This window comes from Pelophylax lessonae (genome assembly GCF_965119305.1).
Source record: "Pelophylax lessonae genome assembly, chromosome: 1".
Lineage (NCBI taxonomy): Eukaryota > Metazoa > Chordata > Amphibia > Anura > Ranidae > Pelophylax > Pelophylax lessonae.
In genome coordinates, this window is record NC_138768.1 from 421,930,570 (window position 1) to 422,002,658 (window position 72,089).

Consider the following 72,089-nt stretch of genomic DNA (forward strand, 5'->3'; position numbering starts at 1 on the left):
ATATATATACATTAGATACATTATAGAATATGTTATATACCATATATTAGTGTATATAATAGGGAACAGGTTCACATCTCTGAACTTTCTATATAGATATAGATAGGCATACCCTGCTTTAAGTACACTCACTTTATATACAATCGTGAGTAAGGACACAGCTTGTTCAGCTTGCCATGACACTGCTCACAAACCATAAGTGACAGGGATAACAAACTTAGGGAGCAACGACAGGGTACCCAGGTACCCAGGACTACACCATATCCATTTTGTGGCTGGCCAGCTTGCCTAGGTAATCTATCATGTCATAGTCCTGGATCCCCTTAACATGCTCCCACATGGTTTGGGAGTAAGGCTATGTCAATGTGGCCAAAATTTACAATGGAGCTGGTGTATTTTCATGCATCGAGAAAAGAAAAAAGGGATTGCTTCACTTTAAGTACATTTTCAGTTTCCATACATGCCCTGGTCCCATTGTGTACTTAAAGTGGGCTATGCCTGTATATAGATAGATTTGATTCGTTTCAACTTTTACACAAAATGAAACCCAATTATCTGTGACAGATTGCTCTGACGCTTTGGAATCTATCTAGATAAAGACAAATGTATTGACCCTTTTCATATATGCAAGATTAGAAACATTATATTCCCTAAATGCATAATGCAAAAAATTATTGCCTTACATACATCCATACACACTGCAAGCTCGGCCCCGTTTGTCTTGTCTGACACTCTTACCATCATAAGCTGGATCTGCACACAGCAGCTAATTGGTTCACCTGAGATGGAATCAGTGATCACAAAAATCTGGAATGGTCATGTCTTCAAAGGATTGCCTTGAACAAATCACCTCTAAAAGAAACACATGAGTGTATAATCACTTGTCTCAATGGATCACATTCCCAACAGACCCATCTCACACTGCCATATGATAATGAATGGGGGTGTCCATTGCAAGTTAAATACACCCCCAGATCCCATTGCTTTGTTAATTGACAGATCTAACTGGAATATGATGGCACTGCTGTGAACCACTATGCCATCAAATTCTGCTGGTGACCTTTAAAAAGGATTATGTGTGATTGTGTGGATAATTATGCCACCTTAAATTTGCATCTCCCACATACCATGTGCAACTCTTGCAGGAATTGTGAATCAAGGATAATTCAGCACAGCTTAATGAACAGACACATTGAGGAGTGTAGGAACACACCGTCAGATTACCCGATCACACTATGGGGTTTTAACTCCTCCATAATTTTGCCACTTTGGAAACCAAGTGCTTACTTTATGTATACTTTTTAGACGGAACTACAATTTCTAGTAGGGTGATATCATTGCATGAGATTTTCCCTCACTTCCTGTCTTAGTGTCACCAAGACAGGAAGTGAGGGGAATATCACTGTGGGGAAATAGCTTGCAATTGTTGCCTTATAATGTCCATAGTATATATAAAAGGAAAGAATTGCTGGCTGTATCCCCACGGGAGATTCCCTCACTTCCTGTCCTGGTGACACCAAGACAGGAAGTGAAGGGAAATCTCCTGCAATGATATAACACTGTTACATGTTCTAGTTATGTAGCAAACTTAAGAATATACAAAGCAAACATCTTTTTTTTTCCATTTTGGCAAAATCATGGATTCATTAAAAAAATATCTTTGTTTGTCCCGTGGCTTGCAGGAAAAACATTTTGCCTTGATTCCACCATCAACACAGACAGGGGAAACCCTCCTGCGGAGCCATTGTGTTCTCCTGGTGCTGCCCCTGCCAGGAAAACACAGTGATTATTGCTAGTGGCTACAAGAGATGCTAGCGATAAGTGTGTGTAAAATCTGACAGACTGGTTGTACGTTGTCCTCCAGGTGATCGACCAATCAACTTGGGTACCTTCAGCCTGGCCATACACAGTTTAAATCTGCATCTCAAATGAAGCAATCCCATTTACATATAACACTCCATAAAGGAGAATTGAGGGGCTTATCAGGTCTGCGTCAAAAATTAACAGCCACACCCAATCAGACAGCTCGTGTTAAAAGGGACCTGAAAAGCAATCTGCATGGCTTGCTTTTCCAAGCATTGGCTAGTTTAGTGAGCCTGGACTAATAACAGTCACTGTAATGCTACCCATACTGCTGTCCTTTTAACATGGTGACAAAAGTTGATACCTATGCTACATGTGTGTAAAGTTACTTGCACCCTGCTAAATGGACAGCAATAAGGTTGTAAATACAGTGACTGCCTGTCCCCCCTGATGGCGGCCCTGGGTGTGTCATGAAAGGCCAATTGAGAAAATGGCTATATCATGTAGAGGAAATCACCAGTGTGGGGCAACCTATGTCATGGAGGTAGATTTGGACATCGATGTATATGTATCACCAGAAATGGAATTCTTTGTTCTACAATATCTCAAAGACGACCTAGCATGTTATTTGAAGACTGTACTATTTTGGACATACTTGGACTCAAACATACACTGCTCTTTCCACAGCTCCTCCTCCTCTGGGGGTATGATAAAGTTTATACGCATCTTCACCAAAAGCACAAGATGATGTGTCGTCTCCGGATGAGGCTGCAGCGGAGATTTCAGTTTCTGCCTGAGATAGTGGATCTGCAGCGGGCCTGGAGTGATGCCAAAAGGCGCTCACCCAGGCTCCTGCTAAAGGCTGTGGAGCAAATCTCCGGTAAGTAAAAATATACATTACATGTGACCAGATAGGTTACAATTTTTTGGGTAGGTGGACATGTGTTTAGCTATGCAACAACACTAATACCAACACCCCCCCCCCCCCCTCCCTCTCGCTCCTACCTTTCCTACCTCCATCAAGTGTCTCTTCACAACCTTTAATACTACTATGTACATTCGTATTTTTTATGTTTTTTTTTTTCTTCTGCTTCTAGCCAAAGCGGACGGACGGCACCCTCTTGTGCTTTTGGTGAAGAAGGGGAGGAGGAGGACGGCCACACTCCAATATGCAGTCAGAGGCAGCGAGCCATTTGAGCAGCTGAAAATTGTGGATCGTAAGTAGAAAATAAAAATGTTAGAAATTTCTAATCTCTAATCACATTTTACAGAGCCCCCTTTACATCGGAGTCTCCAGACTTACTACACTGTAAGAGGGAAGTGTGAAGACTCTGATATAAGGAGAGTTTGGGAACCATTATTTGAGGGGGGAAGCTGGGGACTCTGGTGTAAAAGGGAACTCTGTGTTCCCCAAAGCTCCCCCATACATCTGAGCTTACAGAGACCCTCTTACACTTCCCTTCCTCAGTCCACCACAGTCAAGGGCACAACAAGTCCCACTGCAGAAGGCTACCTGCTTGGACTTGTAATCCTCTCTGTAGGGGAATGAGGAAATACTGCCTGCTATGCTAAGACTTGTAGTGCCCTCTGTTAGGGACTAAGGATTCCTCAGTCCTCAACATTCTAGGGCACTATAAGTCTCAGCATAGTGGGCTGTCATACCTCAGTCCCTCACAGCTCGGGTCAAAAACAACACAGTTAAACATCTAAAGGACAACTCCAAACAAAACTACCAATAATGGACAGAGTCCATATGCTCTATAATGTCAAAGACCCGCTACCACTCACCTTCCACCTCTGGTGCTGTCATTGTGTAGGGCAAAGGGCTCCATCTACACCATGTTTGGCTTTCATGTCAGATAGGCAGGACTTGCTCAGCTCCACTCTCTTCCTTGGCAATTGACTCTGGCGTCATTGTGGATCTTTCCTCCTCTAGAAAACCCCCAGGGGCCCTCTCCTTGTCCCCCAGCCACCCAGGGCCTTCTTCTCCTCCTCCTCCACCAACCATTTTCAGACTCTTCCAACTTCCCTGGGGCTACTCAACCACTTTGCATAGTGGACACAACAAATCTATGACCAGCCTGCAAAATATCAAGTCTGGGCCTGGTTACCTGTATGTTCCGGGTCCAGGGCGGAGCTCTCCTCCCAGAGCAACAACTGATGATAGCAGAGTGAGTTGACCGGCCAGTCACTTCCTACTGGTGCAGGTACACACCTACCGATTCCTCCACATCTTAGGATAACATGATCAGACGGCCAATCCCCAGGCAGAGAAGGAGGAGTAAGTGTCAGCGGACAACAGACACCTGGCAGACGCAGTGAAGGGACTGCAGCACACTGCTGCAACTTTTTGATCCGAGGATTGAAAGCAATCTTTTACTTGGGAGATTTCCCTGACTGCGCCCTTCGAAATGTTGGTGCTCCGCCACTGGCCGCAAGGCCCCTGTAGGTGCGAGGCCTTAGGCGCCCGCTTAATTTGCATGGTGCCCTCCTGTTTTAAAACATGGTCAATGCATCTCATTGGTGTAAGTGCACTTCTATGTTCTGAATTGTAGGGGCATTGAGTATGGTGCTAGCATGATGAGAGGTTACTGCCTATTTGTGTCCATAAATAATATATAATGTTTTTCTTTTATTTTAGAAACCAGTGATCTGGATGTTGCGGCTCAGCCTTCTCAGGCCCCCTGTAAGTAATGTGGATGTGCTGGTGTGTTGTGTATTAGGCCGAACTTGGAGGAATGATTGTTTGTTTTGTTTTCTTTTGTGGTTGATGTAACTTCAGCAAGAGAGGAGCCTCAGGCAGGGCCGAGTCGCCTGGATCCGGGCCAGGAACAAACTGTTGGCCAAGAAGAGGCCAATTGGTCCGACTCGGATGAGGACCTGGGCTCTCCTCAAAGGGGAAGTAAGTATTCTACATGTGTTTGTGTGTTCAATGTGTCCTGGTAAATATAAGGGCTGTAATATATATATTTTGACATTGGGGTTTTGTAGCAGCTGACATTGAGGATGTTTGTTGTGGAGGACTGGGGAAGAGGGGCCACTGCTTACCCAGTCCACTGTAACTACTACCTTCAATGTTTCCAGACTACTTTCTGTGTGCCTTTATCAAATAGCTTTTGTTCAAGGATTGTATTTGTGTCTTTGTGTTTCTAGGAGATACAACGCCATCCCCCCATGAAGGGACACCATCCCCCCATGTAGGGTCTCCCCCATCCTCCCCCACTCCAGGCTCCCCTGAACTAGTCTGTAAGTACCTAAAATTAGATTCTCACATGAATTGTGTGTGCTAGGATGATGTGTATCTAGGATAATCTAAGTTGGAGTCAAAGCAAGTGTAGTTTTGCTATATGTGACAGGAAGGTTGGTCATGAAACACTCTTGCTTAACCTTCATGTTTGAAAGGTGGTTTTGGGGAGCTTTACAGGACATGTTATCTTTTGTAAGTTATCTCAAGCCACCCTATTCTAAATTGGTGTTAGTTTCTCTACATTGGAAATGGTGTGCTTTGTACTTGTAAATTTTTAGGGGACATTGTAATTTAATCATGTCCTGATTTAGTCAACACTGAAAATGTGTGTTTGTCAATCTTTCATAAATACTCTTCCTCGGTAATGTACCACATTCCAGTTCACAATTTGTGTTCTTTTTGTGCAGTTTCTCCAGAGCCAGCCACGCCATCCACTTCAGGGGCCCCAAAAAAACCTGATGATGGTAAGTTGTGTGCTTTTCCAGTAATGTGTCTACTTAGTAAGTGGAGAAATGCTAACTGTGTATGTCCCCGCTCAGGCTTCAAGTTGTTCTAAAGGCAGCGGGTTCTTTATGTGAATGCATTCTATGCATTAGTATTCCAAGTGATAGGTGTGCATATTCCCCCTAAGACTTACTGGGACCATTTTTTACGGTCCAAATTTTTGCACTAATACTTGTCTGGAACAGACTCCCCCTCCTCCTTAACTGAGGTGACAGCATGCCAATATTGCCTCCTGATGCTGTCACTCCTAATCATTGAGACCATTGGAAGGGAGGGGGGCAAGGCTGGCTCACAGCCTAGTGCCTGAACAGGCACAGGGTGCTTGGCTTCATCTCATGTGCCTCCATAGCAAGCTGCCTGCTGTGGGGTCAAACAACAGGAGGGAGGTGCCTAGAGGTGTGTACAGGGGCCATGTAAAAAGGAGGATTGTTATTTCTCTTGTCCCCAAAAACCTAGAGAGTGTAAGTCTAACCTGATTAGTTTTCCGCAGCCCTCCCAAAATGATATGTTTCCAACACTTAGAACAGGCAGGGCTGAGGCACCAAAAACATCAGAAAAACACAATCAGCACAAAAGCAGGGAGTACGTATCCTTAACGCTACAAGCTTCACCCAGAAGAATGACGCTTGCACTGTACAAATCTGCATCACCACCATATCAATGTCTAAATAAAACTTTCAGGGAAATGTGGAGGGGTAATGAGTGGGTGTTAGAGCGTTTTCATGACTGCGTAACCTACAGTTAGCGTGAGTCCATTTGTTGATAAACTTTTTCTTCTCTCTTAACACAGCTGGGATGGCGGAAAGGAGATCAGGGGAGCAGACACATCTGCTCCGTCCAGAACTGGCCCTCAAAATTCCTAAGGGTGAGTCTCTACTATGTGTCAGGTTCAATCTATAGACAGTAAGAGTGAGAGAGAACGCTCCACAGATTCCAATGGTGATAGAGATAAATGTGTGCACATGTATCGTGTTGACCAATTGAACCCAAAACACCTTACATTCTTCAAAATGATTGCTTGTGTTTACATGCAGAAAAGCATTTTACTTAGCTTTGGTGGAACTGCTACTAACATTCCAAGCCATCTTATGTAACCTTTTGAACAATTTGCTGTGAAAGTTTGAGTTTAAGGTTTACAACAGCAATTTAGCATATTTGCTTCAGAGTGTTGATAAAAGCCAACCAATAGACTCCTAAGCATATTTGTTGAGGCACATTAATTACAATCCTTGTTTGGATCATTTTGCCTAAAACTAATTGTCATGTTTTTTTCTACCCAGGGCACACCCACCTCACCTACGAGGTCCTCCTGGATTATATGAGGTGGTGCGGAGACCGAATTCTATATTTGGAACACCTTTGTGGCGTGGATCCAGACCCTAAGGAGCCATTCGTTAGGAATGTCACACCTTTAAAAAGATCCTAGTATTTTTTTTTTGTGGTTTGTTTACTTATGTTGCACGTTGCAACACAAAGAAATGTCACATTTGTAATTGTTGCCCATTATAAACAAAAATCTAACAAAAAAATCAAAAACAGTTTAAAAAAAAACCCTTTTTTTGGGGACCCAAAAAAAAAAAAAAAAAGCCTTGTTTTTGGCAACCAAAAAAAATATAAAAATTTATAAAAAACCCTTTTTTTGGGGACCCAAAAAAAAAAAAAAACAAAAAAAGCCTTGTTTTTGGCAACCAAAAAAATATAAAAATTTATAAAAAACCCTTTTTTTGGGGACCCAAAAAAAAAAAAAAAAACAAAAAAAGCCTTGTTTTTGGCAACCAAAAAAAATATAAAAATTTATAAAAAACCCTTTTTTTGGGAACCAAAAAAACCAAAAAAAAAAAAAAAAGCCTTGTTTTTGGCAACCAAAAAAAAAATGTTTACAAAAAAGCCTTGTTGTTTTTATGGCAACGGACAAAACCAAAAATGTTTACAAAAAAGCCTTGTTGTTTTTATGGCAACGGACAAAACCACAAATGTTTACAAAAAAGCCTTGTTGTTTTTATGGCAACCGACAAAACCAAAAATGTTTACAAAAAAGCCTTGTTGTTTTTATGGCAACGGACAAAACCACAAATGTTTACAAAAAAGCCTTGTTGTTTTTATGGCAACGGACAAAACCACAAATGTTTACAAAAAAGCCTTGTTGTTTTTATGGCAACCGACAAAACCAAAAATGTTTACAAAAAAGCCTTGTTGTTTTTATGGCAACGGACAAAACCACAAATGTTTACAAATAAGCCTTGTTGTTTTTATGGCAACGGACAAAACCACAAATGTTTACAAAAAAGCCTTGTTGTTTTTATGGCAACCGACAAAACCACAAATGTTTACAAAAAAGCCTTGTTGTTTTTATGGCAACCGACAAAACCAAAAATGTTTACAAAAAAGCCTTGTTGTTTTTATGGCAACGGACAAAACCACAAATGTTTACAAATAAGCCTTGTTGTTTTTATGGCAACGGACAAAACCACAAATGTTTACAAATAAGCCTTGTTGTTTTTATGGCAACGGACAAAACCAAAAATGTTTACAAAAAAGCCTTGTTGTTTTTATGGCAACGGACAAAACCAAAAATGTTTACAAAAAAGCCTTGTTGTTTTTGGTAACAAACTAAACCAAAAATGTTTACAAAAAAGCCTTGTTGTTTTTATGGCAACCGACAAAACCAAAAATGTTTACAAAAAAGCCTTGTTGTTTTTATGGCAACGGACAAAACCAAAAATGTTTACAAAAAAGCCTTGTTGTTTTTGGTAACAAACTAAACCAAAAATGTTTACAAAAAAGCCTTGTTGTTTTTATGGCAACCGACAAAACCAAAAATGTTTACAAAAAAGCCTTGTTGTTTTTATGGCAACCGACAAAACCAAAAATGTTTACAAAAAAGCCTTGTTGTTTTTATGGCAACGGACAAAACCACAAATGTTTACAAAAAAGCCTTGTTGTTTTTATGGCAACGGACAAAACCACAAATGTTTACAAAAAAGCCTTGTTGTTTTTATGGCAACGGACAAAACCACAAATGTTTACAAAAAAGCCTTGTTGTTTTTATGGCAACCGACAAAACCAAAAATGTTTACAAAAAAGCCTTGTTGTTTTTATGGCAACGGACAAAACCACAAATGTTTACAAATAAGCCTTGTTGTTTTTATGGCAACGGACAAAACCACAAATGTTTACAAAAAAGCCTTGTTGTTTTTATGGCAACCGACAAAACCACAAATGTTTACAAAAAAGCCTTGTTGTTTTTATGGCAACCGACAAAACCAAAAATGTTTACAAAAAAGCCTTGTTGTTTTTATGGCAACGGACAAAACCACAAATGTTTACAAATAAGCCTTGTTGTTTTTATGGCAACGGACAAAACCACAAATGTTTACAAATAAGCCTTGTTGTTTTTATGGCAACGGACAAAACCAAAAATGTTTACAAAAAAGCCTTGTTGTTTTTATGGCAACGGACAAAACCAAAAATGTTTACAAAAAAGCCTTGTTGTTTTTGGTAACAAACTAAACCAAAAATGTTTACAAAAAAGCCTTGTTGTTTTTATGGCAACCGACAAAACCAAAAATGTTTACAAAAAAGCCTTGTTGTTTTTATGGCAACGGACAAAACCAAAAATGTTTACAAAAAAGCCTTGTTGTTTTTGGTAACAAACTAAACCAAAAATGTTTACAAAAAAGCCTTGTTGTTTTTATGGCAACCGACAAAACCAAAAATGTTTACAAAAAAGCCTTGTTGTTTTTATGGCAACCGACAAAACCAAAAATGTTTACAAAAAAGCCTTGTTGTTTTTATGGCAACGGACAAAACCACAAATGTTTACAAAAAAGCCTTGTTGTTTTTATGGCAACGGACAAAACCACAAATGTTTACAAAAATGAATTGTTTTTGTGAAAACCTTCCAAAAAATGATGTCAAAACATAAAAAATGTTTAAAATGTTTATCTAAATTAAATTTAAGTATGTTGCTCTTTGCAACACAAATGTTACATTGGCAATTTAGTTCATTCTATTATATATTGTAATATATTTTTTGTACGCTACAGTTGGTAGACACCCACATGTGTTATTAAAACATTTATTTTATTACCCAAGTTTTCTTTTTGGTGTACACATCGAATGTCTTTTGTGTTGTATTTGTTTACTTGAGTGGTGTGGTCTGTAATTGTTAGTATGTTGGCTTTGGTTTATGTTAGCCTTGAGACTTGTTTTGAAGCTACATTTGAAGGGAGACCTTTTCTTGGGTCGTTATGTGAACATTGAGTTATCTAAATTTACATGAAATCATATGTTTGGAGATCGAGAAGCACGTGTGTATAAATGCCTACATTAACCAGGGCCATTACTTGGCCACCAACACTCCTAAAAAACCAAAGAGCAAACACAAACTAATCATTTTGCATAAAATTTTATTTCATCCCCAAAAAAAGCACTATAAGAAATCATATTGTGCCACCCTCAAATTTAAAAAAAAAATGGCCCCACAAATTGGCCAATGTAACAATCATTAACAAAACCAAAAAAAAAAAAAAAAAAGAAATTAAGTTGGTGGTGGTGGTGGTGACTGAAGCAGTGTGGTGAGCAATGGAAAGGTTCCTGCCATCAAATGGTGGGCCAATAGTCCCATCTGCTCTGGGGTTAGCCTTAGAGTTCTGGTAAAGTGGCCCATTAGAATCAGATCTTGTGTCTGAGGCTGCTGCTGATGCAGGGTGTTGAACCCTGGAAATGTCCCAGACTGAAGATCTTGTGCCAATAGTCCCATCTGCTCTGTGCTCAGCCTAAGAATTTGGGTAACGTGTGCCATTACCATGAGATGGGATCGTTGCTGCTCCAAGGCTATTTGATGCTGCTGGTGGTGCAAGGGTTGTGAAGATGTGTGGGGAGTGGTGGTTGATTGGTTGTTGTGGTCCACGGTGCGGGGGCAAACGACATGTCGCATTGGTGACAAAAAAGAAGAACGGCCTGGGGAGGAGTGAAGTGATAAAGGTGTGGAGGGAATGTAGTCAGGTGGAAGGGGTACTGTGGAACCAGTGCGCATTGAGGTTGTGCAGGAGGATTGCTCATTGAGGGGTGTGGGAGTCCGAACGGAGTGTGAAGTGCTAGGAGTGGCTACAGGAGGAATTGTCCCATCCCCAGCTGCCTGACAAGTGGCCAACACTGGCATTACCCTCCCACTACCACAACCTGCAGTGGCAGGTGAGTGAGATGTTTGGGAGGGCTCTGCCAATGGGGCATCTTCAGATCCAAACAGGCATTGGCGTGTGGCCAGCACCTGAGTGTCAACACTTTGCCGATCCCGTTGATGCTGGTCTGCTAAACTTACCAAGCTGTTACGCATATCCTGTTGAACCTGTAACATATCCTGGTGAACCTGTACCATTGTTGCTACAGATTCCTGTATGAGCCCGAGCAGACGTACTGCCTCAGTAGATTGCTGAGTACGCCTCCTTAACTCATTTTGGACCTGATACTCATCAAGCAGCCTCTCGGCTACATCCAGCATAGATGGACGAAGTTGGGTAGGTGACAATCCCTCTGCATCTAAGGCTACCTGAAAGCAGAAGAAATAGACCAAATCATTATCAAACATCATGACTAAATATTTCAGATTAGTTTGACAACTTAACACCCCAAGCAGAACGTTGAAAAGTTTGATGTGCTTCTAATGAGTACTTGTTCATTGTAAGATTATCCAAGCTAGCAACACTTCTGATAATGGGTACATATTATATTGGTAGGACTAATATGACAAAGGCAAAAAAGATTCAACATGAAGGTGTTCCCAATTAACCCTGGTGTGGTAGGTTGTTTATGCTTTTGGTAAATCTGTTACTACACCAATGACTTTATACATCTACGTATGTTGTCTAAAATCTTGCCATCAATCGGCTAGAGGACAACCCAACCAAACGATACCCATGAATTTGGACCTGGAAAATCAAAGACGGGCCGGACTTTAAAGATCCTGGATGTTTTTGGAACATTAGTGGCACACCAAATTATAACATAATTCCCTGATGTTCAAGATAGAACTCTTGTTGTGCTGGTGCATCGTCAGAATGTCATAGCACTAATTTAACACACACAATGTAAGCCACATCTAGTCCAAAATCAATGCTACCATTGAAATGTTACATGTGCACCTTGTTCCCTTATATCACATACCACAGCACTGGATGCAGAATCGTCGCCAGCTCCTGATCCAACTCCAGCTGCAACGTCAAGAGGGGCCTGATGTTCTTTTAAAAAAAAAAAAAAAAACATGTTTAGTACATAACCTTAGTCAGTAATGATTATGGCCAGATTGCCCTCCTAGCTTCATGAATGAAGCATTGAGGCCAAACATTCAAAAGTGCTTTCCTGGGCTCATAGGACACTTGCTAAACCCTCCCAAAGGTTAAGAAGGCTTGGTCTGCCTACTAATGACGGCACCCATTAATGCTGTCAACTGTGTTTTGCAGGGTAAACATCTAAAAGGCAACACTCTTTCCTAAGAAAAAACATGTGTGTTAATGGGGTTAATAAGATTCAAAAAAACATTATTTGACTAGACATACCAACACCTTCCTCCAGGCCTAGCTGCACTGGGTGTGTTCCCTGCTGCGGATCTTCTGTAAAGGACATAGCAATATGAGCTATCTTGGCCAAAAAAAAACATCTACATTGTTTGGCACAGTATGATATTGGACCTACCAGGAGGAGGGTCAGCACTGATGTCAACACCTGTGAGTCCGTCTGGTTCGCCAAGCTGCATGGGCTGTGGAGGGGCTGAGATCCGTGCTACAGATGAACAAATTGCAGGTTGGGGAAAACAAAAAAAGGACAATTGGAAGGGCAAGTATCACATTCTCTTAATGTCACACATAGGATAGTAGTTAATCTTTTCCAAACAACTCACACAATTGACATCCAAGATAATATCCTACCTCGGTGCAAAGCATCCGAATCTAAGTCCTCTCTGGGAAAGATGGTATCGGGTCCTATGATGTTCAAGAAAGGTAATTGATAATCCCAGAGAGAACTTCGTGCACGTTCATCCAGCCGACCTTGACGGTCATAAAGACCCTCCGCAGCCCATGCAATTAGCTTCTTCCGAACGGACCCACAGATGTCGTTGACCTTCTTCCGCACACTGTCACGGTGGCGAGGTGCTTCACCCAGTGCATTTACAGCATCCCGGATTTCATCCCACAATCTGTTCTTCTCTGTTACTGAGTAAGACGCGGCCCTGGTCCCATGTATCGCCTGATATCTGGCCATATAGGCGTGGACCAGGGCACAGCACTGATTGTGGGTGAAACGGGGAAGCCGGGTTAATGTGGACAAGCTGACTCTGGTGGACGGACCCGCTCCAGGACTACTGTCAGAAGAGCCAGCTTGTCCACTTGGTGTGTTAACACCTCCCCCGGCTTCCTCCTCCGGGATGGGGATGGTGGACTCCCTCATGGATACAGCTGGAGCCTCCCTCACACCAGAGCCAGACGATCTGCCCACCCTGCCCCCCCTGCCCCCCCTGGCCCCCCTGGCCCCCCTGGCCCCCCTGGCCCCCCTGGCCCTTCTCATCCTTCCAGTGGGTGGGGCCATGGGAGCACGAGGTGGGCAGAGAATCTGGCTGTCCAGCAGCAGCAAAGAGCCCCAAACTCCTAAATCTGAAATGACAAAAGAGAAAACAGAAAAAACAGGATTTGCAGATTGCTCTTCATATACAGTATAATTAGTGAACAGTTACAGAACACACTTACCTAATGGCACAAACAGACTTGGTCGTGGTGGTGGTGGTAGTAGTGGGCAAAGAGCAGAAGAGGCTGCAAAGAAAAGGAAAAAAAAAAAACACATAAGAAAACGCATATGGGTACAAATCACACGAGGCCCTCCAAACACTTACCTAATGGCACAAACACGGTGGTGGTGGTGGTGGTGGCAAAAAAAGCAGAAGAGGTTGCAAAGAAATGTACAAAAAAAACACATAAGAAAACGCATAGGGGTACAAATCACACGAGGCCCTCCAAACACTTACCTAATGGCACAAACACAGTGGTGGTGGTGGTGGTGGTGGTGGCAAAGAGCAGAAGAGGCTGCAAAGAAATGTAAAAAAAAAACACATAAGAAAACGCATAGGGGTACAAATCACACGAGGCCCTCCAAACACTTACCTAATGGCACAAACACAGTGGTGGTGGTGGTGGTGGTGGTGGCAAAGAGCAGAAGAGGCTGCAAAGAAATGTAAAAAAAAAAACACATAAGAAAACTCATAGGGGTACAAATCACACGAGGCCCTCCAAACACTTACCTAATGGCACAAACACAGTGGTGGTGGTGGTGGTGGTGGTGGCAAAGAGCAGAAGAGGCTGCAAAGAAATGTAAAAAAAAAACACATAAGAAAACGCATAGGGGTACAAATCACACGAGGCCCTCCAAACACTTACCTAATGGCACAAACACAGTGGTGGTGGTGGTGGTGGTGGTGGCAAAGAGCAGAAGAGGCTGCAAAGAAATGTAAAAAAAAAACACATAAGAAAACTCATAGGGGTACAAATCACACGAGGCCCTCCAAACACTTACCTAATGGCACAAACACAGTGGTGGTGGTGGTGGTGGTGGTGGCAAAGAGCAGAAGAGGCTGCAAAGAAATGTAAAAAAAAAACACATAAGAAAACGCATAGGGGTACAAATCACACGAGGCCCTCCAAACACTTACCTAATGGCACAAACACAGTGGTGGTGGTGGTGGTGGTGGTGGCAAAGAGCAGAAGAGGCTGCAAAGAAATGTAAAAAAAAAACACATAAGAAAACGCATAGGGGTACAAATCACACGAGGCCCTCCAAACACTTACCTAATGGCACAAACACAGTGGTGGTGGTGGTGGTGGTGGTGGCAAAGAGCAGAAGAGGCTGCAAAGAAATGTAAAAAAAAAACACATAAGAAAACTCATAGGGGTACAAATCACACGAGGCCCTCCAAACACTTACCTAATGGCACAAACACAGTGGTGGTGGTGGTGGTGGTGGTGGCAAAGAGCAGAAGAGGCTGCAAAGAAATGTAAAAAAAAAACACATAAGAAAACGCATAGGGGTACAAATCACACGAGGCCCTCCAAACACTTACCTAATGGCACAAACACAGTGGTGGTGGTGGTGGTGGTGGTGTAATCCTTTATAGGCAAAAGGAGGCTGCAAACATTAAACATACATGAGAAATCGCATGACCTACATACGTGCACATAATAAATTACAGTTATCAGGAAAGCAAAAATGGTGTCTTTGGAAGCTGGGAAGGTAAGGGGGCAGGTTTAGATGCCAAATCTAGACTGCACACCTTTAACAAACATGAGAAAACACATGTCCAAACCACATGCACATGGGGCCAACTGCCAATGATTAAAAGACACTTGAGGGGTTCCCAAGCTATTGTGGGTTGGAGGGGATTCACCATAGACAACTTAAGCACACCCAAGATAAGTACAAATTGTCTCCTTCCTTTTTTTTGGGAGAGAGAGATACAATTGTCTTACCTCCAGATAATGTAGGTTGTGGGTCACAGGGTCTTGCTAGCACATAAGAAACATCGATCTATAACATCCAGCAGCCATATTGGCCATGTGCTCCTTTTATAGCTGGCTCACAGGTGTGATAATTAGCGGCCGTTTCTATATATATCTGCGCATTCGCGAATTTGCGCGTTCAAAATGGAGGACGATATCCCAGACGCATTAGATGGTGCAATGCTGGCATTTATTGGTGCCTTGTTTGAGGAGGCCCTGGCACAGGAGGCAGCAGAAGGTGGGGAAGCTGCAGCAGCAGCAGCAGCAGCACCTTCAGCAGCAGCACCTCCAGTCCGTGTGCCCTTACCTCGCCAGCCACGCATTTTTGCTCCAAGGATCTATTTGGACAAGCTGCGGGATTCTGATGTCAGGAGGAAGTTCCGGCTCGAGCGAGGAACTATTCTACACCTCTACCAGCTCATAGCAGAGAAAATTGACCCGGACACACAGCGCGGCCATGCGGTGCCCGGCATGGCCAGATTGCTGGCCACTTTGTATATTTTAGGGCGTGGCAGCTTCCAAGCCACTTCGGGAAGTATCATGGGCATTAGCCAGCCCACAGTTTCAAGGGTGTTCATGTTGGTCATTAATGCCATAGTGGATATAGTGCCCAATTTTATCCACTGGCCACAGAATGAAAATGAGTGGAATGAAGTCAAGTTGGGTTTCTACCGGCGGGCACACATGCCGCAAATCCTAGGGGCAATCGATGGCACCCACATAGCCATTAGGCCCCCAAGGAGCCACGAAAGTGAATACCGGAACCGCAAGCAGTACCACTCTGTGAACGTCCAATTAGTGTGTGACGCCAAACAGCGCATCATGAGTGTCAACACTGGTCACCCAGGGTCGTGCCATGATTCCAGTATGTTAAGAACAAGTACTCTGTACGAGGTGTTTGAAAGTGGACAAATGCCCGAAGGGTGGCTTATTGGTAAAGTATTTTGTCTTAACAACATAAACTGTAAGATTACATAGACATAGGAATAAGCTACATCGGTGTACACCCTGATTTAAGCAAAGCCTACCTAAAATGGATGTGTTATTAGTTGTCAGGCTGTTCACACACAACCAGATCAGCAGCTTAGCAGCTCACAAAAGAAAGATTTGCAAAGTTGTCTTTGAGTCCAATGAAGGTGGTTAACCAATGTGTAAATGGTGTCCTCTAGCCACCCAAAGAAAACCTACAAATGATTCCAATGGTATTGCCATATCCCCAAAGTACTTTGCATAAGTGAGTCAATATTGGTTTCCTCACTCTAGTTGCAGATATATTCCAGAAGTAAGACCTAGGCTAATGTAATAGGAACAGAATAGGGGCCAAGTTGTAACTTGCAAGAGAAACCCACCACTTTGTGTGTCCTTTTTCCCATTTGTATTAGTGATTTAGGCAGTTAGACAGAGTTGAGATGTTTCATATGATTTTTTGCAAACAGACGAGCAGGTTGTTTAGTAAAATGCCTAATTGTCTCCCATTTTGAGGAGTCATCTAAAGTCACATGATATGAATAACTAATGTATATTTTTCTTATTTTTCAGGGGATGCTGGTTACCCGCAGCTGACGTGGCTGATGGCTCCAATCAGGTACCCCCAGGGCCCAGCAGAGAGGAATTACAACAGGGCCTTGCGGAGAAGCCGGAGTATCATTGAGTTGACCATAGGTCTTCTCAAGTCCCGGTTTCTCTGCTTGGCCCGGCCTGGGGGTGAACTCCTGTACTCTCCTACAAAGGCTTCCAAGATCATCCTGGCGTGCTGCGTGTTGCACAACATGTGCGTTGCCCGGGATGATTCTTGGGAGCTGACGGAGGAGAGGGAGCCAGAGGTCCGTCAGCCGGCGGCCCCCAGGCGGCGGAGCACCGCTGCCGGTATGGCCACCCGGAATACCCTGGTTGCTAGCCACTTTACATGTAAGTACTGTAACCGGTCAAGATAGGGCATGTGTATTAATTAGCTAGTTAGCAGAGGTGCCACTCACAGGGAGACAGAGGGTGATTATCATCTGCCAATGACACTTGCCATTGTAGATAAAGTGTAGTCAACATTGGTAAAATTGTGTTACTTGAGCAAAAACATGCACCTCTAACCATAAACATGTTGGTATTGTGAATAGTGTAAAGGGCTGAGAAGAGCTGGCAGGTGTTTATTTGTGTCTATGCCACCTGTGTAGTTATTGATAACATGAACGGCTGCTTGGTATCTTATGGTGTTGTAATTTTCCAGAACATCAACATCTTGGAATCATGGCACGTACCATGGGAAGCCTGTGGTGATGGGCTGTCTGGCGTCACAGGTGTGTATTCAAATGTTTACATTAATGATTTCTGGTTTGTGTAAGTTGGCATAAAATGTGTTATTTCACTCGTGATGTCGAAATTAAATGAAGTTCAGAATGAAGCAAACAGGCATTAAGATGTGATTTTCATAATGAAATGTCTTATCCTTTGTTTTATTTTTCCAGGAGTGGTACTGCTTGCGGGTGTAGGTGGTAGAAACCCACCTTGATGGACTCCACTCATTTTCTTTTGTGGTCAGTGGATATTTGGTAAGGCACATGGCCAATGACCAACATGAACACCCTGGAACTTCGAAAGTGGCTTGGAAGCTGCCCAGCAACCTTGCCATGCCTGTCCCCTATGAGCTGGTAGAGGTGCAGAATGGATTCTGAACTCTGCCGGAAGTTGTGGAAGACATCAGAATCCCGTAGCCATGGAGCAAAGATCGTGGTCTGGCGCTGTAAAGGCACACGGACTGGAGAGTGACAATATTCTTTTGCTGCATCCCTCCTTCTGCTGTCATTCTCAAATAAATAAATACATTAGAATTGAACATGTGTTTTTTTGTTTTGTGTGGGTGCCTACAGACAAAAGGGCCATCCACACTGTAAGATTTAGAGAAGACTTTATCCTTCCGATTGACATTTTCTATGTAGTGCAAGGGCCTGCCTGATTGCATCCAAATTGAAAGTGTTGAGGTTTGAGCTTCTATTATATGGTTTGGTTAAGTCTACAGGAAAAAGTCTAGACAAATTGTTAGTGTATGGCCCATTAAGCTGCCAAGGCCGGAGTTTTGCACTTTGCATGCTGCTTGTACTGGTGATGTGAGGGGTTGTAATGTAGAGTAGGGATGTGACAGTGTTGTGTTGAGGTGTGAGGCAAATGTAGTGTTGGACTATGAGGGCCTGTGTTGTTGAAATATGGAGAGAGTCCAATATCAGACACCTATGTTTATTGGTCAAGAAATTGTAAGAACCATGGTAAATATGTAAAGAATTGCATCTCGATAAAACTAGGACCACACTCATAAAATCAAAATTGTGTTGTTTCCATTGATGTGCTTGAAATTTGGGTAGGACACCCCCCTCCCCCCCCCAAATTCAAGATAGTTTAAAAAAACTGTTTAAAAAAATGAGAGTGAAAAGAGATCCCAAGTGTAGTGATGTGATTTGAACCCATGACGTTGTGAACTGCAGTGAAGTTGCAAAGCACTTAGCTATTGTGCAGAATAAAGCTGTATGGTGGAAAAAATGGAGTGTGTTAAGGCTAAAAAGCACATATAGCTAAAGAACTAAACATTGTATGGAATGTGGGAAGAAGACCATGGTAAAATTGTGAGGTTTCATCTTGCCCTGAAGTAGGGTAGGGGTTTGGTCACTTGCCTTTGGTACTTTCCTTCATAAGATCGATTCGACACACAGACAAGATCAAAAAAACACTTAAAATGGTGTAAGCTTGCAAGCGCTTCTGAGTGTAACATTATTTAGCAATATATATGATGTAATCCGTTCCATTTTAGCAATATAAACAAAAAAAGAAAATAAAAAAAGTAGGTGGAGATGGTAAGCCTCGAACCTACAGCAGAGGGAGATGAATTACAGACATGTGATGTGTGCACTAATCCACTAGCCCACATCGCTATGTGAAACTGCTATAAGCAGGAAGACATAAGTTTGCGAATTGGCGAAGCCGCGATCGTAAGTGAATCCCGCTGACGGCGGAATTCATTATTGCTGTTTTACTCGCCAATTCGCCGCAGCGCCAGTTAATTGATTTGAACGCGGCGAAACTGAAACACGTCATAGATGTTTGAAGCTGCAGTTTCTTTAAATCCGGCCCAAAGTGTCATTTAGCTATTTTTAGTGTGAGGAAAGGGATATCTAGTGTAGTTAGAGTGCTCCTTTACACTTAAGTTAGCTTCAAAAATTTAGTTTCTGTAGGGAAAGTGTCAAGTGTAAGGGGACCGTAGTGTAGTGTAGGGTTAACTGACAGTGACTGCTATGGAAGGGTGACAAAACCCTTCCATAGCAGGGTGACCGCTATAGAGAAATGATCATTTCTCTGAGTTGCTTCGGGACAGGAATATGGCTTCTCACCAGCCAAGCATTTTTCATGCTGCAGGGGCTGCCACTGCCAGTGCTTTTTTGAGGACATGTTTGATGTCAGACATGACATCTGAACATGTGTATAGGGAGTATATATACACATATATGTCTGTATATATACCCCTAGACATATATAGGTGTGATAGTAGCAGAAATATATGCTTGGGCTAATGAAATCATTTACAGTAAAATATTTCTGCTATTATCACACCTATATATGGCTAGGTGTCTATATACATATAATTATGTGTGTATATATACCACTATACACAAGTTCAGATGTTTTGCCTGCCTCAAAAGAACCCAAAAAAATGCCAAAAAAACGCTAGCGTCAAAAAAAAAAAATGCCCAGGTGTGTTTTTGCTGGCATTTTTTAGGGGGTTTTGGAGGCAGGCAAAACATCTGAACTTGTGTATAGTGGTGTATATACACACATACATATATTTATATACACACCTAGACATATATAGGTGTGATAGTAGCAGAAATATATGCTTGCGCTAATGAAATCATTTACAGTAATATATTTTTGCTACTATCACACCTATATATGGCTTGGTGTCTATATACATATAATTATGTGTGTATATATACCACTATACACAAGTTCAGATGTTTTGCCTGCCTCAAAAGAACCCCAAAAAATGCCAAAAAAACGCTAGCGTCAAAAAAAAAATGCCCAGGTGTGTTTTTGCTGGCATTTTTTGGGGGTTTTTGGAGGCAGGCAAAACATCTGAGCTTGTGCACAGTACCACTATACACAAGTTCAGATGTTTTTCCTGACTGCAAAGATCCCAAAAAAATGCCTGCTATTAAACCAGCAAATTGTGAAAACCGAAGCCAACCCCCTGAGCTGAAAGTGTTCTAATACAAACAATCCTTTTTTTTATGGTTCTGGACATTCTACAGAGCTGAAACTTCACATGTACACCCTTTAGACCCCCCAGATACGAAATCACACAAAAAAGTTCTTAAAAAATGTCATTTTTGATAAAAAAAGCCAGTTATTGAAAAAATTAAAAAAAAAAAGAGATTTTTTGATTTTTACTTTGGATGTCAGAACTGGGGGGTCTAAAAAGTGTACATGTGAAGTTTCAGCTCTGTAGCATGTCCAGAACCATAAAAAAAGATTGTTTGTATTAGAACACTTTCAGCTCAGGGGGTTGGCTTCTCTTCTCGGTTTTCACACCTTGCCGGTTTAATAGCAGGCATTTTTTTGGGTTCTTTGCAGTCAGGAAAAACATCTGAACTTGTGTATAGTGGTACTGTGCACAAGTTCTGATGTTTTGCCTGCCTCCAAAAACTCCCAAAAAATGCCAGCAAAACACACTTGGGCATTTTTTTTTGACGCTAGCGTTTTTTTTTGGCATTTTTTGGGGTTCTTTTGAGGCAGGCAAAACATCTGAACTTGTGTATAGTGGTATATATACACACATAATTATATGTATATAGACACCTAGCCATATATAGGTGTGATAGTAGCAGAAATATATTACTGTAAATGATTTCATTAGCGCAAGCATATATTTCTGCTACTATCACACCTATATATGTCTAGGTGTGTATATAAATATATGTATGTGTGTATATACACCACTATACACAAGTTCAGATGTTTTGCCTGCCTCAAAAGAACCCCAAAAAAACGCTAGCGTCAAAAAAAATGCCCAGGTGTGTTTTTGCTGGCATTTTTGGGGGGTTTTTGGAGGCAGGCAAAACATCAGAACTTGTGCACAGTACCACTATACACAAGTTCAGATGTTTTTCCTGACTGCAAAGAACCCAAAAAAATGCCTGCTATTAAACCGGCAAGGTGTGAAAACTCCTGTGCTGAAAGTGTTGTAATACAAACAATCTGTTTTTTATGGTTCTGGACATGCTACAGAGCTGAAACTTCACATGTACACTTTTTAGACCCCACAGATACGAAATCCAAAGTAAAAATCAAAAAATCTCTCTCTTTTTTTTTTTTTTTTTCAATAATTGGCTTTTTTATCAAAAATAACAATTTTTAAGAACTTTTTTTGTGTGATTAATAGTTAATGGGGCATGACCCAGAACCCTAGGGACTTTTTAGGGGCATTTATTGGGTTTTAGGGCTTAAAAATTGTGTTTTTTGATTACCGAAGTTCGGGTCCCATTGATTTCAATGGGGTTCTGAAATCCGGGCCGAACTTTCGGGAAGTTTGGATGTTCTGGCCGAACCGAACTTTTCAAAAGTTCGATCATCCCTACTCTTCATGAGGAAAAATATATGTCCTTTGTTATACATATATTCAAGTATTTTAAACACTACAGTTTGGTAGTGCAGCCTAAATGACTGGGTAAATTGAGATAATGATAAACATTTTGCTCCAGTGATTCTCTTGCTTTAATCATTCATGTGCTAATTATGACACAATTATGCATTATTAAAGTATTAGAAGCCAATTTCTATAGCATTCATGGCTTCATGCTCACCTAGATGTTATGACCATTTTATCTTTTGATGTAATATCCCTTCAGTTGGGTAAGTGATTAGCTTGAGTAAAGCTGGCCATAAATGGATCAAAATTTGGCCAGTTCAGCAGGAACCAGCTGAATTTTGATCCATGTATGTTCACTGTGGTTGAACAGAAGTTGAGTTACCGATTTACTTCTGTACAACTTCAGTACAACCACCCTGGTGCTTGAGAATATAGCCTGCAGCGCTGACCTGTGTATTCTAAAGGCTAGGAAGTCTCCATGCTGTCCGAACACAATGACACAGCAAGAAAGATTTCCCCCATCCACCTTGAATGTGTGGATGAGGGAATCAGGTCAGTAGGTTGAAGGAAAAAAATGGACTCGAATATGGTCATAGCTAGGCCATGGTTTGTATCAATTCAGAATCTTGTCTCCAGATGCAAAACCACACATCCTTTCCTTTTCAGTAATCTCATGCTGAGTTGTAAACAACCATGCTATCCATGTCTGTTGTTCCAGATAATGGAAACAAATTTCAGTATGACCTATTCTGTTATTTCTTCACTTATACTACACTAGAAGGTAAAAGTTAGGTTCCCGCTTAAATACTAATGCATGCTGTATTTTTTATGTAAACACAATTCACAATTAATATTACTGAAGCTCACACTTTATAGACCACATTTACATCAGGTGCATTTTTCTGCACCTGTCTCTGCAAATGCACAACAAATGCTTTCTACTGTATGTACCTATAAGACTCGCAGCATGTGAATTTTTTTTTTTTCTGTGCAGAAAAATGCAACATGTATGCATTTTTCTGCACATGAAAGTGCAAATGGCACCAACATTATAGTGTGAATATGGCACATAGAAATCTATTGTTCTCTTTGTACCCCTGCAGCAGGGAGGTGCGGTGAGGTCACTGGCTAGTATGAGCCAGATACACACAGGTTACATATTCACAAGTTATGTATTTGATCCCTATTATGTAGGCAATTGCAGTTCTACTAGTTATACTCATTAAAAAAAAAAAAAAATATTTACAAACGCTGTCCCTTTAAGATGTTTTTCAATCACCCTTTTTTTGATGCTGGAAACAATATTACTAGCAAAGATGACAATAAAGATTGTAGAAAAATAAAACACGCCTCTTTACTTTCTAAAGCCAGAAAAACAACAGTAATATTCAGTAATAAACAAGTAAACAATAAAAGGTCCATGGTTATGTACTAAAAGGTGAAATGAAACAGTCCAATTAAAAAAAAGAAAAATAATATATATATATATATATATATATATATATATATATATATATATATATAATGTTTGGGGATTCTGAGTAATTTTCTAGCAAAAAAAAGATGATTTTTACATGTAGGAGAGAGTTGTCAGAATTGGCCTGGGTAGCAAGTGGTTAATTACCATAAGTTAGTAATATACAAATAATTATTATATATATATTTTTAAGGTCATTTACTATATTTTCAAAAAACTGCACTCAAGCAGGTGGCTTAACGAACACATTTCTGAAGTTTGAAATTATATCTTCAAACCAGTAATTTTACAGTAAATTATTACGTTGTAACATATAGCATAATACATCATAAATAATAGTAGCGCAAGATCCAACCTCTAATTGGATAATAAAGTGACCAGTGAGCAATATAAATTATTAAAATCACTAAAAATCACTTAAAATAGTTAAGAACGTCCCAAAGTCCTTAAAGGTGAATATCAGAAAGTCCCATAAGCAGCCGATGAAATCGTGCAATCTATCAGGGTCACCTCCTTATCCACCACCAAGTGCCAGGGGTAAAGTCAGAAGAAGTGGTAACTCACCAGACCTCAATGCTCATTTGTTCTCACAAGTGAGCAAAAGCGCATGGGTAAAAAATGGACCAGCAGGAAAACATAAATGACATGTGTAGTCCAATCTGCTTCTGGTTCGTTATCCCCTCCTTCCAATATAATCCTCATAAGCCGTACCACATGTAGAAATAAAATGCCTCCAATAGTGTAATATGTCTCAAACACATTTATTAAAGTATATACACCAAGTTGCACTCACATTTCGTAGTAAAAAGCTAGGCACATCATCATAGTAGGGCGATAAGGAAACAGCCGATGTTTGCTGTGAACTGGCTCCACGCCAGCGCAGCTAGTTCCGGGATGCTCCTCCGCCACGTAACGTGTTGCCGGATGCGTCGTCTGGTCACGCCCCGACATGTTTCGTCATATCCGACTTAAACTGTCTCTCTGTGACTGGAAATTCCTCTGCCAGCGCACGCAAAAGCAGAATGCAGCATTTACCCGGCAAGGCTTGGAAGTGCTGCATTCTGACCGCCCTCTGTGATTGTGGTAACATTTCCACCATTTTTTGTTTGTACCGGGGGTCTAAGTACGTTGCCACCCAGTACTGGTCCTTGGCCTTTATGCTTTTTATACGGGGGTCCCACTTAAAACACGGGAGCATGAAGGTCCCCATTCGCACTAAACTGGAAGTGGTGTAGTGGCCTGCTTCCAGCTCATCATCCAGGATAATGTCATCCTCGTTCTCCTCCCCCCATCCACGAATAACACCAGGGATCCCAGAAAGGTTTAAAGCATGCTCTTCGTGCTCCTTCTCATCGCCCCTGGCACCATCCTCCTCTGACTTCTCTTCAGACTCCTGCTGTTGACTTGTCTCAGATGGAGTAGCACCCACTGGGATTCATCCAACATTGCGACTTCCTCATCTTCCTGCTCCTGCTCCTCGATGGCTTGATCAAAGACACAACGCAATGCATGCTCCAGAAAGAAGGTGTAAGGTACGATGTCACTGATGGCGCCCTGGCTGTGACTGACCAGTTTAGTGATCTCATCGAATGGCTGCAGAAGTCTGCATGCGTCGCGCACGAGCAGCCACTGGCGATGTGAAAAAAACCCAAGCTCCCCAGAACCTGTCCTGCCGCAGAGTTCGTACAGGTAGTCGTTAACTGCACGTTTCTGTTCGAGCAGCCTATCAAGCATATGCAATGTTGAGTTCCATCGGGCAGTCACAAATAAGATGCCTGATGGGCAGGTTGTGTCGCCGCTGAATGTCAGCAAGGCGAGCCACAGCTGTATAAGATCTTCTGAAATGGCCCGAGATTTTCCTGGCCTGCCGCAAGATGTCCTGGACAACAGGGTATTTGGCAAAGAATCGCTGCATGACAAAGTTCAGGATGTGTCCATGCATGGCACGTGTGTTATTTCGCCCTGTTTCAGCGCGCTCAGCAGATTGGCACCGTTGTCGCACACCACTTTACCAACTGTCAACTTCAGCGGTGTCAGCCACTGATCTGCCTGTGAACGCAAAGCTGAAAGGAGTGCAGGACCATTGTGGCTCTTGGCTTCCAGGCACAACAGACGCAGCACCACATGGCAACGTCTCACCTGGCATGTGGAATAGGTTCTGGGGATCTTGGGCTGAAGCGGAAGAGACAGTAGCAGCCGAAAAGGAGGATTCAGCCGAGGAGGAGAGGGAGGATGGAGGAGGAGGAGTAGGAGGAGGAGAAGAAGAGGCAGGCCTGTATGCAATCCGTGGCGGTACAACCAAATCTACACGGGTGCCACGGGTTACATGCTTGACGGCCGTCAGAAGGTTCACCCAGTGGGCAGTAAAAGTGATATACCTTCCCTGCCCATGCTTGCTAGACCATGTGTCTGTGGTGAGATCTATCTTGGCACCAACACTGTGTGCCAGAGATATATTCGCTTGCCCTTGAACATGGCCATACAGCTCTGGAATGCCCTTCTGCGAGAAATATTTCCTGCCTGGGACCTTCCATTGTGGTGTTCCAATGGCCACAAATTTACGAAAGGCCTCCGAGTCCACCAGTTGATATGACAGTAGTTGGCGGGCTATCAGTTGCGACAAGCCAGCAGTCAAAAGTTGGGCAAGAGGGTTATCCGGTGTCATCATTTTTTCCGCATCATTTTTTGGGTCACAGAAGCCTGCCTTTTTCCAGAACAACGTGATGACGGCATCATGGAAGGTGGAGTGGAGGACAATTTTGAGTAGAAGAGGCTGGACAGTGAGAGCCTGGAGTGTGGCTTTGTGGGTTCTGACAGTGTTTCTCCCACTGGGCTTGGTGATGGGAGTTCAGGTGCCTTCTTAAGGCGGTCGTCCCTAGGTGAGTGTTGGGCTTACCGGGACTTATGTGTTGACTGCAAAGGCTGCAGATGGCAACACTGTTGTCAGCAACGGACACATTAAAAAAGCCCACACTGCGGAGCCATGTGCCGGCGTCCTGGGAGCGCCAGATGTGACTGTACATGGTTGATGGCTCGCTCCTGATACATTTGCAGTCTGCTTTGAACCTCTTGTGCAATGCAAGTTCTGCCTGCCTCTCCTCCCTATCTGCCGGGCTGTCTCTCCCTCTTACCTACCCTCCTCTTCCTCTCTTGTGGCCACCCATGTGACATCCATAGACATGTCATCATCCACGTCACCTTCCCCACCACTAACATTCGAGATCTCGGAGTAGGCAGCAACAGCGGGGACCAACCTCCTTGGGCTGATCTGGGTACTGTCGTCAGACTGCTGAGTGGCGGCTGTAGCTACCTCCTCTTCCTGATCCGATGCCAAGAATGGCTGTGCATCACAAATGTCTTGTGATGGATCGGAAAATAATTCCAGTGACTCAAGCGGAGGGTAGTGGTGGTGGTGGTGTTTGTGGTGTCTTTGGGGGTGCACACAGCAGAGAGTGAAGAGGGTGCAGATAGAGAGGATGAGGAGAGTGCAGAAGAGGAAGGCTGAGCGAGCCCCTCAACCAAGTCTGGTGCGTCCTTTGACGTAATCGAATGCACCTTCTGAAACTTCACACTTTGGCTCCGTCCTACTGCTCCTGCCCTACCCCTACCACCGCTGCGTAAGTGTCTGCCACTTCCTCTGCCTGTCATGTTTTTAAATTACCCTGTGACAAAAGTCTCTAGAGAATCGCAGTATTTCTGGAAAAAGGTATATAACACCCCACTTCAATCTGTGGTATTGGGGGGGCCACAGGTTTATCACACCAGTTCTACAAATAATTGCCCAGTAACTGTTGTCACTGTGTGTAGCACAGTTAACACAGCAAAAGAGGCCAAATTTTTGCAGGACTAAAATACAATCTTAGAAAAGTATACTGTTAAATAACACCCCACTTCAATATGTGTTATTGGGGGGCCACAGTTTTATCACACCAGTTCTACAAATAATTGGCCAGTAACTGTTGTCATTGTGTGTAGCACAGTTAACACAGCAAACAAGGCCAAATTTTTGCAGGACTAAAATACAATATATAAAAGTATACTGTTAAATAACACCCCACTTCAATATGTGGTATTGGGGGGCCACAGTTTTATCACACCAGTTGTTCAAAAAATTGGCCAGTGAGTTTGGCACTATGTGTAACAGAGTTAACGCAGCAAAAGAGGCAATATTGTTGCAGCACACAAATACACTTGTAAAAGTATACTCAGATAACACCCCACTTCAATATGTGGTATTGGGGGGCCACTGGTCTATCACACCAGTTGTTCAAAAAAATTGGCCAGGGAGTTTTGGCACTGTGTGTATCGGAGTTAACACAGCAAAATAGGCAATATTGTTGCTGGACACAAATACACTTGTAAAAGTATACTCAGATAACACCCCACTTTAATATGTTGTATTGGGGGGGGCATTGGTCTATCACACCAGTTGTTCAAAAAATTGGCCAGGGAGTTTGGCACAGTATGTATCAGACTTAAATCAGCAAAATAGGCAATATTGTTGCAGGACACAAATATACTTATGAAAGTATACTCAGATAACACCCCACTTCAATATGTGGTATTGGGGGCCACTGTTCTAACACACCAGTTGTTCAAAAAATTGGCCAGGGAGTTTGGCACTGTGTGTATCAGAGTTAACACAGCAAAAGAGGCAATATTGTTGCAGGACACAAATACACTTAGGAAAGTATACTCAGATAACACCCCACTTCAATCTGTGGTATTGGGGGGCCACAGGTTTATTACACCAGTTCCACAAATAATTGGGCAGTAACTGTTGTCACTGTGTGTAGCACAGTTAATACAGCAAAAGAGGCCAAATTTTTGCAGGACTAAAATACACTCTTAGAAAAGTATACTGTTAAATAACACCCCACTTCAATATGTGGTATTGGGGGCCACTGGTCTATCACACCAGTTGTTCAAAAAATTGGCCAGGGAGTTTGGCACTGTGTGTATCAGAGTTAATGCAGCAAAAAAGGCAATTTTGTTGCAGGACACAAATACACTTGTAAAAGTATACTCAGATAACACCCCACTTCAATGTGTTGTATTGGGGGGCCACTGGTCTATCACACCAGTTGTTCAAAAAATTGGCCAGGGAGTTTGGCACTGTGTGTATCAGAGTTAGCGCAGCAAAAGAGGCAATATTGTTGCAGGACACACATACACTTAGGAAAGTATACTCAGATAACACCCCGCTTCAATATGTGGTATTGGGGGGGGGCACAGGTTTATTACACCAGTTCTACAAATAATTGGCCAGTAACTGTTGTCACTGTGCGTAGCACAGTTAACACAGCAAAAGAGGCCACATTTTTGCAGGACTAAAATACACTCTTAGAAAAGTATACTGTTAAATAACACCCCACTTCAATATGTGGTATTGGGGGCCACTGGTCTATCACACCAGTTGTTCAAAAAATTGGCCGGTGAGTTTGACACTGTATGTAGCAGAGTTAACACAGCAAAAGAAGCAATATTGTTGCAGGACACAAATACACTTGTAAAAGTATACTCAGATAACACCTCACTTCAATATGTGGTATGGGGGGGGGGGGGGTCACTGATCTATCACACTAGTTATAATACATTAAAAGTGCTTTTGTCACTGTTTGTAGTATTGTTGCAGCAACACTCAGTCACCACACCTGTCACAATGCTGCCCAGTGCACAATACAAATCCACTATAATATGCTTTCTATATTACAAAGTATGTTATACCGTGGATTACACCCCTATATAGTGCACTGCACAACTATACCAAATAAATTGCATTCCTTTAACCACTTGCCGACCGCGGCACGACTATTTACGGTGGCAGTAGGGCTACGTCGCTAGCCTGTGATGCTCTAGGGAGTGAGCGCGCGCCGCCAGAGGCGCGCTCCTGCGCGGTCACGGACTCTCCCATGCATGTGCGTACATCGGGTCCGCCGGGGCACTCGTGATCGTCCGTTACACCGTTAAACAAAGCCACCTGTCATTCTTCCCTGTGTAAGAATGGTGATCAAATTACACCCCAAAATACATTCTGCTACTCCTCCCGAGTATGGCAATACCACATATGGGAGACTTTGTCACAGCATAGCCACATACAGAGGCCCAACATGCAAGGAGCACCATCAGGTGTTCTAGGAGCATAAATGACACATATAATTTCATTACAACCTATCACACTTTTGAAGGCCCTGGAACACCAGGACAATGGAATTACCCACAAAATGACCCCATTTTGGAAAGCAAACGCCCCAACACATGCTCTAGGAGGCATGGGCTGCAGACAGGTACTCAGGTACACTGATCATCTTCAGAAAGGTACTAAGGTACTCTGATGAGCTTCAGAGAAGTACTTGGGTATTCTGATAGGCTAGAGACAGGTACTCAGGTAATCTTATGGGCTGCAGATAGGTACTCGGGCACTCTGGGCTGGAGACAGGTACTCGGGTACTCTGGGCTGGAGACAGGTACTCGGGTACTCTGGATGGAGACAGGTTTTCGGGGCTGGAGACAGGTACTCGGGTGCTCTAATGGGCTACAGAGAGGTGCTTGAGTACAATGATGGGCTGAAGAGAGGTATTCGGGTACTCTAATGGGCTGGAGACAGGTACTCTGATAACAGGTACTTGGGTACTCTGATAGGCTGGTGACAGGTACTTGGGTACTATTATGACAGGTACTCGGGTACTCTGATGAGCTAGTGACAGGTACTTGGGTACGCTGATGACATGTTCTCGGGTACTGTGATGGGCTGCAGAGAGGTACTCGGGTACTCTGGGCTGGAGACAGGTACTCGAGTACTCTGATGGGATACAGGGAGGTACTCAGGTACTCTGATGGACTGGTGACAGGTACTCAGGTACTCTGATGGGCTGGTGGCAGGTATATGGGTACTCCGATGGCAGGTATTCTGATGACAGGTACTTGGGTACTCCGATGACAGATACTCAAAGTACCCGAGTACCTGTCATCAGAGTACCCGAGTACCTGTCACCAGAGTACCCAAGTACCTGTCACCAGGGTACCTGTCACCAGCCCATCAGAGTACCCGAGTACCTGTCACCAGCCCATCAGAGTACCCAAGTACCTGTCACCAGCCCATCAGAGTACCCGAGTACCTGTCATCAGCCCATCAGAGTACCCGAGTACCTGTCATCCGAGTACCTGATGGGCTGGTGACAGGCACTCGGGTACTCTGATGGGCTGGTGACAGGTACTTTGATGGGTTAGTGACAGGTACTCTTTATTGTGGGGGGGAGCAATCAGTGTGTTTGGGGTGCACTGTGATCTGTAACTAGCTGTTACCACAATCTCCTGCTCACATAGGATCACTGTGTGAGGAGAACAGGGTAACAGCTAGTTACCGTTTTCTCTGACATTTTCTGATCGGCTGTGATTGGACACAGCCGGTCACGTGGTAAAAAGCCAATTTCATTTGCTCTTTACCTAGATCGGGGATGGGCTCTGTCAGTGGCTCGCATTGCGGAGAGAACGAGTGGCTCGCGCTGGAGCCACTCATGTGATCGGCTGTGATTGACACAGCCGATCACATGGTAAACAGACAATTTCTATTGGCTGTTTACCTTGATAAGGGATAGGCTCTGTCCGAGGGATGAGCAACATCCCTGATCGCCGAGCTGTGTGCCCCTGGGGGCGCACAGTAGCAACTAGAATGAGCGGACGTCATATGACGCCCGCCCGGATTGAGAGAGCCTTCCTGCCAGCGTCATTTGACTATAGGCCGGTATGGAAGTGGTTAAATGACTTTGGTGGACATTAACAGAGCAATTTGTGTCACTGCCAATCTCTATCTGTCCCTGGAGCACAGACTGGATACCTCTCCCTAAACTGAACAGAAACTGCACACCTATTCCAAATAAATTGCAGCCCTTTAAATTACTTTTGTAGACATTAACAGAGCGATTTGTGTCACTGCCGATCTCTATCTGTCCCTAAAGCACAGACTGGATACCTGTCCCTAAACTGAAAAGAGACTGTAGTAGACCTATACCGAAATACCAGCACTGAAAAGGACTTTTGTGGATCTTAACAGAGCTATTTGTGTCTGGCAATCTCTCCCTGGTGAACACAGCAGACCTTTCCCTACACTGACAAAAAGCAGAATGTGAAATGGCTGCCTGCTCTGGTCTATTTATAAGGTAGGGGGCACGTCCATGTGCTGAAATGTTTCAATTGGCTGTGCCGTTCCACCTGACAGCTGTGTCATGGGTCAAAGTTCAACCCAATGTAAACTAATATGGCCGCCGTGAACAATGCCATGTGTTCGCAAAATTGCAGGTAGCGAACAAGCAAAATTTGCCACGAACCGAACCGATCCCTAGTGATCAATGGTATCCACAGTTTCTCATATACCATTGCTTGGGTGATTCTGAGCTTCGTTGCTAGGTTATTTAGTGTGGGAGACTTTCAGGCTTTAGCTATAGTCTGTTTAGCTGCCGTGGTGATGTATAAAAAGAGTTTGAATTCTCGGTGGATTACTGACTGGGGTTTATTGTTGAGGATGGCAGTTGTGGGGTCAGGTGTCAGTGTTTTACTGAAGAGTGTCGAGAGAAGTGTAAACACTTCAGATCAGAAAGCTTGACCTACTGGGCATTCCCAGTGGGGAGTAGTGGGGATGGAATTTAGAGATTCTGGCGGGGACCAGGTACCATCTGGTTAGCACTTTGTAATTCGTTTCCATGGCTATGATGTTAGGGGAGGATGATTTTGCTGCTTGCCATATGTTAGTCCAGTCACGTGGTACTAGGATCAACTTAGTCTGATTCCCATTTCTTTGTGTAAGTTGGTGGGGTGGATGATGGGTATGACAGAAGATGGGCGAAGAGGTCTGAAATTAACCCTGGCATGTGGGGGTCCTTATTGCAGGCTTGCTCAAAGGTGGTGAAGTGGGGAAGAGAAGGGTCGGGTGGTTTACTGGCGGAGAAGAAGTGTTTGATCTGCAGATATCTAGATTTTAGATGGGGGAGGCCGTGTGATTCCCGTAGGTTTGGGAAGGGAGATATAGAATTATTGGTGTAAAATTGGTGGTCTCTGAGTAGGCCTGCTAAGACCCTACTCATCTTTTCTGACTGTTTTTAACTAGTTTTGCATTTGGCTAGGGCCAGTCTCACTACTGATTGCATGAGGGGATACCTGGACCCTATAGAGATTGCACAGGCCTTCCATCTCCTCCACGATGGAACATTAATACATGCCATTGCCAGAAGGTTTGCCATGTCTCTCAGCACAGTCTCAAAAGCATGGAGGAGATTCCTGGAGACAGGCAGTTACTCTAGGAGAGCTGGACAGGGCCGTAAAAGGGCCTTAATCCAACAGCACGACCGGTATCTGCTCCTTTGTGCAAGGAGGAACAGGATGAGCACTGCCAAAACCCTACAAAATTACCTCCAGCAGGCCACTGGTGTGAATGTCTCTGACTAAACAATCACATACATACTTCATGAGGGTGGCCTGAGGGCCCGACATCCTCTACTGGGCCCTGTGCTTATTGCCCGGCACCATGGAGCTTGATTGGCTTTTGCCATTGAATGCCACAATTGGCAGGTCTGCCACTGGCACCCTGTGCTTTTCACAGATGAGAGCAGGTTCACTCTGAGCACATTTGACAGATGTGAAAGGGTCTGGAGAAGCCATGGAGAATGTTATGCTGCCTTTTAACATTGTTCAGCATGACCGGTTTGATGGTGGGTCAGTGATGGTCTGGGGAGGTATATCCATGGAGAGACACACAGACCTCTACAGGATAGAATATGGCACCCTGACTGCCATTAGGTATCTGGATGAAATCCTTGGATCCATTGTCAGACCCTACGCTGGGTTCCTCCTGGTGCACGACAATGCCCGGCCTCATGTGACTTGGGTATGAAGCCAGTTCCTGGAGGATGAAGGAATTGATACAGTTGAATGCCCCCCTGCTCGCCTGACCTAAATCCAATAGAACAACTATGGGACATTATGTTTCGGTGCATCCGGAGGCCACCAAGCTGCACCTCAATCTGTTCAGGAGCTCAGTGATATCCTGGTCCAGATCTGGGATGAAATTCCCCAGGACACCATCTGTCCTCTCATTAGGAGCATGCCCCTACATTGCCAGGCATGCATGCAAGCACGTGGGGGCCATACAAACTACTGTGGACCATTCTGAGTTGCAACAATGAAATTTCATCAAAATGGACTAGCCTGCTGCATTATTTGCATATGCATGTCTTTGAATTCAGCCCTCTGTAGGGTGATAATTTCCATTTCCATCAAATGATGTGCCATACTTTCATTCCAAACACATTACCCAGTCCATATCAGTATAGATATCCAGCATGATATTTTTCCCTATTGAGATCTGATGTGTTTTCAAAGTGTCCTCTCATTAGGAGCATGCCCCTACATTGCCAGGCATGCATGCAAGCACGTGGGGGCCATACAAACTACTGTGGACCATTCTGAGTTGCAGCAATGAAATTTCATCAAAATGGACTAGCCTGCTGCATTATTTGCATATGCATGTCTTTGAATTCAGCCCTCTGTAGGGTGATAATTTCCATTTCCATCAAATGATGTGCCATACTTTCATTCCAAACACATTACCCAGTCCATATCAGTATAGATATCCAGCATGATATTTTTCCCTATTGAGATCTGATGTGTTTTCAAAGTGTTCCTTTAGTTTTTTTGAGCATTGCATATTATTTTGCTTCATTAAAAAACGTACCTTTTCAGCAACAGCAGATTCTCCCTCCTAACTGTGTGAGAAAAACATGGGACTAGGGATAAACCTTATACCTATAAAGCCCTTATTTTTTCCTTGTAGTTAAGAGGGCTGGGCTGGAAGGAAGCATTTGTCTTTTAGACACATGTCTGCCGCAAACAGCGTATGCTAGCTTGAATTTAACAACTTCCCACAAACCGACGTACCTGTATGTCCATTGAGGGAGTGGTTGTACCGGGGTGATGCCTGCAGCTAGAGGTACTCCAGTACCGTTTTCTTAGAGCCGGCGGTCGGCTTTCTGATGATAGCAACTAATGCGGCTCTGCAGCTGCTTGGCTGTTATCATAAGGAGTGGGAGGGGATGTCCCCCCTCCCGTTGCCTTCTGCCGCTCCCGAGTCTCCCGTCCCACAGGGAGACCCGAGCAACCAGCCATCATGCCCCCCGGCTGGTCAGAGTCCCAAACCAAGCCATGGGTTTGGCTGGTTAGCCAATGCCGCTGATTTAAAACAAATTGACAGTATTCAAAAACGCAGATTCTGACGAATACTTTTAGGTGAAAAGGAGGAATTTGGGTCCTCCTCCAAGAGTACCTGTCACTGCCTATTACTGTCACAAGGGATGTTTACAGTGATCAGAGGTTTTTTTTTTTTTTTAAAGGAACAGTGAGAAAAATAAAAAATAAAATAAAATAAATAGGAATAAAAATGTTAAAATTTTAAAGCCCCCCCCCCCCCCTCGCACACCAAAGAAAACGCCTATGCAAGTCACTCCCGCAAATGTAAACAGTGTTTAAATCACACATGAGAGGTATCGCTGCAATCATCAGAGCGAGAGCAATAGTTCTAGCAAAAGACTCCCTCTGTAACTCTAAGCTGGTGACCGTTAAACATTTTTTTTAAAGCGTCGCCTATGGAGATTTTTAAGTGCCATTCCATGAGTGTGCACAATTTTAAACTATAACATGTTAGGTATCTATTTACTCAGCGGGACATCATCTTTCACAATATACAAAAAACTGGGCTAACTTTACTGTTTAGTTTTTTTTTTTTTAATTCAGTGAACTGTATTTTTTCCAAAAAGTTGTGTTTGAAAGACCGCAGCGCAAAAACCGTGTGACATAAAATATTGTCTTTGCTAAAAAAAGATATATAATGTTTGGGGGTTCTAAGTAAATTTCTATCAAAAACTACTGATTTTAACTTGTAAAAAACATGTGTCAGAAATGGGTTGGTCCTTAAATGGTTAAACTGGCCGCACTGTATGTAGCTTCTGACTGCGCAAGGCGCCCCATACCTCTGGAACCATAGGTGCTAGGAGCCCCACATTTTGACCCAAATTTGGGGTCTTTGTGACCCCAGGTGGCCGAGCTACGACCCTTGAAGCTCAATCATTTTTTTTTTTTTCTTTTATGTCCCCTGACTGCACATCCTGGCCTTGCAGAGACATTGGGTTGATTTACTAAAACTGGAGAGTGCGAAATCTGGTGCAGCTCTGCAAAGAAACCAATCAGCTTCCAGGTTTTATTGTCAAAGCTTAATTGAACATACTGAAGTTAGAAGCTGATTGGCTACCATGCACAGCAGCACCAGATTTATGATTTTTTTGGTTATCATGCACTAGATTTTGCACTCCCCAGTTTTATTAAATCAACCCCATTGTGTTGCCTATTTCTGTGTATACAGAAATAAACACACATGATGCAAGTATTGTGGTGTGAACAGGACACATAGAAAACAATTTTTTTCTTGGTGTCCTTGCAAAGACCTATGCTAGAAAAACACAAGTCTCTGCACCTGGTGTGAAAAAAAAACCTAAATATTCTATGCAAATCCAATATGCACATTTTTTCTATTAGTTGTTATGCACATGTGGGGTGAATGGGGCTTTAAAATGCTAATAGCTTTTTGATCATATTTTTGAGTTTTAATAGCACATTGAGGTTTATTTACTAAATGAGTAGAGAATGTTCACTTACCAAAGTATATTTTCATTGAGTTTAGGGAACACATCCAACCCAATCATATCCAAAACAACATCCTGTTTTTTAATTCCCCTAATTAGGTGGACATTACCTGCTTCTTTAATAAATAAACACAGTTTCTGATAAAGATGGAACAATGATTCCATAAGGAAAAATTTAGATTTGTAAGAAATAAAGGATTGTAATAGTAAAGGTATTAAGTATAAAGCAACACTGTAATTTCTTAAAAAAGGTGTATGATATCATAAGTCTGCTGCAAGCAGGAGAAAGCATTCCCCAGTCTCTCCTACCTCATTTTTCAATTAACCACTTAGTGACCGCCCTATAGCAGTTTTACTGCTACAGGACGGCAGCTGTGTGCAGTATCATGTATATAAAGAAGTCCTGCACTTCCGGTAGGGGGCGCAAATGTGCGCCACCGCCGGGTCGCTCTTACTATGATTACACACAGCGGAAGCTGATTGTGGTTACTGTGGACTCAATTGTCCGCTGGCACCTGCCAATTATCCGCCAGAGAGACAGAACTACACTCCGCCTATGTAAACAATGTAGACAGGAGAAAAGGCATGGATCCTTTGTCCTACAAAGCAGGGACTAGGATCCATGTCATGTCTTCCCCTAGTAAAAGCACCTCCCACAGTTTAGTTAAACACTAGCTGGGCACACAGTTAAGCCTTTGATCTTCCCCTGATGTTAACCACTTGTGGAGCGCCCACTGAACATTTACTGTGGCAGGGCGGGTGCATTGTGCCAAATCACGTACCCAGTATGTAATCTGACACTTCTGGGTCTGGGGCACACGCACACACCACCAGCGACCCGCTCTCCCTGCAATCACGCACAGCGGAAAACCCAGTGGTGGGTACTGCGGACTCGATGTCTGCCGCCACCCACCGATTACACAGGACACAGGCAGAATGACAATCTGCCTATGTAACAAGGCAGATTGTCATTCTGTCAGTGGGGGAGGCTTTGATCCTGTGTTTCTGCAAATCAGGAACATGGATCTATGCCTTCCCCTAGTCAAAGCCCCTCCCCCACAGTGAGAAAGCAGTAGCTAGGTACACAGTCAACCCACTGATCTCTCCTTAAGTTAACCCCTTCCAAGCCAGTTTCACTAATACAGTTACAGTGCATATTTTTTTAGCACTGATCACTGTATTAGTGTCACTGGTCCCCAAAAAGTATCAACAGTGTCAGTTACAGTGCTTCCGGAAAGTATTCACAGCGCTTCACTTTTCCCACATTTTGTTATGTTACAGCCTTATTCCAAAATTGATTAAGTTCATTATTTTCCTTAAAATTCTATAAACAATACCCCATAATGACAATGTGAAAGAAGTTTGTTTGAAATCCTTGCAACTTTATTAAAAATAAAAATATAAAAAAATCCCATGTACATAAGTATTCAGAGCCTTTGCTCAATACTTTGCTGAAGCACCTTTGGCACCAATTACAGCCTCAAGTCTTTTTGAATATGATGCTACAAGCTTGGTACACCTATTTTTGGGCACTTTCGCCCATTCTTCTTTGCAGGACCTCTCAAGCTCCATCAGGTTGGATGGGGAGTGTCATTGCACAGCCATTTTCAGATCGCTCCAAAGATGTTCAATCGGGGTCAAGTCTGAGCTCTGGTGGGGCCATCCGAGAACATTCACAACGTTGTCTCATAGCCACTCCTTTGTTATCTTGGCTGTGGGCTTAGGGCCCTTGTCCTGTTGAAAGATGATCCTTTGCCACAGTCTGAGGTCCAGAGTGCTCTGAAGCAGGTTTTCATCAACAATGTTTCTATACATTGCTGTATTTATTTTTCTCTCAATTCTGACTAGTCTTCCTGTTCCTGACGTTGAAAAATATCCCCACAGCATGATACTGCCACCACCATGCTTCACTGTAGAGATGATATTGGCAAGGTAATGAGTGGTGCCTAGTAGGGATGATCGAACGGTTCGGGTCGACCATCGGTTCGGCCCGAACATTGGGTGTTCGAGGTTCGGCTGAATTTAGAACTTTTTGCCCAAAAAGTTCGGAATTCGGCAACCAGAACCGCCCAAAATGCAATGCTTCAGGAAATGGGCTTTAAAAGCCCGTGATTGGACCAGAACCAGTAGCAAAAGCCAATTGAGGGGGCAGTAGAATGCTAGGAATGTGATTGGAGTGACTAGGGGGTCCCTAGACCAATCATTAGTGAATACGCCCCCCAGTATATAAGATCGCCCCGCCATATTCCTAGCATTGTTATACTGGACATGGAAGAGAGTGGAAGCAGTTCTGTTAATATTTCTTTAAAAGTGTCATTTAGCTATTTTTAGTGTGAGGAAAGGGATATCTAGTGTAGTTAGAATGCTCCTTTACACTTAAGTTAGCTTAAAAAATTTAGTTTCTGTAGGGAAAGTGTTAAGTGTAAGGGGACCCTAGTGTAGTGTAGGGTTAACTGGCAGTGACTGCTATGGCAGGGTGACAAAACCCTTCCATAGCAGGGTGACCGCTATAGAGAAATTATCATTTCTCTGAATTGCTTCGGCACACCCATATGGCTTCTCACCAGCCAAGTATTTTTCATGCTGCAGGGGCTGCCACTGCCAGTGCTTTTTTGAGTAGTGTTGAGCGAACACGGACTGTATTATTCGTGTTCGTACCGAATAATTGGATTTTTTGTACCCGAACACGGACACGGACACTTTACTGTATGTTCGGGTAAAAATCCGTGTTCGGTCGTTTTATTTCCGGGTTTTGCATGCTTTGGCGCTCTTTTCATGGCAGGCTTTCAACAGCCAATCAACAATCGTTTAACTGGTGTGCCTTAAGCCATCCCAGCCATGCCTGCAAATGTCTCAGTAGCTGTGATTGGCCGTCTGAAGCATGTGACCAAGTCTTTATAAGTTCCAGGCAGCCGCAGCGTCTTCATTCTGCTGCTTAGATCAGGGACAGAGCACACCTCAACGTGCTGGCTGCTGATTAGGGAAAGACAGGCAGGAAAAAACCATTTGTGTCCGGATAGAATTGAGGGACAGGTCGGAGTGTTTAGGCAGGGCGAGTTGTAGGCATTTTAGGGATAGAGTCTGCTGAATTATAGGGTCAGTGTCTTCTACAAACTACAATCGATATTGCTGTGTGGGGGGTGGGGTGACTCTGCACTCAATCCTGATCTACGATCTCTTCTCAATCCTGTTAGGGAGAGGCTGCTGCTGCTGAATTTTAGGGAAACTGTGTTCTACAAACTACAATCGATATTGCTGTGTGGTGTGGGATAGGAGATAGGCAGGTGTCAGTGATCCACATCCATTTTTCTGTGTGTGAGCTGCAGTGAACACAATCTTTTTGGGCTGCAGTGAACACAATCTTTTTGGGGTGCAGTGAACAACGTCCTTTTTGGGGTGCAGTGAACAAAATCTTCTTGGGGTGCAGTGAACAAAATCCTTTTTGGGGTGCAGTGAACACAATCTTTTTGGGGTGCAGTGAACAAAATCCTTTGTGGGGTGCAGTGAACACAATCTTTGTGGGGTGCAGTGAACACAATCTTTTTGGGGTGCAGTGAACAACATCCTTTTTGGGGTGCAGTGAACAAAATCCTTTTTGGGGTGCAGTGAACACAATCTTTTTGGGGTGCAGTGAACAAAATCCTTTGTGGGGTGCAGTGAACACAATCTTTGTGGGGTGCAGTGAACACAATCTTTTTGGGGTGCAGTGAACAAAATCCTTTTTGGGGTGCAGTGAACAATGTCCTTTTTGGGGTGCAGTGAACAAAATCCTTTTTGGGGTGCAGTGAACAACATCCTTTTTGGGGTGCAGTGAACAAAATCCTTTTAGGGTGCAGTGAACACAATCTTTGTGGGGTACAGTGAACAGAATCTTTGTGGGGTGCAGTGAACACAATCTTTGGGGGGTACAGTGAACACAATCTTTTTGGGGTGCAGTGAACAAAATCCTTTGTGGGGTGCAGTGAACACAATCTTTGTGGGGTGCAGTGAACACAATCTTTTTGGGGTGCAGTGAACAAAATCCTTTGTGGGGTGCAGTGAACACAATCTTTGTGGGGTGCAGTGAACACAATCTTTTTGGGGTGCAGTGAACAAAATCCTTTTTGGGGTGCAGTGAACAACATCCTTTTTGGAGTGCAGTGAACACAATCTTTTTGGGGTGCAGTGAACAAAATCCTTTGTGGGGTGCAGTGAACACAATCTTTGTGGGGTACAGGGAACAAAATCTTTGTGGTGTGCAGTGAACACAATCTTTGGGGGGTACAGTGAACACAATCTTTTTGGGGTGCAGTGAACAAAATCCTTTTAGGGTGCAGTGAACACAATCTTTGTGGGGTGCAGTGAACAAAATCCTTTTTGAGGTGCAGTGAACACAATCTTTGTGGGGTGCAGTGAACACAATCTTTGTGGAGTACAGTGAACACAATCTCATACTTCTGAACATTTGAGGGTGCTGCCTGTTCCATACTCCTCCTCCTACTGCTCAACCATCCTTTTAGGGGTACAAACAATAGTAATTGGGGCCTAGTGTGGTGGTGTACGTGTGAGATACATACACTTTCTTTTTGATCATATTTTCTATTCCGCTATTCAATTAAAACCTTTGGGGATCAATTAAATTGCGTGATAGTCTGTGTCGGTACGTGTGAGATCCACCTTTCCAAGTTTTTGGGGTTCATCTCATACTTCTGAAGATTTGAGGGTGCTGCCTGTTCCATACTCCTCCTCCTACTCCTCAACCATCCTTTTAGGGGTACAAACAATAGTAATTGGGGCCTAGTGCGGTGGTGTATGTGTGAGATACATACACTTTCTTTTTGATCATATTTTCTATTCCGCTATTCAATTAAAACCTTTGGGGATCAATTAAATTGCGTGATAGTCTGTGTCGGTACGTGTGAGATCCACCTTTCCAAGTTTTTGGGATTCATCTCATACTTCTGAAGATTTGAGGGTGCTGCCTGTTCCATACTCCTCCTCCTACTGCTCAACCATCCTTTTAGGGGTACAAACAATAGTAATTGGGGCCTAGTGTGGTGGTGTACGTGTGAGATACATACACTTTCTTTTTGATTATATTTTCTATTCCGCTATTCAATTAAAACCTTTGGGGATCAATTAAATTGCGTGATAGTCTGTGTCGGTACGTGTGAGATCCACCTTTCCAAGTTTTTGGGGTTCATCTCATACTTCTGAAGATTTGAGGGTGCTGCCTGTTCCATACTCCTCCTCCTACTCCTCAACCATCCTTTTAGGGGTACAAACAATAGTAATTGGGGCCTAGTGTGGTGGTGTACGTGTGAGATACATACACTTTCTTTTTGATCATATTTTCTATTCCGCTATTCAATTAAAACCTTTGGGGATCAATTAAATTGCGTGATAGTCTGTGTCGGTACGTGTGAGATCCACCTTTCCAAGTTTTTGGGGTTCATCTCATACTTCTGAAGATTTGAGGGTGCTGCCTGTTCCATACTCCTCCTCCTACTGCTCAACCATCCTTTTAGGGGTACAAACAATAGTAATTGGGGCCTAGTGTGGTGGTGTACGTGTGAGATACATACACTTTCTTTTTGATCATATTTTCTATTCCGCTATTCAATTAAAACCTTTGGGGATCAATTAAATTGCGTGATAGTCTGTGTCGGTACGTGTGAGATCCACCTTTCCAAGTTTTTGGGGTTCATCTCATACTTCTGAAGATTTGAGGGTGCTGCCTGTTCCATACTCCTCCTCCTACTGCTCAACCATCCTTTTAGGGGTACAAACAATAGTAATTGGGGCCTAGTGTGGTGGTGTACGTGTGAGATACATACACTTTCTTTTTGATCATATTTTCTATTCCGCTATTCAATTAAATCCTTTGGGGATCAATTAAATTGCGTGATAGTCTGTGTCGGCACGTGTGAGATCCACCTTTCCAAGTTTTTGGGGTTCATCTCATACTTCTGAAGATTTGAGGGTGCTGCCTGTTCCATACTCCTCCTCCTACTCCTCAACCATCCTTTTAGGGGTACAAACAATAGTAATTGGGGCCTAGTGTGGTGGTGTACGTGTGAGATACATACACTTTCTTTTTTTTTTTTTTAAACAAAATTTTTATTAAGGTTTTCAGCAAAAGAAGAACAGATACAGATGCAGTATGTCAGAAAACACTTCAGAAAACAAAGGATTAGTCGTAACAACAACGGTAACGATGTACAAGGAGAGACAAATTAGCCTCAGTGTCCTACATCAAATGACCAGTATGTGAGATACATTCAGAGACTGCATGTCAACCCAAGAAATCCAAAGGTTCCGTTAACATGGGGGTGGGGGGGGAAGGCGGGAACGGGTGTAGGGGGGGAGGAGGGAGGGAGGAGGGGGGGGTGGGGGAGGATGCCAACCCAGGTGATCATGAGCAACACATGTAGTAACAGAATCTTACACAACAACCATAACAATATGCAACAACAGTAGCAATAACACCCATGTTGTTTAATTTATGGTTAGGTAGAAAAAGACTTTAGAAGGCCGTGGTCCGAGACCTGTCGGTCAGAGACTTAATGTTAAATGGTAGGTTCAAAGGAGTAGCTTACAAGTGCCAGGAGGGGGGGGGGCTTGGAGAAGCATCGAGGAAGTTCAATTGTTGCGGCATATTATCCAAGGCTGTTAGGTGAAAGTGGACAATCCGACCCATGGTCCATATGAGCATGTGCCCACCTAGTGCCAAGAGTAAAGATGTGGGTAAGAATCAAAGTGAGAGATAACTAGCCGTGTGGTTTTTCCATAAACTCTGTCTAGAAGATGGCTCAATGGCTAGTTGCTCTGTGGCAAGCGGTGGAAGTTCACTAGTCTCACATCAAGAGCGTGAGACTCGTAAAAGGTGTAAGAATGCAGACCATTTCCGGTCGAAGTTGGCCAGTTTAGCAGCATTGAAGATTTTTAGATCTAGTGCTTCTCTTGCGTGCAGTTGTTGGAGGCCCGCAGTCACGTCTGTCAGGTTAGGAGGGAAAGCCTGTATCCATTTGGCCAGTATAGCCCTTCTGGCAACCATATAGCAGGTTATCAGCCAAGTTTTGTGCAGCTTAATGAGGAGGCATTGATGTTTGGGTAGGTATTGGAGTGGCGCATCTATGTTGCCAAACAAGAGTAGGTAGGGATCGCCAATAGGAGCTATGCCCGTGACTGAAGTGACATAGGATTCGACTGATGTCCAGAAAGCGGCTATAATAGGGCACGTCCAGAGTCTGTGTGCAAGAGTAGGTTTAGGTGTCGAGCAGAGTGGGCAATCGATTGAATGTGGAGAGGAGGTATTCCTGGAGTATGGTACGTAACTACGATGCATAATTTTAAATTGCTGTTCCCTCCAGAATTCGTTGGTTATGAATTTGTGGGTGGTCAGGTAGCCGGCCAATATTAGTTGATGGGCGTCCGGGTTGGGGAAGTCCTTTACCCAGTTTGAAGATTGGAATGTAGAGTTACTGACGTTTGGGAGCGACAATAGCGTTTTGTAAATGTCTGAGATTTTGTGCAGTTCCTGTTCAAGAAACTTATCCGTTATGGTCCGCTTGAACCGTTGGAGTCGGTTAGGGCAGGATTTAATCACAAAGCTTATGGCCTGAATAATGCCAAGGGTATGGCCCTCGGGCAGACGATAGCGATCTCTGATGACTGACATGGATAGGGGTGTGCCTGAGTCAGGATCAAATAATTGGGCGAAATGTTGAAGATCCAGAGCTGGCCAGTCTTTGAATGGGGGGTACCGCTAGGCTTGCGGAAAAAGGGGGTGTCCTCTGATGGGTAGGTGTGGTGTCATGGTGGGCGAAGCGTTGAGCTTGCGGTATAGTTCTCGCCAGGTGATATTAGTGTCCCTGATTAAAACATTATGCTTCAGGTGAGTCGGCAGGTTCTTATGGGTACAGTGTAATAGGGCCACCAGATCATAGGGTGAGGTCAGCTGGGATTCAAGGTGGTAATTCGAGTACCTAGAAGTTTTGCCAATCCAGTCCAGTCCCACCCTGAAAACACACGCCAAGTTGTAGAGACGTGCATTCGGAAGTCCCACCCCGCCCTCCCTCCTCGGCAGATACAGTTTCTGAAGAGCAATGCGAGGCTTCCTGCCATTCCAAATAAAGGTTGTAATTGCTCTAGTAAGTCTATGCATATCCTTGTGCTTTACCAACAGGGGAATAGTTTGGAGAGGGTAAAGCAACTTGGGGAAGCCCACCATCTTGTAAAGATGGCATCTGCCGAAGAGGGATAGGGGGAGGCCCATCCATGCGTCTAATGCTGATGTAACTTTAGAGATGGCGGGTGGGATATTGAGGTGGTAAATGGAGGAAGGGGTACGACCAATTTTGATTCCCAAATATGTAATAGAGGATTTGGCTATAGAGAAAATTGGCGAGGAGGGCCAAGGGTTATGTCGTGCATGTCGGAGCGGTAAAATTTCGCTTTTAGAGAAATTAATTTTGAGACCCGACCGCTTACGAAAATCTTCAAAAATGTCATGAATCAGTGCTGAGTCCTTGAGTGGGCTGGATGTAAAGATGAGAATGTCGTCCGCGAACAGTGCTATGCGTAGATCGGAACTACCTACGGGGATACCATGCAGGTCAGGATGGTGAAGAATAAATCGTGCCAAAGGTTCCAGGGACGAATTAAACAGGAGGGGGGACAACGGGCAACCCTGTCTCGTGCCTCTCCGTAACGTGAACGGAGCCGAGATGTGGCCATTTGCGATAACGTTTGCCGAGGGGTTGGTATACATCGCTTTGATAAGGTGGACAAAGGGGCTCCGAAACCCAAAACGTTGCAGGACCAAATGGAGCCAGTCTATGTCCACCCTATCAAAGGCTTTCTCCGCGTCTAGGGATATAATGGCCATGTCAGCGGTTTGATGTTGTTGGGATGTCTCCAGAGCTGTTAGCACTTTACGAATATTGGCTGTAGCCGATCTACCCGCAGTGAATCCAGCTTGTGCAGGATGTATCAAGGTGGGCATAATGGGCGCAAGTCTGGTGGCTATTATTTTAGACAGGATCTTACCATCCAGGTTTAAAAGTGATATAGGACGATAAGAGCCTGGTTCGGTAGGATCTTTCCCAGGTTTTGGGAGCAATTTAACATGTGCTTGGAGGCCCGTCGGGAAGTAAGGGTGACCGTCAAGAATATGTTGATAGAGTGACCGCAGAGTCGGTGCTAGGACATTGGCTGATGATTTGTAGAAGTCTGACGTGAAACCATCAGGCCCCGGGGCTTTACCAGGGGGTAAACGTGCTATAGTGGAAGTAATGTCTTCAATTGAGATGGGAGCATTGAGTGCGACTAGGAGTTGTTCGTCTATAGTAGGGAGTGAGACATTATCTAACCAGGCATCGGCCGCCTGAGCGTCGTGGTGTTCTGCACTGTACAATTCAGAGTAATAGTGTGAGAGTATGTCGGCTATTTCCTTGTGGGAGGTGGTAATGGTGCCTTTGTCAGTCTTTAGTGCCGCAATATGTGTGGGAGTGGAGGGCCCTTTGCACAGTTTGGCTAGCAGTTTGCCTGGCTTGTTCCCAAATCTGTGATACTGCATCTCTTGGATGGAGGAATACACCCTCTCCTGTGCCGCCGCCCAGGTATCAAAGGCTACCTTAGCTTCCTGCCATTTCTGCCTGTTGGAGTGATTATTCCTCTGTGACAACTCTAATTGGGCCGCTCGAAGCCGGATACTGGCTTCGGTGTAAGCCTGTCTGATGGCTTTCTTACGGCCGGCAGCGTAGGAGAGAATCCGCCCCCGCAGTACTGCTTTTCCCGTTTCCCAAAACAAGGTAGGATCCGAGACATGGGCTGCATTCGTGTCAGTAAATTCCTGCCATGTTTCATGAATAATCGAGGCCAATTGGGCGTCATTAGCCAAGAAAGAGGGGAATCTCCAACCACTCACTGGGGGTTTAGGAGATGGGTCAAGAAGGTCCAACGAGATAGGGGCATGGTCAGATATAGCGAGTTCGTGAATGGTCGAGTCCGTAATCAGGGGCTGTGTGGACAAAGTGGCGAAAAAGTAATCAATACGTGATAGAGATTTGTGTGGGTTGGAAAAGAATGTAAACTCCCTTCCGTCCGGGTGTAGCAACCTCCAAACGTCTGTGAGATGGATGTGTTCAGCAAAATCTGGGAGATGACTGGGGTTAGAGGACCATAGTGAGGGTGTGGAGAGTAATGGGCGAGATCTATCCTCCCTAGCGTCCATGACTGCATTGAAATCCCCTGCTAAGATTAGTGGGGCGTGGATATGTGGGGCCAGATGAGAGGTCAAATCCTGAAAGTATTTTTTTGATGGGGAGTTAGGGGCGTATGCTGTGGCAAGTACCCATTCCTTTTGGCCAGAGGAGAATTTGACTGCCAGGAACCTACCGTCCGAGTCTGTATGAGACGATACGACCGTGCCCGGAAAGTTTTTGTGAACAAGAAGTAGGACATCGGCTTTCCCCTTAAGTGCGGGTGAGCCGAAAACTTTGCCCACCCATAGTTTACGCATTCGGTCATAATCATGTTCAGGGAGGTGGGTCTCCTGTAATACCGCTATGTCGGTTTTCAACCTTTTCAGGTGGCGAAGGACTGCCATACGTTTGTGTGGGGAACGAAGGCCTTTAACATTCCATGATATAATCCTAACCATTAGGATATAACAATGGGAGGTGAAGCGCCAGAAATTGTAAAAATGGTCATGAGTGAATGGGTGAAGCCACGTAAATAAGAGTCAGGTAAAATGGTGTGGGGATGTGTACCGAGAGTCGGGACAGGGGGAAGGGAAGGGGCGAAGGGTGGGTTGGCAAAACTTTGACAAATAATAATAGTACAATAAGACAATAAACAACTGAAACATGACACTTGCGTGTCCGAGGAAGCGTGCACTTCACTTCTTCCCACATGTGACCAACTGCCTACAGCAGCGCTACCGGTGGATGATAGATCCAAACCCGAGCGGTGTGCCCGCTACCCCATTCACGTTTTAGGAGTAGTCGGTGAAATATTCTCAATGTTCAGATCCATTTTGGTAGAACGAGAGATCTCCGCTGTAGGTGGGCAAGCAGACCTTGTCATCACCCTGGTAAGAGGTAGGCAGAGGAGAGAAGCATAACATAAATCAATCACAATAACATTTGCATTTGCAGGGAATAGAACCGTGAAAAATAGGAAAGGAGTAGCCAGCTTATTATGGTGCAGGTGGTGAAGAGATAAATGGTAGCCACACTTATTGTTAACCATAGTGTGAGGAGAGGCCCGCTCGTTCCAAGGCCGTGCAGTATGAAGGGAACGTGAAAGGCATTAAAGCGGGCGCCCCTGTCTTTTACAAGGTTAACCAAGTGTGGTGAGGTACCTAATCATTCGCCAGCAAAGAGTCAATCAGGACTAGAGATGGAGATTGGTTAGTTCGGTCCGAATTTCCCGGAAAGATCTGTGAGCCGCAGCTTCTTGGCCGGATCCTTGCGAGGACTGCGTTGGTCCCTGGGCTGTTGGTTTCTGAAGAGGGCTTGCGTGGGTGGTGTAGAGGTATCCACTGGCAGCCGAAGGTGTGCATTGAGGTAATCCCAGGCCTCGTCTGGATGGGTGAAAGATTTGGACTGACCTGAGGTATCCGTGAACCGTAGTGTTGCTGGGTAAGCAAGAGTGAATTTGATGCCCTGCTGGTATAGAGCATTGCAGATAGGTTGCAGGGCCTTACGGCGTTTGGAAACCTCCTGAGAATAATCTGCAAACAACAGCAATTTGTGACCGTCAATGTGCAGCGATTTAGAGTTACGGTATGACTTCATCAAGTTGTTTCTGTCCACGAAGTTCAGGTACTTTACTATCACCGGGCGAGGGGTACGCCGTTCGTTAGATGGGGGGCCCACACGGTGTGCCCTTTCGGCGACACATATGTTAGTAAGTCCCAGGGCTTGAGGGATACGCTGAACACACATGTCCATCAAGGAGTCAGCACCAAAGGATTCTGGGAGGCCTATTATGCGCAGGTTATTTCTGCGAGACCTGTTTTCCAGGTCATCCACTTTTTCAAGTAGGTACTGCTGGGTTAGTTTAAATTGTGTCTCCTGATGGAAGGAGGCTTGCGTTTCCTCCTCTATTTCAGCCACTCTGCTTTCTAGTTCAGTGAGCCGCATGGCGTGCTCACCAATGTCCTTGCGTATTTGGGCTATCCCTGCCGCCATTGCTCTATCTACTGCCTCAGTGATAGTCGGCGCTAGCAGTGCAGCTACTGCTTGTGCGATGCCGGAGTACTGATCAGGCGGCACCGCACCAGAGGAGTCAGGGGGGGCTGTAGAGAGCAGAGATCCAGACACCGGAGGATGGCTTGTGAGAGACTGAGCCGCGCCCTCCGCCATCTTGCTTACAGTGCCGTCGGCTGAAGCTCTGTCTGTGTGGGAGGCGGGAGCGGCGGTAATGGAGCCGTGCACCAGGAACTTGTCCATCGGAGTCTCCCCGCTAAGGCAGAGGAGGAAGGGGGTGACGCAGGCCCACCGATCGGGGGTTTTGGCTGATTTTGTAAGCCGAGAGGTCCGGAGCCGCCGCTTCCTGCTCCTTCACATCTGGCGCCGGAACCGGAAGTGTTATACAACTTTTAATACACTTTCTTTTTGATCATATTTTCTATTCCGCTATTCAATTAAAACCTTTGGGGATCAATTAAATTGCGTGATAGTCTGTGTCGGTACGTGTGAGATCCACCTTTCCAAGTTTTTGGGGTTCATCTCATACTTCTGAAGATTTGAGGGTGCTGCCTGTTCCATACTCCTCCTCCTACTGCTCAACCATCCTTTTAGGGGTACAAACAATAGTAATTGGGGCCTAGTGTGGTGGTGTACGTGTGAGATACATACACTTTCTTTTTGATCATATTTTCTATTCCGCTATTCAATTAAATCCTTTGGGGATCAATTAAATTGCGTGATAGTCTGTGTCGGTACGTGTGAGATCCACCTTTCCAAGTTTTTGGGGTTCATCTCATACTTCTGAAGATTTGAGGGTGCTGCCTGTTCCATACTCCTCCTCCTACTGCTCAACCATCCTTTTAGGGGTACAAACAATAGTAATTGGGGCCTAGTGTGGTGGTGTACATGTGAGATACATACACTTTCTTTTTGATCATATTTTCTATTCCGCTATTCAATTAAAACCTTTGGGGATCAATTAAATTGCGTGATAGTCTGTGTCGGTACGTGTGAGATCCACCTTTCCAAGTTTTTGGGGTTCATCTCATACTTCTGAAGATTTGAGGGTGCTGCCTGTTCCATACTCCTCCTCCTACTGCTCAACCATCCTTTTAGGGGTACAAACAATAGTAATTGGGGCCTAGTGTGGTGGTGTACGTGTGAGATACATACACATTCTTTTTGATCATATTTCCTATTCCGCTATTCAATAAAAACCTTTGAGGATCAATTGAATTGCGGGATAGTCTGTGTCGGTACGTGTGAGATCCACCTTTCCAAGTTTTTGAGGTTCATCTCATACTTCTGAAGATTTGAGGGTGCTGTCTTTTCCATACTCCTCCTACTCCTCACCCATCCTTTTAGGGGTAGAAACAATAGTAATTGGGGCCTAGTGTGGTTTTGTACGTGCGAGATACATACACTTTTTTGGATCATATTTCCTATTCCGCTATTCAATAAAAACCTTTCTAGGGCAAGATCTTAAATTACAGAAATATGAGGAGACCGTCAAATAAGGGCCGTGGCCTGGGTCGTGGTGCTGCTGGTAGAGCTCCTGTTGCAAGGAGAGGACGTGGTCGATCTGTGTCAGCTACACGCACAAGTGAAACACCTTCCTCAAGTGTGAGTAGGCGACAGAACCTGCATCAGTATTTGGTAGGGCATCATACGCCCCTAGAAGTGATGAGGCCAGAACAAGTGGAGGCGATAGTAGATTGGTTTGCTGCTGACAGTGCCTCCAGTTCCTTCACATTGTCTCCCACCCAGTCTACTGCAGAAAGGTCACAGTTGGCACCTGCAGCCGATGTCCAACCGTCTTTCACCTCACCCCCTTGCAAATCAGGCAAGCAGTCTGAGCCCCAAGCCATTCAGCAGTCTCTTCTTCTTTTTGATGACTCTGTCAGCAGGGTTTCCCAGGGCCATCCACCTAGCCCTGCCCCAGAAGTTGAAGAGATTGAGTGCAGCGATGCCCAACCACTTATTTCTCAAGATGAGTACATGCAAGGATCATCGCAGCACGTCTCCGATGATGACGAAACGCAGGTGCCAACTGCTGCGGCGTTCAGCATTGTGGAGACCGACAAGGAGGGCAGGGGTGAAGACTGGGTGGAAGATGATGTGGAGGACGATGAGGTCCTCGACCCCACATGGAATGAACGTCATGCAGGTGACCTGAGTAGTTTGGAGGAAGAGGCGGTGGTCGCACAGAGCCACCAGCACAGCAGAAGAGGGAGAAGGGTGCAGAAGCGGAGCGGCCGTGCCCTAGACACTACGCCCGCTACTGCCCAACGCAGCAAGGGAACGAGCGCACCAAAGTCAGCTCAAAGGAGTTCTCTAGCGTGGAAGTTCTTTAGAAAATGTGCTGATGACAGGACACGAGTGGTTTGCACCCTGTGCAATCAGAGCTTGAAGCGAGGCATAAACCTTCTCAACCTGAGCACAACCTACATGATCAGGCATCTAAGTGCAAAGCACGAGCTGCAGTGGAGTACACACCTTCAAAACCAAGAAACGTCTCTGGCTCATCCTGCTTCCTCTTCTGCTGCAGTCTCGGCCGCTCCAGCCACATCTGTAGTGATACCGGCACCTGCCACCCCGCAAACAGACGATCTGTCAGCAACACCACCACCTGGGTCACCAACAACCATCTCCACAATGTCCCGTGGAAGCGTTCAGCTTTCCATCTCCCAAACACTTGAGAGGAAGAGGAAGTACCCCCCTACCCACCCGCGATCCCTGGCCCTGAATGCCAGCATTTCTAAATTATTGGCCTTTGAAATGCTGTCATTCCGTCTGGTGGAGACGCACAGTTTTAAAAACCTTATGTCGGTGGCTGTCCCACAGTACGTCGTGCCCAGCCGCCACTACTTTTCCAGGCAAGCCATCCCTTCCCTGCACAACCAAGTGGGGGGAAAAATCAGGTGTGCACTGCGCAACGCCATCTGTGCCAAGGTCCACCTAACTACCGATACGTGGACCAGTAAGCACGGTCAGGGGCGTTATATCTCCCTAACGGCACACTGGGTAAATGCAGTGGCGGATGGGCCTGAGGCGGATAGCAATTTGGCGCATGTCCTTCCACCACCGAGGATTGCAGGGCGCTTCAGTTTGCCTCCTGTTCCTAACTCCTCCTACTCCGCTTCCTCATCCTCTACCGCCTCCTCATCCGGACAGCGTAACACCTTCACCACCAACTTCAGCACGGCCAGGGGTAAACGACAGCAGGCAGTTTTACAACTTGCCTGTTTGGGGGACAAACCACACACCGTGCAGGAGTTGTGGAGGAGCATGGAACAGCAGACAAATGAGTGGTTGCTGCCAGCGAGCCTCAAGCCCGGCCTGGGCGAAATCTCATAGCAGCTCTGGGCCTAGCCGGTTTGACGCACATCCCTTGCCTGGCGCATGTGCTGAATTTGGTGGTGCAGAGGTTCCTTAAAAACTACCCCGATATGTCAGAGCTGCTGCAGAAAGTGCGGGCCGTTTGTGCGCACTTTCGGCGTTCTCACCCTGCTGCTGCTCGCCTGGCAGCGCTGCAGCGTAACTTCTGCCTTCCCGCTCACCGCCTCATATGTGACGTGCCCACAAGGTGGAACTCCACCTTGCACATGCTGGAAAGACTGTGCGAGCAGCAGCAGGCCATAGTGGAGTTTCAGCTGCAGCACGCACGCGTAAGTCGCTCTGCGGAACAGCACCACTTCACCACCAATAACTGGGCCTCCATGCGAGACCTGTGTGCCTTGTTGCGCTGTTTTGAGTACTCCACCAACATGGCCAGTGGCAATGACGCCATTCTCAGCTTAACTATCCCACTTCTATGCCTCCTTGAAAAAACAATTCGGGCGATGATGGAAGAGGATGTGGCACAGGATGAGGAGGAGGAGGAGGATGAAGAGGTAACATTTCCAAGGCTTTCAGGGCAGTCATTCGCAAGGGGCTCCGAGGGTGGGTTCCTGCACACACAAACGCCAGGGACACAATTGTCCAGCAGGGGCACAGTTCTGGAGGATGAGGAGGATGAGGAGGAGGAGGAGCTGGAGGAGGAGATGGAACCATGTTCACAGCAGGGTGGCACCCAGGCCAGCTCATGGCCATCACTGGTGCGTGGCTTGGGGGATACAGAGGACACGGACGATACACCTCCCACAGAGGACAGCCTTTCGTTGCCTCTGGGCAGCCTGGCACACATGAGCGATTACATGCTGCAGTGTCTCCACAACGACCGCCGAGTTGCCCACATTCTAACTTGTGCTGATTACTGGGTGGCCACGCTGCTGGATCCCCATTACAAGGACAACGTACCGTCCTTAATTCACTCACTGGAGCGCGATCGCAAGATGCGCGAGTACAAGCGCACGCTGGTAGACGCCATGCTGCTGGCATTCCCATCTGACAGCGGGGCCGCAGTGGAAGCACAAGGCAGAGGAGGAGGAGGAGGAGGTCGCCAACACAACCAGGGCACCGCCAGCACCTCAGAAGGCAGGGTTAGCATGGCCGAAATGTGGAAAAGCTTTGTCAGCACGCCACAACAAACAGCAGCACCAGCAGCTCAGATGGAACGTCTTAGCAGGAGGCAGCATTTTACCAACATGGTGGAGCAGTATGTGTGCACACGCCTACATGTAGTGAATGAGGGGTCTGCCCCCTTCAACTTCTGGGTCTCCAAATTGGGCACATGGCCTGAGCTTGCCCTTTACGCCTTGGAGGTGCTGGCGTGCCCTGCAGCCAGTGTATTATCTGAACGGGTATTTAGCACGGCTGGGGGCGTTATAACAGACAAGCGCAGCCGCCTGTCCAGAGACAATGTGGACAAGCTCACGTTCATTAAAATGAACCAGGCATGGATCCCACGGGACTTTTCCGTACCTTATGCAGAATAGCAATGGATACCGACCTTACCCACCCATTGTTCCATTTTTGCTCTCACTCTTTTGGGGTGTACCCTCATTTAAAATTTGTGAAAAGAAGCAGTGTTGGCTACCTCGTCCTCCTCCTCAGGGCAAGATTAACGTAGGGGCTATTGGAGCTGCAGCTCCAGGCCCCTACCTTTTATATAGGCCCCGGGTTGGCCATATTCACTGTTACCGCTCTTCTGTCACTTGTAAACACAGAAGTCTGGCTTCTATGCTCGCTTCCCCAGGCAGCACCCTCAGAACCTCCCCACACAGCGCGAAGGCCGGACAAGGAGGGACAGTTGCCGATGCATGGATGTGTTTATGGGCTTCAGAGACAGCATCCCATGTTGAATTAGGCATGCATGGCTGCACCCTTCCTCCTCTGGGTGCATGGCAAGGCACGGCCCTTAAGGCCCTTCAAAATCCTCAGCACCAAGCCCATGATGCTCTTAATCCGGCCCTGGTCCTCCTCCACCGCCGCTTCCACCTACACCGCCCATAGGTGTGCGCAGCCTATTGCATTAAGGTGTGCACCCCAAAGTTGAAATACACATGCATGTGTTTGCCAGCAGGGAGAGTAATGTATCGGGGCCATGTACCTGTAGGCAAAGAGAAATAGAGCAGAGCAGGTCCGAGGGAGATCTTTCCCATCTCCTCACTGGCAATGCTATGTGCCCTAGGTGATTAGGGTGTGCCCAGGCACACCCGGCACACCCTGTGCGCATGCCTATGTCACCGCCACATCCACCACCACCTCAACCTCCCTCCTACTCCATATGGGCCTCGTCCTTCAGAGATGAAGAAGAACATTGTTTTATTTTTCTGTTTTTTTTTTGTTGTTTTAAGTTATTTCCCTATCCACATTTGTTTGCAGAGCACTTGCCATGCTCTTAATTACGTTTTGCTGCCATTTGCAGCACTCTAGCCCTTTCCTTTGGTGTTTTAGAGCCATTTTAGTGCCTTAAAGTTCGGGTCCCCATTGACTTCAATGGGGTTCGGTGTCCGGGAAAAGTTCGGTAAAAGTCCAGGACCCGGACATCTAGGTGTCCGCTCAACCCTATTTTTGAGGACATGTTTGATGTCAGACATGACATCTGAACATGTGTATAGGGGGTATATATAGACATATATGTCTGAATATATACCCCTAGACATATATAGGTGTGATAGTAGCAGAAATAAATGCTTGCGCTAATGAAATCATTTACAGTAATATATTTCTGCTACTATCACACCTATATATGTCTAGGGGTATATATTCAGACATATATGTGTATATATACCCCCTATACACATGTTCAGATGTTTTGCCTGCCTCAAAAGAACCCAAAAAAATGCCAAAAAAACGCTAGCGTCAAAAAAAAAAAAAATGCCCAGGTGTGTTTTTGCTGGCATTTTTCGGGGGTTTTGGAGGCAGGCAAAACATCTGAACTTGTGTATAGTGGTGTATATACACACATCCATATATTTATATACACACCTAGACATATATACAGTGGGTACGGAAAGTATTCAGATCCCCTTAAATTTTTCACTCTTTGTTATATTGCAGCCATTTGCTAAAATCATTTAAGTTCATTCTTCTTCCTCATGAATGTACACACAGCTCACCATACTGACAGAAAAACACAGAATTGTTGACATTGTTGCAGATTTATTAAAAAGAAAAACTGTAATATCACATGGTCCTAAGTATTCAGACCCTTTGCTCAGTATTTAGTAGAAGCCCCCTTTTGATCTAATACAGCCAGGAGTCTTTTTGGGAAAGATGCAACAAGTCTTTCACACCTGGATTTGGGGATCCACTGCCATTCCTCCTTGCAGATCCTCTCCAGTTCTGTCAGGTTGGATGGTAAACGTTGGTGGACAGCCATTTTTAGGTCTCTCCAGAGATGCTCAATTGGGTTTAAGTCAGGGCTCTGGCTGGGCCATTCAAGAACAGTCACGGAGTTGTTGTGAAGCCACTCCTTCGTTATTTTAGCTGTGTGCTTAGGGTCATTGTCTTGTTGGAAGGTAAACCTTCGGCCCAGTCTGAGGTCCAGAGCACTCTGGAGAAGGTTTTTGTCCAGGATATCCCTGTACTTGGCCGCATTCATCTTTCCCTCGATTGCAACCAGTCGCCCTGTCCCTGCAGCTGAAAAACACCCCCACAGCATGATGCTGCCACCACCATGCCTAATTCAACATGGGATGCTGTCTCTGAAGCCCATAAACACATCCATGCATCGGCAACTGTCCCTCCTTGTCCGGCCTTCGCGCTGTGTGGGGAGGTTCTGAGGGTGCTGCCTGGGGAAGCGAGCATAGAAGCCAGACTTCTGTGTTTACAAGTGACAGAAGAGCGGTAACAGTGAATATGGCCAACCCGGGGCCTATATAAAAGGTAGGGGCCTGGAGCTGCAGCTCCAATAGCCCCTACGTTAATCTGGCCCTGAGGAGGAGGACGAGGTAGCCAACACTGCTTCTTTTCACAAATTTTAAATGAGGGTACACCCCAAAAGAGTGAGAAAGAGCAAAAATGGAACAATGGGTGGGTAAGGTCGGTATCCATTGCTATTCTGCATAAGGTACGGAAAAGTCCCGTGGGATCCATGCCTGGTTCATTTTAATGAACGTGAGCTTGTCCATATTGTCTCTGGACAGGCGGCTGCGCTTGTCTGTTATAACGCCCCCAGCCGTGCTAAATACCCGTTCAGATAATACACTGGCTGCAGGGCACGCCAGCACCTCCAAGGCGTAAAGGGCAAGCTCAGGCCATGTGCCCAATTTGGAGACCCAGAAGTTGAAGGGGGCAGACCCCTCATTCACTACATGTAGGCGTGTGCACACATACTGCTCCACCATGTTGGTAAAATGCTGCCTCCTGCTAAGACGTTCCATCTGAGCTGCTGGTGCTGCTGTTTGTTGTGGCGTGCTGACAAAGCTTTTCCACATTTCGGCCATGCTAACCCTGCCTTCTGAGGTGCTGGCGGTGCCCTGGTTGTGTTGGCGACCTCCTCCTCCTCTGCCTTGTGCTTCCACTGCGGCCCCGCTGTCAGATGGGAATGCCAGCAGCATGGCGTCTACCAGCGTGCGCTTGTACTCGCGCATCTTGCGATCGCGCTCCAGTGAGTGAATTAAGGACAGTACGTTGTCCTTGTAACGGGGATCCAGCAGCGTGGCCACCCAGTAATCAGCACAAGTTAGAATGTGGGCAACTCGGCGGTCGTTGTGGAGACACTGCAGCATGTAATCGCTCATGTGTGCCAGGCTGCCCAGAGGCAACGAAAGGCTGTCCTCTGTGGGAGGTGTATCGTCCGTGTCCTCTGTATCCCCCCAGCCACGCACCAGTGATGGCCATGAGCTGGCCTGGGTGCCACCCTGCTGTGAACATGGTTCCATCTCCTCCTCCATCTCCTCCTCCTCCTCATCCTCCAGAACTGTGCCCCTGCTGGACAATTGTGTCCCTGGCGTTTGTGTGTGCAGGAACCCACCCTCGGAGCCCCTTGCGAATGACTGCCCTGAAAGCCTTGGAAATGTTACCTCTTCATCCTCCTCCTCCTCCTCATCCTGTGCCACATCCTCTTCCATCATCGCCCGAATTGTTTTTTCAAGGAGGCATAGAAGTGGGATAGTTAAGCTGAGAACGGCGTCATTGCCACTGGCCATGTTGGTGGAGTACTCAAAACAGCGCAACAAGGCACACAAGGTCTCGCATGGAGGCCCAGTTATTGGTGGTGAAGTGGTGCTGTTCCGCAGAGCGACTCACTCGTGCGTGCTGCAGCTGAAACTCCACTATGGCCTGCTGCTGCTCGCACAGTCTTTCCAGCATGTGCAAGGTGGAGTTCCACCTTGTGGGCACGTCACATATGAGGCGGTGAGCGGGAAGGCCGAAGTTACGCTGCAGCGCTGCCAGGCGAGCAGCAGCAGGGTGAGAACGCCGAAAGTGCGCACAAACGGCCCGCACTTTCTGCAGCAGCTCTGACATATCGGGGTAGTTTTTAAGGAACCTCTGCACCACCAAATTCAGCACATGCGCCAGGCAAGGGATGTGCATCAAACCGGCTAGGCCCAGAGCTGCTATGAGATTTCGCCCAGGCCGGGCTTGAGGCTCGCTGGCAGCAACCACTCATTTGTCTGCTGTTCCATGCTCCTCCACAACTCCTGCGCGGTGTGTGGTTTGTCCCCCAAACAGGCAAGTTGTAAAACTGCCTGCTGTCATTTACCCCTGGCCGTGCTGAAGTTGGTGGTGAAGGTGTTACGCTGTCCGGATGAGGAGGCGGTAGAGGATGAGGAAGCGGAGTAGGAGGAGTTAGGAACAGGAGGCAAACTGAAGCGCCCTGCAATCCTCGGTGGTGGAAGGACATGCGCCAAATTGCTATCCGCCTCAGGCCCATCCGCCACTGCATTTACCCAGTGTGCCGTTAGGGAGATATAACGCCCCTGACCGTGCTTACTGGTCCACGTATCGGTAGTTAGGTGGACCTTGGCACAGATGGCGTTGCGCAGTGCACACCTGATTTTTCCCCCCACTTGGTTGTGCAGGGAAGGGATGGCTTGCCTGGAAAAGTAGTGGCGGCTGGGCACGACGTACTGTGGGACAGCCACCGACATAAGGTTTTTAAAACTGTGCGTCTCCACCAGACGGAATGACAGCATTTCAAAGGCCAATAATTTTGAAATGCTGGCATTCAGGGCCAGGGATCGCGGGTGGGTAGGGGGGTACTTCCTCTTCCTCTCAAGTGTTTGGGAGATGGAAAGCTGAACGCTTCCACGGGACATTGTGGAGATGGTTGTTGGTGACCCAGGTGGTGGTGTTGCTGACAGATCGTCTGTTTGCGGGGTGGCAGGTGCCGCTATCACTACAGATGTGGCTGGAGCGGCCGAGACTGCAGCAGAAGAGGAAGCAGGATGAGCCAGAGACGTTTCTTGGTTTTGAAGGTGTGTACTCCACTGCAGCTCGTGCTTTGCACTTAGATGCCTGATCATGCAGGTTGTGCTCAGGTTGAGAAGGTTTATGCCTCGCTTCAAGCTCTGATTGCACAGGGTGCAAACCACTCGTGTCCTGTCATCAGCACATTTTCTAAAGAACTTCCACGCTAGAGAACTCCTTTGAGCTGACTTTGGTGCGCTCGTTCCCTTGCTGCGTTGGGCAGTAGCGGGCGTAGTGTCTAGGGCACGGCCGCTCCGCTTCTGCACCCTTCTCCCTCTTCTGCTGTGCTGGTGGCTCTGTGCGACCACCGCCTCTTCCTCCAAACTACTCAGGTCACCTGCATGACGTTCATTCCATGTGGGGTCGAGGACCTCATCGTCCTCCACATCATCTTCCACCCAGTCTTCACCCCTGCCCTCCTTGTCGGTCTCCACAATGCTGAACGCCGCAGCAGTTGGCACCTGCGTTTCGTCATCATCGGAGACGTGCTGCGATGATCCTTGCATGTACTCATCTTGAGAAATAAGTGGTTGGGCATCGCTGCACTCAATCTCTTCCACTTCTGGGGCAGGGCTAGGTGGATGGCCCTGGGAAACCCTGCTGACAGAGTCATCAAAAAGAAGAAGAGACTGCTGTATGGCTTGGGGCTCAGACTGCTTGCCTGATTTGCAAGGGGGTGAGATGAAAGACGGTTGGACATCGGCTGCAGGTGCCAACTGTGACCTTTCTGCAGTAGACTGGGTGGGAGACAATGTGAAGGAACTGGAGGCACTGTCAGCAGCAAACCAATCTACTATCGCCTCCACTTGTTCTGGCCTCATCACTTCTAGGGGCGTATGATGCCCTACCAAATACTGATGCAGGTTCTGTCGCCTACTCACACTTGAGGAAGGTGTTTCACTTGTGCGTGTAGCTGGCACAGATCGACCACGTCCTCTCCTTGCAACAGGAGCTCTACCAGCAGCACCACGACCCAGGCCACGGCCCTTATTTGACGGTCTCCTCATATTTCTGTAATTTAAGATCTTGCCCTAGAAAGGTTTTTATTGAATAGCGGAATAGGAAATATGATCCAAAAAAGTGTATGTATCTCGCACGTACAAAACCACACTAGGCCCCAATTACTATTGTTTCTACCCCAAAAAGGATGGATGAGGAGTAGGAGGAGTATGGAACAGACAGTACCCTCAAATCTTCAGAAGTATGAGATGAACCTCAAAAACTTGGAAAGGTGGATCTCACACGTACCGACACAGACTATCCCGCAATTCAATTGATCCTCAAAGGTTTTTATTGAATAGCGGAATAGAAAATATGATCAAAAAGAAAGTGTATGTATCTCACACGTACACCACCACACTAGGCCCCAATTACTATTGTTTGTACCCCTAAAAGGATGGTTGAGCAGTAGGAGGAGGAGTATGGAACAGGCAGCACCCTCAAATCTTCAGAAGTATGAGATGAACCCCAAAAACTTGGAAAGGTGGATCTCACACGTACCGACACAGACTATCACGCAATTTAATTGATCCCCAAAGGTTTTAATTGAATAGCGGAATAGAAAATATGATCAAAAAGAAAGTGTATGTATCTCACACGTACACCACCACACTAGGCCCCAATTACTATTGTTTGTACCCCTAAAAGGATGGTTGAGCAGTAGGAGGAGGAGTATGGAACAGGCAGCACCCTCAAATCTTCAGAAGTATGAGATGAACCCCAAAAACTTGGAAAGGTGGATCTCACACGTACCGACACAGACTATCACGCAATTTAATTGATCCCCAAAGGTTTTAATTGAATAGCGGAATAGAAAATATGATCAAAAAGAAAGTGTATGTATCTCACACGTACACCACCACACTAGGCCCCAATTACTATTGTTTGTACCCCTAAAAGGATGGTTGAGCAGTAGGAGGAGGAGTATGGAACAGGCAGCACCCTCAAATCTTCAGAAGTATGAGATGAACCCCAAAAACTTGGAAAGGTGGATCTCACACGTACCGACACAGACTATCACGCAATTTAATTGATCCCCAAAGGATTTAATTGAATAGCGGAATAGAAAATATGATCAAAAATAAAGTGTATGTATCTCACACGTACACCACCTTACTAGGCCCCAATTACTATTGTTTGTACCCCTAAATGGATGGTTGAGCAGTAGGAGGAGGAGTATGGAACAGGCAGCACCCTCAAATCTTCAGAAGTATGAGATTGTGTTCACTGTACCCCACAAAGATTGTGTTCACTGCACCCCACAAAGATTGTGTTCACTGCACCTCAAAAAGGATTTTGTTCACTGCACCCCACAAAGATTGTGTTCACTGCACCCTAAAAGGATTTTGTTCACTGCACCCCAAAAAGATTGTGTTCACTGTACCCCCCAAAGATTGTGTTCACTGCACACCACAAAGATTCTGTTCCCTGTACCCCACAAAGATTGTGTTCACTGCACCCCACAAAGGATTTTGTTCACTGCACCCCAAAAAGATTGTGTTCACTGCACTCCAAAAAGGATGTTGTTCACTGCACCCCAAAAATATTGTGTTCACTGCACCCCACAAAGATTGTGTTCACTGCACCCCACAAAGGATTTTGTTCACTGCACCCCAAAAAGATTGTGTTCACTGTACCCCCCAAAGATTGTGTTCACTGCACCCCACAAAGGATTTTGTTCACTGCACCCCAAAAAGATTGTGTTCACTGTACCCCACAAAGATTGTGTTCACTGCACCCCACAAAGATTCTGTTCACTGTACCCCACAAAGATTGTGTTCACTGGACCCCACAAAGATTGTGTTCACTGCACCCCAAAAAGATTGTGTTCACTGCACCCCAAAAGGATGTTGTTCACTGCACCCCAAAAAGGATTTTGTTCACTGCACCCCAAAAAGATTGTGTTCACTGCACCCCACAAAGATTGTGTTCACTGCACCCCAAAAAGATTGTGTTCACTGTACCCCCCAAAGATTGTGTTCACTGCACCCCACAAAGGATTTTGTTCACTGCACCCCAAAAATATTGTGTTCACTGTACCCCCCCCCAAAGATTGTGTTCACTGCACCCCACAAAGATTCTGTTCACTGTACCCCACAAAGATTGTGTTCACTGCACCCCACAAAGGATTTTGTTCACTGCACCCCAAAAAGATTGTGTTCACTGCACCCCAAAAAGGATGTTGTTCACTGCACCCCAAAAAGGATTTTGTTCACTGCACCCCAAAAATATTGTGTTCACTGCACCGCACAAAGATTGTGTTCACTGCACCCCACAAAGGATTTTGTTCACTGCACCCCAAAAAGATTGTGTTCACTGCACCCCAAAAAGGATTTTGTTCACTGCACCCCAAAAAGGATGTTGTTCACTGCACCCCAAAAAGGATTTTGTTCACTGCACCCCAAAAAGATTGTGTTCACTGTACCCCTCAAAGATTGTGTTCACTGCACCCCACAAAGATTCTGTTCACTGTACCCCACAAAGATTGTGTTCACTGCACCCCACAAAGGATTTTGTTCACTGCACCCCAAAAAGATTGTGTTCACTGCACCCCAAAAAGATTGTGTTCACTGCACCCCAAAAAGGATTTTGTTCACTGCACCCCAAAAAGGATTTTGTTCACTGCACCCCAAAAAGATTGTGTTCACTGCACCCCAAAAAGGATTTTGTTCACTGCACCCCAAAAAGGATGTTGTTCACTGCACCCCAAAAAGGATTTTGTTCACTCCACCCCAAAAAGATTGTGTTCACTGCACCCCACAAAGATTGTGTTCACTGCACCCCAAAAAGGATTTTGTTCACTGCACCCCAAAAAGATTGTGTTCACTGCACCCCACAAAGATTGTGTTCACTGCACCCCAAAAAGGATGTTGTTCACTGCACCCCAAAAAGATTGTGTTCACTGCACCCCACAAAGATTGTGTTCACTGCACCCCACAAAGGATTTTGTTCACTGCACCCCAAAAAGATTGTGTTCACTGCACCCCAAAAAGGATGTTGTTCACTGCACCCCAAAAAGGATTTTGTTCACTGCACCCCAAAAAGATTTTGTTCACTGCACCCCAAAAAGGACGTTGTTCACTGCACCCCAAAAAGATTGTGTTCACTGCAGCCCAAAAAGATTGTGTTCACTGCAGCTCACACACAGAAAAATGGATGTGGATCACTGACACCTGCCTATCTCCTATCCCACACCACACAGCAATATCGATTGTAGTTTGTAGAACACAGTTTCCCTAAAATTCAGCAGCAGCCTCTCCCTAACAGGATTGAGAAGAGATCGTAGATCGGGACTAAGTGCAGACCCCACACAGCAATATCGATTGTAGTTTGTAGAACACTCTGACCCTAAAATTCAGCAGCAGCCTCTCCCTAACAGGATTGAGAAGAGATCGTAGATCAGGATTGAGTGCAGACCCCACCCCCCACACAGCAATATCGATTGTAGTTTGTAGAAGACACTGACCCTATAATTCAGCAGACTCTATCCCTAAAATGCCTACAACTCGCCCTGCCTAAACACTCCGACCTGTCCCTCAATTCTATCCGGACACAAATGGTTTTTTCCTGCCTCTCTTTCCCTAATCAGCAGCCAGCACGTTGATGTGTGCTCTGTCCCTGATCTAAGCAGCAGAATGAAGATGCTGCGGCTGCCTGGAACTTATAAAGACTTGGTCACATGCTTCAGACGGCCAATCACAGCTACTGAGACATTTGCAGGCATGGCTGGGATGGCTTAAGGCACACCAGTTAAACGATTGTTGATTGGCTGTTGAAAGCCCGCCATGAAAAGAGCGCCAAAGCATGCAAAACCCGGAAATAAAACGACCGAACACGGATTTTTACCCGAACATACAGTAAAGTGTCCGTGTCCGTGTTCGGGTACAAAAAATCCAATTATTCGGTACGAACACGAATAATACAGTCCGTGTTCGCTCAACACTAGTGGAGGGCTGCAGTGATGGTTGACTTTATACAACTTTCTCCCATCTCCTGACTGCATCTCTGGAGCTCAGCCACAGTGATCTTTGGGTTCTTCTTTACCTCTCTCACCAAGGCTCTTCTCCCCCGATAGCTCAGTTTGGCCGGACGGCCAGCTCTAGGAAGGGTTCTGGTCATTCCAAACGTCTTCCATTTGAGGATTATGGAGGCCACTGTGCTCTTAGGAACCTTAAGTGCAGCAGAAATCTTTTTGTAACCTTGGCCAGATCTGTGCCCTGCCACAATTCTGTCTCTGAGCTCTTCAGGCAGTTCCTTTGACCTCATGATTCTCATTTGCTCTGACATGCATTGTGATCTGGAAGGTCTTATATAGACAGGTGTGTGGCTTTCCTAATCAAGTCCAATCAGTGTAATCAAACACAGCTGGACTCAAATGAAGGTGTAGAACCATCTCAAGGATGATCAGAAGAAATGGAAAGCACCTGAGTTAAATATATGAGTGTCACAGCAAAGGGTCTGAATACTTAGGACCATGTGATATTTCAGTTTTTCTTTTTTAATAAATCTGCAACAATGTCAACAATTCTGTGTTTTTCCATCAATATGGGGAGCTGTGTGTACATTCATGAGGAAGAAGAATGAACTTAAATGATTTTAGCAAATGGCTGAAATATAACAAAGAGTGAAAAATTTAAGGGGGTCTGAATACTTTCCGTACCCACTGTAGGTGTGATAGTAGCAGAAATATATGCTTGCGCTAATGAAATCATTTACAGCAATATATTTCTGCTACTATCACACCTCTATATGTCTAGGTGTGTATATAAATATATGTATGTGTGTATATATACCACTATACACAAGTTCAGATGTTTTGCCTGCCTCAAAAGAACCCAAAAAAATGCCAAAAAAACGCTAGCGTCAAAAAAAATGCCCAGGTGTGTTTTTGCTGGCATTTTTTGGGGGGTTTTGGAGGCAGGCAAAACATCTGAACTTGTGCACAGTACCACTATACACACGTTCAGATGTTTTTCCTGACTGCAAATAACCCAAAAAATGCCTGCTTTGAAACCGGCAAGGTGTTACAGCAGCGAAGCCAACCCCCTGTCTGAAAGTTTTCTAATACAAACAATCTTTTTTTTATGGTTCTGGACATGCTACAGAGCTGAAACTTCACATGTACACTTTTTAGACCCCCCAGATCTGAAATCCAAAGTAAAAATAAAAAAAATCTCTTTTTTTTTTTATTTTTTTCAATAATTGGCTTTTTTATCAAAAATGACAATTTTTAAGAACTTTTTTTGTGTGATTTTGTGTCTGGGGGGTCTAAAAGGTGTACCTGTAAAGTTTCAGCTCTGCAGCATAGCCAGAACCAGAAAAAAAGATCATATAGGTGTTAAAGTTAAAGCAGGGTCCCGACCCACATCCCTGTTCTACTGAAAAATTATCTTTTTTTTTTCATGGTTCTGGACATGCTACAGAGCTGAAACTTCACATGCACACCTTTTAGACCCCCAGATACTAAATCCAAAGTAAAAATAAAAAAATCTCTCTTTTTTTTTAATTTTTTCAAAAATTGGCTTTTTTTTATCAAAAATGACAATTTTTAAGAACTTTTTTTGTGTGATTTTGTGTCTGGGGGTCTAAAAGGTGTACCTCTGAAGTTTCAGCTCTGTAGCATTTCCAGAACCAGAAAAAAAGATCATATAGGTGTTAAAGTTAAAGGAGGGTCCCGACCCACATCCCTGTTCTACTGAAAAATTATATATTTTTTTTCATGGTTCTGGACATGCTACAGAGCTGAAACTTCACATGCACACATTTTAGACCCCCCAGATACTAAATCCAATGTAAAAAAAAAAAAAAAATCTCTCTTTTTTTTTTTTTTTATTTTTTCAATAATTGGCTTTTTTATCAAAAATGACAATTTTTAAGAACTTTTTTTGTGTGATTAATAGTTAATGGGGCATGACCTAGAACCTTAGGCACTTTTTAGGGGCATTTATTGGGTTTTAGGGCTTAAAAATTGTGTTTTTTGATTACCGAAGTTCGGGTCCCATTGATTTCAATGGGGTTCTGAAATCCGAACCGAACTTTTGGGACATTTGGGTGTTCTGGTCGAACCAAACTTTTCAAAAGTTCGATCATCCCTAGTGCCTAGTTTCCTCCAGATATTACACTTGCCATTCAGGCCAAAGAGTTCAATCTTTGTTTCGTCAGACAGGAGAATTTTGTTTCTCATGGTCTGAGGGACATTCAGGTGCCTTTTGGAAAACTCCAGGCAGACTGTCATGTGCCTTTTACTAAGGAGTGGCTGCCATCTGGCCACTCTACCATACAGGCCTGATTGGTGGAGTGCTGCAGAGATAGTTGTTCTTCTGGAAGGTTCTCCTCTCTCCACAGAGAAATGCTGGAACCTTGTCAGAGTGACTATCAGGTTCTCAGTCAACTCCCTTACTAAGGACCTTCTCCCTCAATCGCTAAGTTTGGCCAGGTGGTCTGCTCTAGGAAGAGTCTTGGTGGTTCCAAACGACTTCCATTTTTTCAGAATATGGAGGCCACTGTCCTCATTGGGACCTTTAATTCTGCAGACATTTTTCTGTACCCTTCCCCTGATCTGTGTCTCAATACAATCCTGTCTTGGAGGTCTACAGACAATTCCTTGGATTTCTTGGCTTGGTTTCTGCTCTGACATGCACTGTTATCTGTGAGACCTTATATAGACAGGTGTGTGCCTTTCCAAATCATGTCCAATCATCTGAATTTACTACAGGTGGACTCCAATAAAGTTGTAGAAACCTCTCAAGGATGATCAGTGAAAACAGGATGCACCTAAACTCAATTTTGAGTGTCATGGCAAAGGCTTTGGATACTTATGTATATGGGATTTTTTTCCTTTTTTTTTTTAATAAGATTTAAAACAAACTTCTTTCACATTGTCATTATGGGGTATTGTTTGTAGAATTTTGAGGAGAATAAGGAATTTATTAAATTTTGGAATAAGGCTGTAACATAAAAAAATATAGAAAAAGTGAAGCACTGTAAATACTTTCTGGATGCACTGTAGGTGTCCAATTTGTCTGCAGCAATATGGAAGTCGCTTTAACGCTTTAACTTTTGCACAAATCAATACATATATATTTTATTGTCATTTTTTTTTTACAATAAAATATGTAGCAGAATACATAAATTAGATTTTTTTCAATTTTATTGAAGATAGCTCTATTTGTGGGGAAAAAAGGAAAAAAAAATTGATTTGGGCATAACTGTCAGTTAAAGTAACGCAGTGCCATATCGCAAAAATTAGACAGATCATGAAGGGGTTAAAATATTCTGAAGCTCAAGTAGTTAACCCCTTCCCAGCCAGTGTCATTAGTACAGTGACACTACATATTTTTTTTAGCACTGATCACTGTATTAGTGTCACTGGTTCCAAAAAGTGTCAAAAGCGTCAGTCAGTGACAGAATGTCCACCCCAATATCCCAGTCCCACTATAAGTCACTGATAACCACCAATACTAGTAAAAAAAAATAAAAATAAATTTAAATAAAAATATTCCATAGTATGAAGACGCTATAACTTTTGAGCAAGCCAATCAGTATACGCTTATTGGATTTTTTTTTTTACCAAAAATATTTAGCAGAATACATATTGGCCTAAACCAATGAAGACATTTATTTTCAATTTTTTTTTATTGAATATGTTTCATAGCAGAAAGTAAAAAATGTTTTTTTTTTTTTTTTTTTTTTTTAATTGTTGGTCTTTTTGTGTATATGGCACAAAAAAAATGCAGAGGTGATCAAATACCACCAAAAGAAAGCTCTATTTGTGGGACCTTTTTTGGGTACAGTGTCGCATGACCATGCAATTGTCAGTTAACCACTTGCCGACCGCTCACTCGAGCTCTACTGCAGCAAAGTGGTTAGTTATCGTCCAGCGACGTAGACCTACGTTGCTGGACTCCTCCCCTTGCGGCACTCGCACGCCGCCGGAGGCTCGCTTCCGCTGGATTCATTCACAGCGGGAGTCGGGCAAGGGGAGGAGCGGCGGCGATTGCCGCTGCTCTTCCCCGATTGTCGGGGAATCGAGTTTGGAGGTCCACCCGCTTGTGTAAACAAAGCGGGCGGATCTCCTAAGTGACAGAAAGTGACAGATTGCAGGGTTCAGCACAGCTGAACATGCAATCTGTCCCTGTGTCACTCAGTCACCTCCCCCCACACATGTTAGTAAGCACCAGGCATACATTAACCCCTCCCTCTCCAATAAAATTAACCCCTTCCCTGCCAGTGTCATTTTTACAGTAACAGTGCATATTTATAGCACTGATTACTGTAGTAATGTCACTGGTACCCCCAAAAGTGTCAAAAATTTCAGTCAAGGGTCCGATCTGTCCGCCGCAATGTCGCAGTCCCGCAAAAAAAAAAAATCGCAGATCGCCGCCATTACTCGTTTAAAAAAAACCACCAAAAATGACATAAATCTTTCCCTTAATTAGTAAACGCAATAACTTTTGCGCAAACCAATCAAAATACGCTTATTGTGATTTTTTTTTTTACCAAACATAGGTGGCAAAAAACAAATTGGCCAAAAATTTTAATAAAGTTTAATTTTTACATTTTTTGGGGGGGGGGGGGATTTTATATAAAAAATGTGTAAAATATTGTTATTTTTTCAAAATTTAGGCTCTTTTTTTGTTTATAGCGCAAAAAGTAAAAATCGCACAGGTGATCAAATACCACCAAAAGAAAGCTCTGTTTGTGGGAAAAAAAGGACGTAAATTTCGTCTGGGTACGGTGTCACACGTCCGCACAATTGTCCGTTAAATTCGCACAATGCCGAATCGCAAAAAGTGGCCTGGACGTAAGACAGCAAAAGTGCCGTAACACAAAAAATGGCCTGGTCATTAAGGCGGTAAATCTTCCAGAGGTCAAGTGGTTAAGCAGAAGCAGGTCAGGAAGTAGATGCTGAACATGGATGATCCTTAAGCCCCGTACACACGTAGCGATTGTCGGCCATAAATATTCGGCGACGAACGATCGGCCGATTGTAGGCTTGTTAGTATGATGCTTCCGACAGCCGACAGCGCATTTTCGGCCGAACAGAATCTGTCGTGCAGGCATTAAAATTTTTGTTGGCCGTCACCAGAACGGCCGATTGTTCGCCAGTCAGTACAGATTTCGGCCGACAGACAGCAGATTAGCAAGACTGGGCATGCTCAGAAAAGAAAAAAGACAAGGAAAGTTAACCATCACATGACATCACTTCTGCAGTCGGCTGTTGTTGGCCAACAAAATTCGGGTGCAGTCGTTTGCAGTTTTCAAACAGACACGACAGCCCTGGACAAAAGACGGCCGATCGTTCGGCTGACGATCGGTACGTGTGTACGGGGCTTTAAGCAAAGCTATCATCCTTCTGGATAACAAAGCAGTTGAAAGTATTATTATTGTAATAACTGCAAGCAGTAAAAAAGACCACTAAAGCTGGCCATAGAAGGATCGAAATGCTTCTAGTTTAGCAAATACCAATCAAATTTCGATCCAAAGCTGCCCGACCCTATTTAACAGACGTATATCGGGAATGCTGGAAATTTTTTCTCAATCAGAGGCTACAGTCACTGATTATCGATTTCTAACAGCAAAATACAATGTCCCAGCAGAATGATTCCTACATCCACCTCATTTGTGTTCATGGAGGAATCCATTCATTTTTTTCACTCAACTCACTGGTCGAGCAGAAAAAAAAAAAAAAAAAAGGTAAATTAGTGGATCTCTCTCTTAATCAACAACCATACCCCGCTGTCTTCCACCACAAATGGAATAACTTCATAGCGAACTCCACTCCACTCATGCTCAACTAGTTCAGAACAAAGGGCGACAAAAGAAACTTGATACTATCTAGTTCAACACTCCACTTACCCATGTAAATCTTTGTGTGTCTTCGCTTTGGGATGTGCTCCCCATCCTTCTATATTGGATTTCATGGCTCAAATAGTTATAATTAGAGCACAATAGCCATCATGCCTGTGGATTAATGTTTGGCACCTGTCTCCCTTCCCCCATACCCCCCCACCACCTTGGTTCTCATTTATCACTGTCTAATTCTGATTTATTTCTGCTAACAGATGTAATTTAAAACCATCATCAGAGTTTGTTTCAAACTTAGTGGAAGGTTTGTCTGGTATTCTGTTAGTAAACACACGCAAATTGCATTCTTTGTAACCCTCATTTTGTTGAACCTCTGCACTGCGTTTGTTATTATTCTGTTATTTTGAAAAACTTCAATAAAACGTTGTTAAAAAAAAAAAAGAAAAAAAAAATCTCTGGCCAGCTTAAAAGTTATTAGTTACAAATTATTTAGCATACATGCAGTCAACATGAAAACAATATATATTCCCCCTTCTTCCTCTCCATTTCTTCTGTAACCCTCCCCAAATCTTCTCCGGTCTTTGCTTAGCACTGATAGCTATTCTAAATATAAACCATGTCTAGAATATAAAATGCTAAATTGTTTCTAGGAGCAAAATAACTGTTTTACTCTTTACTATTTTCCAAAAGCAAGGCTTTATTGTAACATCAAACAACATGTATAAATGTATATATGAATATGATTCTTAACTTTAATGCTCTATTCTTAGCTTTTTATATTATATTAATAAAAGAAAGAACAAGTATATATGATGTTAAGTAAGCTTAAAAAAGAACTTTAATACTATCAAACTGACCATTGTGTCCACAGATAGTCCTTCAGAAAATGCTAACGAAAAATAATGTTAAGGATAGGTCTGTATATACTGTAACTAACATTAGGATGTTAGATTTAACAAAACCTTTATAATACTGTTTTTCTAAATCTCAATTTTTCTACTTTGTAAAACATAAAGTAAAAATAAACTTTAGATTGCTTCTCTTCATGCACCATCAACTTTTTAAGCTCAACAACACAAATTGGCTTATGATTAATAAAACCTCTATGAAAGTGTTGACAAAAATACACGAAAAAAACTTTAGTGTTTTCAAGGTAACTATATATATTTTTTTAAACAACATTTTATTGAAGTTTGACATGTAAAACACAGTCAATAGAAAATGGTAAAGTTCAACATCAATTCAAGGTAGAAGTATTGCATGTAACCTGCATAAGACAGTTAGGTGGGTGTCAAAACTTCTAAAAACAAGATATAGCACGGTATAAGAGTGCAGGGTGCAGTAGAGGGTAAAGGGAGGGAGGGAGGCAGGTGGGGGGGGGAGAGGGAAGCAGATGCCTAGATTACTAATGCAAACAGTAGCACTGATACAATAAATAAATCATAATACTTAGTTGGTTGAGCTGGGAATGAACGTGGGCTTGGGTCAAAACAATCTAAGGGAATAAAGTATGTAGTTCACAACTAACATCTGTGAGAGTGGGATGATTTGTCGCTGTCCATTGTTTCAGGATAGCTCTCCTGGCTATCATTAGGCAGTTCAAGAGCCAAGGCTTATGGTGTAGCAAGAGTTTCTTCTGAGGCTTGAGCAGATAAGATAATGTGGATTGTAGGTCTCCGAACAGGAGGGCATAAACATCTTTGGGAAGCATGAGACCTATGGAGTGTGAGATGAAGCGGAGAATCTTGTCCCAGAAGATGGAGATTTCCGTGCATGACCAAAGTTTGTGTAGCAGGGAAGGTTGGTTTTGACCACAGAGTGGACATTGGAGATGAGCTGGATCAGATGACCACTTTAGGCATGGAATGTAAGCTCCATGGAGAATTTTAAATTGCTGTTCTCTCCGGAATCGAGAGAATAGTGTTCGATCATTTTGGGACTTGCAAGGCGGTAGGCACATAAAGTTTCTGGCAAAGGGAGGAGTAGACATGGGAGATCCTGTGCGTGTCCCGTACCAACCATTAGTCCAGTACAGAGTGCTTAAACCGTATAGCTCTTTCTGTATGAATGGATTGAACAAAACTGAGACACTGTTGAATGTACAGATGATGGTTCTGGGGTATCCCATATTTAGCACATAGAGCAGGGATCTCTAGAAGTAATCCTGTGGATGGGTCATATTATTGAGAAAAAGTCATTAGACCTTGGGAGGCCCAAAAAGTGAACGCCTGACCTTGCTGCCCCTGGGGGAACAAAGGGTGGTGACGAATAGGCAGATAGCAGGAGATCCACTGAGGAACCCCCAGTTTCCTACACACCTCCCCTCCAAGAGAGTACCATGTCCCTAATTAAGGTATTGATTCTCAGGTTGGGGGGGAGGTCTCTGTTCCTGCAGTGCAGCAAGGCCACTAAATCATAAGGGTGGACCATATGTGACTCAAGTTCGAAATTAGTATACCTGGATTTTTGAGATATCCAGTCTAGCCCACCCCTGAGCAGACAGGATAAATTGTACATTCTTATGTCTGGAAGACCCACTCCCCCTTCCTGTTTGGGAAGGTATAGTTTACGCAGGACGATGCGTGAGCGTCTGCCTTGCCATATGAATCTGGATAGTGCCCTATTAAGACGTTGGACATCCTTGTGTTTTAAGAGGAGGGGTATGGTTTGAAGAGGGTAGAGAAGTTTTGGGAAACTTGCCATTTTAAAGAGATGACATCTGCCTTTAAAGGAAATGGGTAGTTTTTGCCAGTTATGCAATTCGGCAATTATTTTGTCCAGGACTGGGGAGAAATTTAGGTGGTATAAGGAAGAAGGATATCTGCCTACCTTAATCCCAAGGTAAGTTATGGAAGAGTGCACTACTTTTAAAGTGGAGCAGGAGGCCCAATGTGGTTGATGGGAGGAACAAATACAAAAACATGCAAATAGGTTCTGGATAATGGGTAAGTCATGTGGAGGGTCGGATGTAAAAATAAGTACATAGTCTGCAAATAATGCAGTGCACAGTTCCTGTTTGCCTATCGGGATCCCTCGAAGATGTGGGTGGGCGGTTAACGTCCTCGACAGGGGTTCTAATGCAACGTTAAATAAAAGAGGGGACATCCCTGTCTAGTGCCTTTGTAAAGCCTGAAAACAGCTGAGATTTGGCCTGCCACAACCACTCGGGCCGTGGGAGCAAGGTACATTTCTCGGATCAAGTGGAGGAAGGTGCCCGAAAAGCCAAGCTTATTGAGAACCAGATCCAGCCAACAGAAATTGACATTGTCAAACGCTTTTTCAGCATCTAGCGTTACTATGGCTTTGTCCGCGGCTGTATTGGTTCTCGTGTATTCGAGCGCTGCAATGACCTTCCTAATATTGGAGGTGGCCGATCTCCCCTGGGTGAAACCGGCTTGGGCTGGGTGACTCAGAGATGG